Here is a 71,318-nt window from a genome sequence, read left to right on the forward strand (position 1 = left end):
ATTGCATTAAAAATATTCGGAATACTATTACAAATTACAAAAAAATTAAAAAAAGTACATAATTAAAATCCTAAAAATTAAAAATTACATAATTAAAGTCCTAAAAATTAAAAATTACATAATTAAAATCTAAAAAATAAAAATTACATAATTAAAATCCTACAAATTAAAAATTATATAATTAAAAATACCCCCGTGGAAGACTAGTCCTCTGGCCCTATCCCCAATGTTTTTCGGAGACCCCGTATCATTGCCAAATGTGAATCAAGTTGTTCGGGAGTCATCCGAGACCTATCGTCCAAACTGAGTTGAGCCAAAAAGGTCCACAACGAGTTGGTGGGGGTAGAGGTGGCACAAAGGGAGCGGAAGCGGGGGCGGGGGCGGATGGAGTCTCGGCGCGACGGCGGTTGGCCGTCGCCTTCTTCCTTCCTTGCGGCCAGCGTTGGAAACTACTCGTGCCGGCGTCGGGGCTACCCAAGTAAGCTCTGGAAAGCTGGCTAGCCACCTCATCGGAGCCGCCGTCGGATAGGGACCGTTTGCTAGAGGAGTTGGAAGAGGATGATAAGCCTCCCCTATACTTCGGATTTCTACGCACCTGCTGCCAAGCGCCGAGGTGCTCGAATGGTTTGTAGTGCATGGAATGGTAGGTCGACATGGTGGCCGTGATAATGTCGGCCTCGCTCATGCCGCTCCCCGCCTACCGCTATTCCTAGAGGTAATACCCCTGGAACTTTTGAATTTCTTCGTTGGCTCTGAAAATGGCATTTTGCACCATACTCTCGTTGCGCTCGATGGTTCCCTCCGGCCGGTTGGCATTATACCGGCGAGAGACGCGCCACCAAAACCTCTCCCCGGTTTGGTTCGTGCTGGTTTCCGGATCTTTGGATATTTCGAAATAGGCTGTGAACATCTTTTCCATCTCCAGCGGAGTGTACGCTGTGCGGACGTTAGGGGTGGCAAATCATGCGTGTCGGGTCGTTATCGTGTCGACACGATAACGATAACAAACACGAACACGACCTGTTAAGAAAACCCCAAACACGAACACGAACAAGACCCGCTACCCTCAGACACGAACACGACACAAACCCATTAACGACACGAACCACTTCGGGTCAACACGACACGATAATAACACGTATTGGAAAGTGATTAAATATTTAAATGATTTAAATGAGATATGACCATATGAGACTATGAGAGTCAATTTAATAAATATTGAAAAATGAAAATAATAAGAATTAATAACATTAAAATATTATTTGTTAACGGATAACACGAACCCGACACGAACACGACACAAACCCGTATTGTTAACGGATAACACGAACCCGACACGAAATTTTCGTGTCCTTAACGGGTCGACCCGATAAGAACACGAACCCAATAAGCTCTGACCCAAACCCATTAATTTCGTGCCGGTTCGTGTCGTGTTATCGTGTCATGTCAAAAATTGCCAGCCCTAGCGGACGTGAACATCACCGCCACGACTATGAGTAGGAACACTACGAGGAGGGGGAGGAGCGCTGAGGTTGTCCTCCGGAGTTTAGGAGTCGCCGATCCCTCCCGATCCTTGTTCGGGTGTCCACCCGTATCGCCCATCGGTGGCATCTTGCTCGTCCACCGGATAAGGCCGATAGCCACCCGGAATTTGAGAACCTTGGGTTTGAGGAGGGGCCGAGAATTTCATATCCGGATAAGGGAATGGTGTTGGGTTGAACCATTCGTGGTTCCATCCGTGGGAGTGGGAGGAGTGATCGCCGGAGCCGGACATTTTTTTTGCAAGAGTGAAAAGATTGAGAATTGATGAGAGAATTTAGATGATAATTGTTTAATGTGGTGTGAATTTTTTTGTGTGGAAATGAGGGTATTTATAGATGAAAAATGTGATTTTTTTTTTGGGGGGGGAATGAAAAATAAAGTAAATGTGGGGAGAAAACGGATATAATTTATTGGGAAGTGAGAAAATATTTTTTATATTTAAAAACGATTTTTAAACTAATTTGAATTTAAAAAAAATAGAAAAAGCCACGGCATTGCCGTTGGCCAATAGGAGGCTGCCACGTCGACATGCTCAGCGGCACGGACGTGCTCTTATTATTGAGCAGCGCCGTGCCGTTGGTGCGAGCACAGCGGCGGACACGGGTGTGTCGCGCCGTCGGCACGGACGCTTACATCGAGCAGGGGATGCTCTAATAAATAAAAAATCAAAATCTGTCCATGTTTAATTTTATAGCGCTTACAATTCTATCGATTACTTAAATAAATGAACTCATACAGTTAATTGTTTTGGTTTAAAGTGCTGATTTGCTGAATCAACATTTGAAAATATTTGATTTGGCACTTAGTTTTCGTTTGATTTTGTGTTTTTGCGAATTTTCAAAAGTGAAAATAGTTAAATAATTTCAAAAGTGAAAATAGTAAAATACTCGTATTTAATAAGTGTGACGTGTGGGTGCAACCGTGTCTTTGATTATGTGAGTGGCGTGTGAATTAATTTGTGATTCTGATTTCTGCATGTGACATTAATCAAATTAGAGAAAGATTTGAAATTTGGAAAATATTCCTGATTTCACATCAATAGCAAATATTGACCACATTTGACCGTTGATTCTGAATCCGCTCTCCTAACAAAATCTTAAATCTTAGCATGTACAGTAATTTGGTAAGATAACACAAGATTAAGAGCAGGGACACAAAAAACATAGTAATTCAAAATAATGTAAATTATTTTAGTATTAAAGTAGAATCTAATAATTATTTTTGTTTTATTTGGGAGTGCCCATATTTTTCTATCAAATGGAAATATCACAGCTGACAGATATATTCCTTGCTTAGGTGGTTGAATTTTTAGAACTCTAAAGAATGATGTTTTTTAGGTTAGAATTTCGTTTTTCAATATTTACACTAATTGTGTGTGAATTTACAGAAAGACCCAATTACTTTGCTGGATTTCAAACTGGATGTCATAACAGATTACTGGGCCCATTCATAAAATTGAGTTTTCAGCCCAAACTAATTGATGGGCCAATTTTATTTATCAGTGTTGGGCCGATATGTTTTGAAATGTTGGAAGCCCTTTGCAAACTTTCCCTTCTCTTTTGGTGGTGTTGTTTTAAACGAGGTTTTCTCTTTTATTTGGATGTTGCGTTTACTAAATCCAAAACTATGTTGAAAGAAGATTTTGTACATACAAAAGTTGAAGTAATCCTATATTATCTTGATAGGCATCTAAATAGTTTGATCAAGAAAATATCGTTACGATTCAACCCAATCTACTAAAATCCACTTCACCCGTCCTAAAAAGTTTAGACTAGTTTTACTAATAACTAGTGTTATCACCCGTACCATGCACGGAACATAGAATTTTCAAATAATGATAATAAATTCTAAGGTAAGTAAACAAAGGTAAAAAGAATATAATGAAGTTCATACTTAAGAATATGTGTTAATTATATAAGTAGTCATAACAATATAAACACAAAGAGAAGATATGTGACTAAGGATCAAAGCTTATGGCATAGTTAGAATAATATATACAAACAAAGAAACTGTTCTACTAAGGATCATAGGGGAAAAATCATATAATTTGAATAAATAAATAGTTTAATTTTGATCAATAAAACATTAATGTTCATAAATAGGAACAAAAACTTAAAACAAAACAATACTCAAAACTGAAAATCGGCAATACAATATTTCTTAACTTCTTTTGCACCTTAAAGACTGAAAATTGGCATTGTAATATTTCGTAGTTTTTTTAGCACTTTAAGAATGAAATTATGCATGGCAAAATGCTCAAGAATTACTGATTGATTCGCGTTTGAATCTATTAACCAAATACGTAAAAAATAAATTTTATTTTTGTGAGTTGTTGTAACACTGCTTTCCAATAACCACATGCTAATATCTTGTACTCCCTCCGTCCCATGTATGACTCACTTTCCACTAACTTTTATTCACTCACATTTTATTATTAAACTAATATACACAAAAGTAGGTTTTACATTACAGTCTTTTTTCACCAAATTTCTTTTACATATTTTAAAACTTGTGCCAAACTCAAATAAGATACTAAAAAGGGACAGAGAGAGTAATATAAATCAGTCAAATTGCACACTTTTTTGAAAAAGTTTTCCGGCTAAAGGTATTCTTTGGAGAAGAGGTTTGAATTAGTCTTTTTAATCTATAGATAATTATTCAAACAAACCTCAAAAAGATTGGATTATATTATTATTAGATATATTTCAATATTCTAAAATGATATTTTGGTATTGTTCCAAATCTATAAGGGCATGTTCACTATGTAAGAATTGACCAATTCTTGATTCAGTTGGGGGAATTATGGTATTTACCTTCCACTAATTAATTGTTGGGGGCTTACAATTGAGGTGGGACCCGCACTATTCATGCCAATTGAGGAAGAATTGAAATCTTGTCTTTTAGGTAAGATTTGTTTGTACATTGAATAGTAGTAATAATTTATCAACTCTGGGAGACTGTCCAAATACAATACATAATAGTAATTTTTAATATTTTTATCAGTAATGTCACTATTGCAAAAACACAAAAAAATAAACGCTCAATTATAATGATACGCAATAAAGTGGAGTACATTTATACTGGTTTCATAAAATCCAAATATCCAAAATTGAAAATCATTCTAATTTGAAAAATATGTAATATCAAATGCCTATTATGACTACTCAATTTATTCATATAATTGAAAGTTAGAAGGGATATTAATCGGACATGTGTACAGTTTATAGAAAAAGAAAAAGAAAATAGAGGCATGCACGGGCTCCACCTTTGAGAAGGAAAATGATACACCAGTTTTATATGGTCTCAGCATATTAATCTTTTACTCTTCCAATATTTTTTTAATTTGTCACTAAATACTTATTTTTTTGAAAGATTTTACCGAATTCAAAGATACTGCAGATTTTTGTAATGCATTTTTCAAGATAAAAAACATTATTCAATTTATCAAAATTTCTATTTGGATGATTATTTAAATTTATAAATTAATGTCGTATGTTAGTGTCTTTTTCATCTTATTGTGAACCAATAGGATGCAATTTTATTAATATTTAAAATCTCATAATAATGTTTTTAAATATAAAATGTAGGAGTATAATTTAAGGTTTTAATTCGTGTAATTTATCAACAAATTAGAAGAAGGCGTAACAGGTAAAAATAAAGCTACAGAAAGCAATCAATAATGTTTTAAGTCTTTTTTTTATTTGTCTATTTAAATTACACATATCCAATCAATATAGATGGTTGATATATTACTTAAAAGCTTAAATTTAAATCTACAAAACTTAAAGTATTAAATCCCCCCAATATCCATCCTACAAACTAAACCCAATATACATACAAATACATACGCCTCTTCCCCTCCATCGGTCCTCCATAGTCCCCCAAATCAGAACATACAGATCTCTCCGCCTACGATCTATACTTGGCGGTTCAGCTCCTCCCCTGTCCGCCGATCTTCTCTTTCTTCGATATCTCTCTCCCATGCTTTCTTCTCTCCCCAAATCGAAGACCCTCTAACTCATCGCCCGTTCAGTTCGCCGACAATAAGAGCTGTCGTAACCTCCCTCTCGTCACTGATCCACCACCGCTACTGATGTCGGACCGTCGCGAGCTGTTCGCCGTGGTTGAACTCCCAATTCATCCATCTCCCCCTTTCTCTTGGCTCTGTTCTTATCCGGCCATGGCGTCGTCGTGACTCCTGCCTGGCCAGTTCCTTCCGCACAGCTTAGCCACCGTTCCTCCCGCCTGCACCCGCTCTGCTGGCTTCAGTGGTGGTGTACTCCGGCAGATTTCTTGGTTGATTCAAGTATTGATTTGGTTTCTGAGTTAATGCTCTTTTGTTGTTTTCTGTGTAATTCATGGAACTTGTAAATGTTAATTGTATATAGGTTTAAACTTTCGTGAAACACTATCATCTCATTAGATAGCCATATTAACTAATAGTTTATTTTTCTTTTTTCAATTAATTATTTATTTAATGAATACATTTCAACCAATGACTAATTTTTCCGCCAAAACTGTGCCACATGGACCCAAAAAACTCTCCCTTTATATATTGATAAATACGGACCACAATCCACTAATAATATTTCCGCTACTTTTTTCCCTTTCTCTTTCTTTCTTTTTTTCACATCTCTATTACTTTATCAATTACACATTAAAACTCATGTCATATACAAGTTTGTCTATTTTTTGGGGACGGAGGGAATAGTATTTACCTATTCTTCTAATTATAAATTTTGCCTTCACCAAAACAAGGAGTGTCGCATCACTTGTGCGATCGCGGCCTCCCTTTTCATGCCATCTCCGACGATGAATCCATCTTTTTCTTCAGTCTCTCCCAAACTAAAGTCCCTCCGGGATGAGGATTCACATGGCACCTCACAAACCTCTCCTCCGGGTATTTCAAGAAACTCCTCAAGCTCGACTCCGCCTTCACTGACCCTTCATCTTTCAACCATTTATGCATCAAAAGCCTGAGCTTCAACCTCTTAGTAGTATAAGTCAAGAGTATGGGATGAGTAAGCAAAACACTCACCGGATAGCCCAATTCTCGCACAAGAACATCGATCTTCCTCTCTATTACATCCTTCGACATGTTGAGAACTCTAGGATCTGATCTCAGCATTGCCAATGCATTTTCTTGACTCAATCCACTATCACTATACAATCAAACCTCTCTTGTAGCTCTTCTCCCTTCCCCATCAACATCCTAAGAATCCTCTCCATTTCACACGATTTCTCAACAAAGCCGAGTGTTTCAAGAAACCTAGCCTTCACCCTTCTCCCTCTGGCAGCCTGGCTTGGCTGCTGCAGCCGTTCAACTCTCACTCCACATATCAATTTCCTTAATACATAAGGGTCCTCCTCCACCATCTTGCAAATCCGGCTTACTCTAGAGTTCAATAGATGGACTAAGCTACCGACCTTTTTGAGCTGGCACGTTCCTAGAAGTAGCGGATACAGACTAAACATCCTAACTATATCACGAAAAGGCATGTTTATCCCAGCTAGAAACTGATAGCTCCGAAGCAAGTTTCTGGTGAAGCCCGCGACCGATACTCTCGGGAAGTGATGGAAAACTGCTTGCGCACCACTCGGTGTCGTTCCAAACTTCAACAAGAGACCAAATAAGCACAAGGTGCAACGGCCAGAGCACTCGAGCAGAAGACCAGGATGGCTCTTGATCACTTGCCCTATTTGCTCATCTCTCAACCCCAACTCACCTAATAAACACATCACCTCAAGCATACATTTCCAATCAAAATAATCACACCCCCTTACATGCTTCTCAAGCCTGCCCAAATCAAGCCCTAATTTCTCAATTTCTTCCAAGAAATCATGAAATTCTTGATTATCACCACCAATCAAGAGATGGGGGCTGCAAGAAATAATCTCAACAACAAGAGACTGTCTCAACCCCCAATTCTCAAAAGATTTGATTTTTAACTGCAAAACCCCATCATCATAACTGAAAACTTCCTTGGCCTCCATGTAAATCTTCCCAATCCTACTCTTCTCAATTCCATAGTTACACAACACATAATAATTATGCAACAGCAATTCATCATCACTCAGAGAAACTGACACACGAGGAAGAAACGATACATAATCACTAGGGCCAAGTCAATGCTTTCAAAGAAGGCCTCAAATTCATTAACGGGATGATACCTGACATATCGTGTGACCAAACGGCGAAAATCGCAGTCGTTTTCACCGCCGCCATCGATGAGCGCCGCTTTCAATAACCTATCGAGGAAATTGGGGGAATTTCTGCTCAAATTCTCGGCGTCCAAAAAGGGGAGATTCCTAGTTTCGTAGAAGTAGTCTAGAAAAGCAGCCTGAGCTTCTTCTCTCCTCGCTCGGAGATGTCTCTTTTCGTGAGAATCGACTTGGAATGTGGAAAACCGAGGAAATTGGGAAATGGGGCGCTGTCCATTTGCGTAAAAACAGGATTTTGATGATGTGGGGCTGCTTCTGCTTCCGATGCACAGACGAGAAACGAGGGTGAAGATATGAAGCTTTTCGAGCCTCTGCAGACTGATCATTGAGGAGTGAGAGAAGAGAGAGACGAGAGCATGATAGCTTTGGAGAGATTTCAGGATAAAAGGCATGCACAAACCGAACCGGCGGTCGAACCGGCTGGCGGTTCAAGCGGGTCGGTTCAGGTTCGGAGAAATGATGAACCGTAACCGCCGGCGATTCAACCGAATTAAAAAAAAGTATTTATAAAAATTGATTTTTATATTTAAAAATAATTTTTACAAATAAATGAATAGAAGAAATTCATAATAGTCCATATATATTTGATGGGCTTGCGAATTTATGAAACCATTCTTGGTTGTTTCTCTTTTATAGAGACATCCTTGAATGTTTTATGTTTCACTTTCAATGTGGGACAAAATCATTCTTGATTGTTTCTCTTTTATAGAGACATCCTTGAATGCTTTATGTTTCACTTTCGATGTGGGACAAAATATGTTGAAGTATTTTCTTTTATAACTACATGTTTAGAGCATTCATTCATCTTTTTCCAATGTGGGATACAAAACTTTATTTTATCTTCTACTTTTCTTCATGTTTTGTATAATATATATAAACAAAATTATTATTCAAATATATTCTTGATTGATAAAAATAAAGAATTATTGAGCAATATGATTTATATATAGAAAATATTTATTTGTATAATAATTATTGTTAGGTTTATACCATTTGTATAAGAATTATTCTTTTAATGTGTATAATATTATTTATCAGTTAACATATACATAAATTTATAAACATAAACAAATCATTAATGATAAATAACTAATGAATAATAGTTTATGTAATAATATTTGTTATTAATTTATAATAATAGAAGATAGAGTGTTAATATAGAGGAAGAATGATGTACGATCTATCATATACTTATAAATAATGACTTTTATCCCATGTTGAAAGAAAGAGTAACACTAAGAAAAAATCAAAAGGTTTAACTTTAAGTAGTGTTTATTAATTTTTATAAATAAAATGTATTCATTATAAGTTGTAATTTTTAGTCTTATTGAAATTTATTATCAATAAAATTGTAACTTTCACCTTATTGTTTGAAATTTGTTTAAGCACATTTTATACATAATAAAGACTAAAAAGACAAAAAAAATACTCCGTACTTAAAGTTGGATTTGATTTTTAAAATGCCAATACTTGGATGAGAGTATATTGGGTTTGATTTAATTTGGAAGAGAGTATATTGAATTATTCTCTTTTATAGTTACACATTCTTGGATGTGTTACTCTTTATTTCAATGTGAGATAAAAGTAATTATTTGTAAGTTTATAATAGATCGTCCATCATTCTTCGTCTATATTAATATTCTATCTTCTATTATTATAATTTAACAACAAATATTATTACATAAACTATTATTCATTAGTTCTTTATCATTAATGATTTGTTTATGTTTATAAATTTATGTATATGTTAACTAATAAATAATATTATACACATTGAAAGAATAATTCTTATACAAATTGTATTAACCTAACAATAATTATTATACAAATAAATATTTTCTATATACAAATCATATTTCTCAATAATTCTTTATTTTTATCAATCAAGAATATATTTAAATAATAATTTTATTTATATATATCATACAAAACATGAAGAAAAGTAGAAGACAAAAGAAAGTTTTGTATCCAACATTGGAAAAAGATGAATGAATGCTCTAAACACGTAGTTATAAAAGAATATACTTCAACATATTTTGTCCCACATCGAAAGTGAAACATAAAACATTCAAGGATGTCTCTATAAAAGAGAAACAACCAAGAATGATTTTGTCTCACATTGAAAGTGAAACATAAAACATTCAAGGATGTCTCTATAAAAGAGAATCAACCAAGAATGATTTTGTCTCACATCGAAAGTGAAACATAAAACATTCAAGGATGTCTCTATAAAAGAGAAACAACCAAGAATGATTTTGTCCCACATCGAAAGTGAAACATAAAACATTCAAGGATGTCTCTATAAAAGAGAAACAACCAAGAATGGTTTCATAAATTCGCAAGCCCATCAAATATATATGGGCTATTATGAATTTCTTGTATTCATTTATTTGTAAAAATTGTTTTTAAATATAAAAATCAATTTTTATAAATATATATTTTTTTAAATTTTGGTTGAATTTCCGGTTCTAGGTTGAACCGGCGGTTCTGGCCAAAAACGGCAGTTTTGAACCATCTCGTGAACCGGCGGTTTTTTGAACCGGAACCGTAACCGCCGGGACCATTGGCGGACCGGTTCCGGTTTATGCATATGATGAACCGTGAACCGCCGGTTCATGAACCGGAACCGGCGGTTCGGAACCGTTGTGCATGCCTAAAGGTAAGAAGGGGTAAGCACATTGCAAGAAACCAAGAAGAAGTTAGATTTTTTTTTCACAAAACTTATTTGATAAATAATATTACGAACCTTATCTAAGTTGGTTATTTTCCACCAACGAAAAAATTCTTGTTATATTAATGAATTGTAGAATAATTTTGGAGGGTGTGCTTCAAGAAAAACTAACGTCAAAGATTGAAGAACTTGAAGCTCTCGAAGTTATTGTCGAGAAATTACAAAAAAATCTATATCATGTTACTATTTGCGGATTTTTGTTGTTGATGGAAAATAACAAACTCAGGTAAAATTCTTAATATTATTTGCCAAGTTGAAAGTTCATAGTAAAAATACCACATTTTAAAAGTTTCATGATATTATTAGGGGCTAATATCACTTTAAAATATTGTGCGACACAAAAATAATGTATACTCAAGTCCACAATTTAATTTATTATAAGCACCAAACTAGAATTAGCCTAATACAAAATGCGAATTATTTTTAGACTACTTTATACTGAGAGAGATTTTGTTAAAGAGTAAATAAATAAAGGCTCAGTCATTGACCAAATTTATGGAAGAGCACAACTTATACAAATGGTATCTTTACTTGACCATAACAAGCCTCCATAATCAAGACTTTTTCTAGTAAATCATCTCAAGTCGATCATCTCCTCAAAAGATCAATTCACTACTCAAACTTGTTATTTGCAATGGATTTAACACCGGTAATTTCTTGAAGCTTTCAACTTAATGAAAGTTTCTTGAAAAGAGATTTATTCAACTATGTAACAAGTGAACTAATAAAACTAAGTCAAAAACAAAACAATTGATGTCATACCAATAAAATGCAAATGTTGTTAAGGCTAGTTTAATTTATCTCGATTGGGAAACCATTATCAATTTCAGACCCTTCTGAAACCTCTGGATCTTCTTCTACTAGTGTTGTAGATTTTCCGTTGGATTTTTCGATGAGGCTTTGCGCCTGTTGATCGAGCATCATCTTCAGCTTCTTGCCTTGCTCCTCTATGCTATGCTGCAAGTTTCTTTGAATCTGCATTTGCAACAAAATCACATCATATCGATCATTAACTCAATGCATCATGTGTGTGCTGAGAGAGAGACAGCGAGCGACCTCTAGCTGCTCGTGTAGGCGCATCTGGACGTCTAGTTGCAGCTGCAGCGCCTCTTTGATTTGCATCCCACTGTGAGCAAAGTTTTTAGAATATAATGCAGAGGCGGCCGTAGAAAAAAAATTGATTAAATGATAATTTTTTGAATTGTGAATTTGAGATTCTAACTAATCGTACGTCTCAATGTCGATCTGAGCTAAGTTGTTTGCGATGGTAGTCCTTCTGTCTGGTCTTCCTGTACCATCCGATGATTCTGGCACGTACTTCACATTCCGATATTTCTATAATTAGAAACAAAAATAAGAGAAAAGGAAAAGCTTATAATGTTAGGAAAAAGGAGAATATATAAGTGCACCTGCAGATGGCTTTTGACATGAAATATGGTGAGCCCCTCTGTATCCATCAGCTGCAGTATAGCCTTCGGCCTCGCCTCTACAGAGACGTCGTAAAATCAGCATGTGTTGCGGTTCTTGTCTTAATCAAAATCCACAATCGAGTTAAGAGTAGGTAATGATCTCGGATCAAAATGACTTACTGTCAGCACCACCAAGTCGATTCACACAATCAACGAATCGATCATGTAGATCTTGGCTCCACCTAATCCTCATCTTGCTCGATGCGACAGGGTTAGGAGTTGCAGGTTGCTGTCCGAACGGACTCATGTTGGCAAAGTGAGACGCGGCAACATTAAACTGTGAGGCCTAGAGAGGCCGGGGGCGAATAAATGGTCATCATCAAGTGGGAAAAAAATGATGTTGAATCTTGAAAAACTTACATGAACACCATGAATTGGATTGAAAGGGGGAGACTGCCTTATCGCGTTCGTGTCATTAACTCCACCTTGTAGCTTCTCTTCAATGAACAAGAGGTGTTCATTTTGGGAAGGGTCATTAGCCCTTAAAACTGTTGGCATTTGAGTTTGTGGAATGAAGCTCCTCCCAAATTGATCGTAGTTGGTTTCTTGAAGATCGTACCGTGATAAGCCCATGTGGGCCTCGGTTGCATAGAAAGCAGCAGCAGTTGAACCTATCCTGCTGATCATGGCATCAACAGGCCAAATATTGGCCTGCTGATGCTGAGTACCCAAGTTCTGAGAGAACTCAGGCACCTCAGAAGCAAAAGTAGTGGCGAATCCAGAACTTTGATTCAATCTTTCCATCTGAGCATGAAAACTGTTTGATCTTTTCAGACAAGACTGGAGAAGAGAATCTTGCAGCCCTAAACTTGGCTCGTTTTTCGTCGATTCCCTCGAAGCTACACTGCCCAGCCGATCAAGAAGAAGCAATGCTTATGTTCTTCACCAGATAGTATCTCTCAATATATATGCATGTATTTCTTTCCTATTGTGTTTTGGAATCTTTTGTTGTTTCCTCTTTTTCTTGTTTGAAATGTAGTGTTTGTTAGTTGATGTGAATGTTTCAACAGCTGAATTTTGAGGGTTTTAAAATTCATAACAATCGGATAGGATTGGAACAATAAGTTTTTGACAATAACTAAGACAAGGAAAAATGTAAAACAAACAGATATCATCTAGTTCACAAATAAATTAATACCAAAATTGTCCCTTTCTATCAAGACATGTTTGCATTCCTCATCCACACCCCACAAACAAAAATTACACCTAGATTCTGAAAATTTAATAAATGGAGATAGTTGAATCAGTTTAAGAATCTGCAACAAATATTGCTAATTATATATCACTCTATTTGTTTCTATGGAAAATGAATCATTGATATGCTAATTATGTACTTATGTGAGCATTATTATGACAAATATTTAATATTTTTTTATTTGTTTTATATGAAGTTTGTGTATATTATATTAAAAAATGTTATTGAAAATTTTCATTTTACAAAATTTATAAAAATAAAAGTTTAATTTGCCATTTATTTATTTGAAGTTATAGCGAAAACAAGTAAATTGATATTTATCTTTTTAATTTCTAGCTTAATATTGTGTCAATGTCTGCATAAATAACGCGTCGCAGATATATAGCCAGACGGTGTCAATATTGTATGTGGAGATTCGAGCAACAAAATTTAATTAGCTGTCCTAATCAAAGATTAGGATAATTACAAAATGTAAGAACAATTAAAATGTCCACAAATAAACCGTGTACACGATAGCACATGACGTTTATTTCAATGTGTTGATCGACTGTTAACAGCCTATATAATTATGACAATTACGTTTTATTTGATTTTGATGATAGTTAAAAAATTGCCATAAAATACATATAGTTATAGTTTAGGTGGGGTGCGGCGAATGGACTTTTGTGAAAGTAACAATTAATAAAATATAAAACAATATTGTGGTATTTCAGTATAAATCAACCACTTGATCTCAACTATAAATACTTAAAAATATGAAAATCTGGATCTGATATTTATTGTCAACCAAAGTTCATAACGTGCTAGATGAAACATGTTGCCAAAAAAATATAAAATTATTGTTGGAATTAAATAAATGTCTTTTAGGCTTTCCCAAAGGACATTATAGTAGTATACACAATGGACATGAAAAATAAAGTTGATATTGGCAATGAGATTTTTTTTTCTTTTTTCTTCTTTCTTCTTGAGATCATTTGGATTTTGGCATTGAGAAAGAAATACAAGATTTAAAAAAATACAACTGTTTTTCACCGATTATGACTTCAAGGAATTAATGGATAATAATTAATATTATCACCGAGTCTGCATCGTATATTGTTCTTATTACTACTCATGAATACACATCTATCTATCTATATAAATATATAAAAATAAAATAAGTTTATAGCTAGATTGTCCCTAAACTATTAGGAAATGATTATTTGATCACTGATTTCCAATGAATATGTGTAGATATATAGTACTTGATTACAAACTTAGTTGTGAATATGATTTACATTTTGATACAATAATTATATAATAGCTGTTGGAAAAGGATATTGGAATAAAGTGCAAAAACATTCTTACTTTCCATTTATTATTTCTAATAAATCAAAATTGAACCAAATCGTATGGCCGAATTAGATACTCTTATTCTAATTATAGAAGTTAATATTACTTTTATTCTACTAATTGGGCTTCTTATTTGTTGATTCAATGAGAATGATTCAATGCAACAGTTATGAGTAGTATTATCGACCCACTTGGAAAAAGAACTTATAAAATAAGGCAACTTGCTCATCTTTAATTTTTATCCAAGATATATGTTGACATGTGATGCGAAATTAGTTACTCCACAAATTAAAATAAAAAATATTTCCTTAGATTTAACGTGTAAATCCTAATAATTGGAATGACAACAATTAAAGATTTTATGTGTACTACAATGTGGTTTTTCTCTACGTTCGATTTGTATATTCCTATTTGTCATGTTATATTTAATATTGGTGGATATAAAATTTGTGAGAAAAATGGTATAAAAATTAATTTAATAGTAGTATATTTTGGTTCATATTAATGAAAGTGAAAAAATAAAAATACAACAAATTGGTTTTGTCAAAGCCCAATAAGCCTATCTGCCTATGTATAGCAAACTTATATTATTTGTAGTTTTCTCTTATCATGGTAGCAACTAAGCCTCAGGTGGTGGAACTTTGATACACGCCAAATTTTGAACGATTTACTCAAAATACCACCATACAGAAGTCAAAGGACTCCAAATTCGACTAATTGAAATGGGTAAATGAACACCAAAAATTATAAACATATTTGTTTCTCAAAATAACCAAAGATTGCAAAGTAAATTCTAATTGGATTCGGCTATTCCATTGAATATTTACTAATTAAATCAATTAATTCATGGCTTAATATATATTTAATGGAATATTATTTTGTACCACTATAGAAAATAATGTTGATCTCTCATCCAATTTCCGAATTACGAAGACTTGATTCTTTTTTGATTTATAATATATTTTGCGTTTGAGATTTTTGTTATCCATTAAATTAATTGTTTTGTCTGCTATGGGGCTTTGAATGAAATTAATATATATATTTTCCAAAGAGTTTTATAGTTTAGAACTTTATTTATTATTCACGGAATAAATTTATTATTCATGGAAAAAATTCCAACTGACTAGTTTTATTGAATAATAAAATCATTTTCCAAACATTTCTTGGGGATATAATCATACTACCCTTGGCACGCGGATTCAGTGTAATAATATTCTTGATATATTCAAGTCATTTAATTACTACCACCCAAGATATCATGTTTTGGATTACGAAAAATCTTTCTATATTGATAAGTCAAAGCAGTGTATGATCAAATGAACATACTCCCTCCGTCCCTAATAACGGTAAGGATTACCTAATCCACTAATCATACTCCACTCCTACTCCACTACTCACAATAAAATAAAATAATATTATAACCATGAGCAATTTTAATAAGTGATGGTGGATTATTTTATTTTGTTGCGAGTGTGGAGTAGGATTGTAGAGTAGGTGATTCTCTCTGCCTTAATAATTTGACACCATTTGACCCAGCACGTGTTTTAAGAAATGTAATAGAAAATGAGTTAAAAAAGTTAGTGGCATGTGAGTCCTACCTTTATATATTAATTTTATAATGAAATGTGAGTGAGAATGAGTTAGTGGAATGTGGGGCCCACTACTGAAAATGATAAAAGTGAAGGTGACAATATTTTAGGGATAAACGAAAAAGGAAATAACTGACAAATTTTCTGGGATGGAGAGAGTATATAATAATATGTACAAAGACTAAGAAATACCGAGATAGTATCTTTGAGTAGATATTAATAAATAATACTCTCTCTTAGTTGGATCCGTTCCGTGCTATACCATACCAATGTTGTTAGCCTTTCCTAGGGAGGAAAGAACTATCGGACAAACACTGCAACCTTTCCCAATAAGTAGCCAAAGTCTATCTGGATTGTGAAATATTTTTCTTCATGCAAGGTCAAGTCCCCTAGTATGAACCCATCAGATTCACTACTTGACTTTCAATGCAGTAGTCGTAGATTCATTTATTTAATACATTAATGTCATTGAATAAACTATTACATTAATGTATTTATTCTCAAAATAAGGATTCGAAGTGAATACAAAGTTTCTCATATATGTGCATGAATAACTATACAAGTACATGTACGCTCAAAACAACTTTTAGCATATATATAAACCTCTAACTCTGATCGCCACTATGCGCACCTAGCGGCTCGGCCTCCCTCCCGTCCCCTACGGTGGCTCTTAGATGAGCTTGCTCTAGTGATAAAAATAGAAAACAAAAATTTTTTAGGTGGAACTATATGTTTTTTGATAATTAACTTCCAATATTATTTGTTAGATTTGAAAAGGACACAAGAAATAAGGGATAGAAAGTATAGTTAACCCAAAAATGAATTACCAAAACCAAAAGGCATAAACTCCCTTTTCGTACTCATCTATCAAAAATACAACTCGAATGTGGTAACAACAATGAAACCAAGCACGTGGTCTCAAATTAAGAAGATGTAATCCATGTGAATCGTTCTTCACAAAATCTTTCTAACACGAACACGAAAATTACAGCTTTTAATTAGTGTCAAAATACCTAATACATCGACGCCATATCTTCATCGAATTACTCCTCACAATCAATGATTGATCATACTATGAGTAATTTAGGGTTTCCTAAATTCCCATGATTGCCTCACTTCCGCCAAATGTAGTAACACTAAACCCTAGGCCAACAAAAGAGTTGGCAGCTCATTCCATAACAAATTTGAATATTTTGTTTTTTCAATTTTCGATTTGCGTAAATTATTTGAAATCATTAACTTGTTCTAATTTAGCTGCATGATCATGCATGTGGGTGATTTATTAAATGAAATTGTTTAGGCATACCGGATCATTGTACATCTGGATAATTAATTGTTAGTAGATATATATTTCAAATGCGAAATCTCAAGAAGGGATATAAATTTTCCAATTGAGAAAAGTATATATGTAAATATACACTGTTCTATTTTGTGTAAATTTGAAACTACCAAAGCAGATTAAAGGAAATTTGATCCAAATGAATTTTGTTCCAAGTACTCAGAGCCCGAAATCTTTCATTTATTTCCAAAATTTGAAGCTTGATTATATTAATATACCTTACCACTCATTCGTCTCATAAAATTAAGTCATTTGAAAATGTCACGAGTTGTATGCGTAATTAGTAAAGAAAAAGAGAATGAGAAAAAATAGTTAAAATATTTTAGTGGATGGTGGGACACATAAATGATAAAAATAAAAGAAAAGTTGAGAAAAGTGTCCATAAATGGACATAGATTATTTTGATGAGACTTACGAAAAAAAGGAAATTGAGCTTATTTCTATGGGATGAAATGAATATTAATTTACGGAATAATCAAACTCAATATATAATCATTAGTTTTAAATTGCAAATTAAATGTTGATATAAATTATCTCAAACCATATTTGAATCTAGTGAAACATGACTAGTATTTCTAAAATCACACTGAAAAAAAGAAAAATCAATAATGGAACACCAAAAAGTGAGATAGAATATCAATATGTCAGTATATATTATAGGCCATTTTTTTCTTGACAAGCATCACTAATCTTTTGACAGCTGTTTAGATGAAATTCACAATCGAGATTTGGGTACATGCATAAGTAATTCATAGAACCATCACATTAAAACTCAAGAGCTAGAGCCACATGGACCTAGCTAGTAGAACTATATATATAAGACTTGCCATATAATTGGGTCGAATTTTAATTCCTATATCGAAAATTTTAAACATTTCTTTAGTTATCTCTTTTATATGGCATGAATGAATATTAGTTTGGTGGAGTAGTTTTTTATATGTATATACAATAATATTTTCTCCACGAAATATTCATGTTGTTGTATTCCTGCATATAATTGCACAAAATAAAGACATGATGCATTCAAATCTTCTGCCCCTCACCTACTGTTTACCACTTTTTTCATTTCTTTTAAAAACTCAAAATTGTAAACAATTTATTTTCACCTAGTGAGGGTTTCGGTTCCTTGTTTTGAAATCTAGCTAAAAATGTGATAAAACTACAAGAAACTTATTTTATAAGAACACAAAATTAAAAATAAGGATCCAAACTTTCATTAGGTAGACAAAAAACTATGAGATTAGAGACGATTTTTAAAACATAGATTATATATTTAGAAACACAACGAACCGCTCCAACAATCATTAAATCAAGAAGCAATACACAAAGAATAAGTCACACTTCACAATGTGCAAAAATTGTTGCAAACTTTATTCAAATGACCTACTAACTAGTAACAATTGGGACCAAGACTCCCTTTATAAACTCCACCACATCAAAACACAAGAGAAACAAAAACACTAACAAAATGGCTGCCTTCTCCACCTTAAAAAATTCAAGCTCCCTTCATATTTTCTCCATGAAACCATCATCACTACCACCAATATCAAAACTCAAAACCCTAATCCAAACCTTCACTTCTCCCACATGCACCGCGCCGCATGTGCCCTTTCAAAGGCAAAATCGCTTCTCCTCGAGCACGTGCGGGACATGCACCTAGCGGAGTTCAGGAGGAGTAGGAACTGCAAGAAAAAGCTATTTTTCAGCTCGTTTAGGCTCCATTATAATTGGTGCGCGTCACATGTGATGCCACTAGTTCAAGAAAGCTACCAAAACTCCCGCTGATGAATCCGCGAATTTTTGATGATGATAAATGCTCGTAAAAATAAATTACGACACAGAGATTTACGTGGTTCGATTTACTGAGGTAAATCTACGTCCACGGGAAGAAAAGAGGGCAGAGTTGTATTGCTTGATCTGTTTTCTACAGCTTACAAATACAAGCTTGCTATATGATATTCTCTCTCTTAGAGTTGGTGTCTCCTCTATCGGATCTAAGTTCCGTTTATATATAGAACTGAGATCGTGGCTTGCATCACCACCCTAAGTCGTGGAGGTCACGGAGGTCATGAGATCCTGCATGGCCACTAATTAGGCGGTGGCTTACATCATCAGTAATTATGTCGTGGATGTCGTGGAGGTCATGAGAGCCTGCATGGGTCCACCACTAGATAGATCGTGTCTCCCAGTCCGGTATTGCCGAGCAGCTTTTGCCGATGCTGAGACCGAACTGCTGAACTATTGCCGAGCAGCTTTTGCCGATCTGAGAGTAGAGCTTGATGCCGACCTGAGGGCAGAGCTTGATTGGTTGGTTTTTACTGAGCTGTAGGCTGAGGCCGAACTCTTTGGTCATGCCGAACTGATACTCTTTCTTGGGCTTTGTGCTGGCTTGTTTAGTACGTACTCCATCACTACCCCCCCCCCGAAAAGCGAAGTGAATCACTTCGGCATCCTGGATAATGGTACGGGGTAAGTTGATGTTTGTCCTCGGTCTTATGAAGTGAACTCTTCTTTGACCAGACTTGGTCCTTGGTCTTGATGAAATAAACATCTTTGACCGGACTCGTCTTTGGCCTGATGAAATAAACATCTTTGACCGGACTAAGCTTGTGTCCTAATTTGGCGAGTTTTATCGCTCGGATCGGACTTTCCGTTGTCCTAATTTGGGGATCGGACTTTCCCTTGTCCTAATTCGGCGAGTTTTATCGCGTGGATCGGACTTTCCCTTGTCCTAATTCAGGCAAGTTTTATCGCGAGAATCGGACTTTCGTTGCAGTTCGTTTCAGACGAAGTGCTTGATTTTTAAGCCGAATTGTGGTCTTGTATCCTCTTTAGAAGCTTGGACTTCACAATCGTTGGCTTATTGCAGCTCGTTTCAGACGAACTGCTTGTTTAAGCTGAATTGTGGTCTTGTATCCTCTTTAGAAGCTTTGACTCACAATCGTTGGCTTGTACACGTTCTAAGAAGGGGATCAGCCTTCGAAGAACAAGATACCTCAGTTACATTTGTAAGAGACGACACTCACATAGACAGACACAACGCACGTAAGACAAACAAAAACGCACATAGGCAAAGAGAGCAAAATAAAAAACAAGGGAATGCACGGGAGTTGTGCGGTCGGGCATGCATTTTTTTTTTTTGTTTTTGTAGTGGAAAAAGGGTCAAAAATTCGCTTTATCACAGATTTGGTTCTCTGTTTCCCACAGACGGCGCCAGTGATGAATCCGCGAATTTTTGATGATGATAAATGCTCGTAAAAATAAATTACGACACAGAGATTTACGTGGTTCGATTTACTGAGGTAAATCTACGTCCACGGGAAGAAAAGAGGGCAGAGTTGTATTGCTTGATCTGTTTTCTACAGCTTACAAATACAAGCTTGCTATATGATATTCTCTCTCTTAGAGTTGGTGTCTCCTCTATCGGATCTAAGTTCCGTTTATATATAGAACTGAGATCGTGGCTTGCATCACCACCCTAAGTCGTGGAGGTCACGGAGGTCATGAGATCCTGCATGGCCACTAATTAGGCGGTGGCTTACATCATCAGTAATTATGTCGTGGATGTCGTGGAGGTCATGAGAGCCTGCATGGGTCCACCACTAGATAGATCGTGTCTCCCAGTCCGGTATTGCCGAGCAGCTTTTGCCGATGCTGAGACCGAACTGCTGAACTATTGCCGAGCAGCTTTTGCCGATCTGAGAGTAGAGCTTGATGCCGACCTGAGGGCAGAGCTTGATTGGTTGGTTTTTACTGAGCTGTAGGCTGAGGCCGAACTCTTTGGTCATGCCGAACTGATACTCTTTCTTGGGCTTTGTGCTGGCTTGTTTAGTACGTACTCCATCACCCGCGTCTACTATGATGCTAGTTGTAACGTTGTAGTGCCAACTAGCATCAACATGACCCAGACGACGTTGGCCATCCCTGATGGGACGACATCGTCTCTGTACTATCGAGAGCCAAAAGGGCTCTCGAGGTACTTGGAGTGGCTTGAGGGGGAGAAGGGGAATATTCAAGAAATTCAGGCTGGAAAAACAGGAATCTTATAGGATATTTCAAGAGATGATGGCTAGAAGTGTATGAAAATAATTATGTTTATTTAAATTTTAATTGATGTCCCATAAAATTTAAATTTTATTTGTTTTCTCTACTCCTTTCTCTTTCGATTCTTTTTTTTATTGTAGGGCTTAGTTGGCCTTTTTATTCTTTTCTTCTCGTAGGTTTCTGCAAATTCAGGGAAGAACCTTGAATTAATTATAAAGTTTGCGTATTAAGAAATTCAAAATTATGAATAATAAGATGAAATATATTGAAAGAATACAGTGTAGTGCTAGAATAAATGATGAAAATACATAATTGTATCAACGTTTTTAACTTAAAAGGTAAACATTTAATTTTTTTCTCATCATTTTATCGTTTTTTTGTCAAAATATTTAACCCAAGGGGGATTGAAAAAAATACCAAATGTTTCAATTTTGCTACTGTTCAGTCTTTTATTAAGACTAAAGTCCAATTTTGATCCCTTACATTTGCCTTAAAATTCTATTTGGTCTCATACATTAAGTTTGTGACCTTTTGGTCCCTAACATATTGTTTTGATATATTTTGGTCCCAAACAAGGCACAAACTTAATGTATGGGACCCGAAAAGAATTTTATGGAAAATGTACGGGATCAAAATTGGACTTTAGTCATAGATTATAATTAAGTTATTGAATTGATCAAACATTTTGACTGTTAAATTTAACAGAAAATTGTTATTTTGGACAAAAACAATATGTTTGAGACTAAAAGGTACCAAAACAATAGGTTATGGACCAAAATTGGACTTTAGTCTTTTATTAAAGCATTTCACTTTATCTAAAAACATATATTTATGTATGAAAATGAAAAAAAAAAGTTAGTATAGATTTTTCAATGTTTGAAAATCCACACTAATTCCATAGTATAATTGTGCACTGATAAATCACATACAATAATTGAGTTGGACTTCGAGCATATAATATTGAGATTATAAATTATGAATTGAACATCCCATGATTGACCATGCTACAATGTTTGGTAGCAAACAAACAAAAATGAAGACGAGGTTATGATAGTGAAGTCATGCGTGCAAAACTTTCTCAATTCATCCTTTCCAATTATTGTTTATTTCAAATCTATTCAGGGAGATATTCTAGCAGTACTTGAAATCCATATATACAGTATGTGTTAGGATGAGATTCATGTCTCAACTAAAAAATACTCACTCTGTCCCACAAGAATATACACTCTTTACTTTTTAGTCCGTCCCACAAGAATATGCACTTTCTAATTTTGAAAAGTTTTTTCTCTCTAATGAGGTGGGACCCATTCCCCACTAACAATACTTTAATTACTTTTTCTCTCTATCTCTCTCTTACTTTACCAATTTTCCATTAAAATGCGTGCCGATCCCAAAGTGCAAATTCTTTGGGGACGGAGGGAGTAATAATATTTCACCGATACAGATGGATCGACATGTAATCTTAGGAATTTATGTGGTTTTAATTTGTTTGTTTTCTCTTTATCATTTTATAATATGACCTTATTTCGATCAATATCCATTTATAGATTATTTAATACTCTAGAAAAAGAATTTATAGGGCTGAACACAATGAAGATGCATGTTAATAATCAAATTGCCAATATAATGTTGTATGTCGTCGTCGGTTGAAGAAGTTTTTTTCCTTTCAATTGCGTCAGGCCATATCCGAAGTTTCTTTTAGTGAGGCCGAGGCCGAAGATCACGCTGAGGGACCTATGGTAAATAGAGGGGATGATGTCAAAGATGGCGCCGATAATCATGGACATACTAAAATGAAAATCTTCCCACTTAATATGCCAACAGACACACTCGTACATAAAACACACCACATGATAACATCAAAGATTATGTATTTAAGCATTTAAGAGATCATAACTGGAGAAACTATTGTAGGTTTGGAGGCCAAGGTGGGGGCCGAATGTAATAGAGTTTTCTCGCCCAATTCTACATATTAACGGTGGGTCGGTCTACCCTGCCCGACCCCCTACATTCGTTTCTTAGAATAGTACCACGTAACAGTCTTATCAATGTTCATGTGTGAACATATATAGTGTATCACACAGACTAAGTTCAATGGTTTTTTTATCAAATAATGCTTGCCCTTTCCCCTCAAATCACATGGAGTAGTTAGCCATGATCTAAACAAAGAAATACTCTATAAATATAGCCATACACTAAAAACAAATTCAAACAAGATCACATTAGTAAACAAGTAGTATTCATTATTATTAAAGAACAAGAGAAGTAAATCACATGTGGAGTAAAATAAACAAGTTTAGGTAAATACATGACTTTGTTCCAATTGTATACTATTTGTATGCATCATGGCTTCATATGATAACAAAATATGAGATGTGAAGATTTATTAATTCTGAGTGGGATTGGGAAGGCTCGGCGGCTTGGCCTTCAAGCTTTGCTCCATAGCTTGATTGGACTTGTGTTTTGGAGAAAGTGATGAAGACATTGCTTTTCTTGCCTTTGAATTTTTCACTACAAATGTAGTGGGAGATGTAATCATATCTTCATCTCTAGGTTGATGAAATATAAGGCAGAAAACTAACCAAAATAGGAGCAAAGCCACAAGCAGAAAGAGGGATGATGATTTCAGTTTCATCTTCGTATGTAATATATGGACTCTACAAACAGATGTATATATAGAGGCAGATTTTGTAATAATGGAAATGGTTAGTTTTGCCACCTATATATGTCCAACGTAAAATTAATACACTGAATAACATCTTGTATACTCATGCCTCAACAAGTGTGACATTTGTTATAGAAAAAGAGTTTTCAAATTTCAATCTAAATTGACTAATTCGGACCCATATGAAAACATGAATTCGAAAGAACTTAAATCCAAAAATCCAAAATTTTACGACCAAATCTACATGGAATTGTAAATTTCAGAGAAAAAAAAACACAAAAAAATCTAAAATAATTTATTATTATTATTATTATTATTAAATTTATAAATGAACTAGTGTTATAATGGGGCTAAATATTGGGCATCAACTCAAAATTATTATATTGGACCACTAGATACAAACAAGAGGATAGTGGCCCAAATATTTAATAGAGTGGGCATGAATTAGGCCCAATGCCCAAATATTTAATAGTGGGCATGAATTAGGCCCAATTCCCAAATATTTAATAGAGTGGGCATGAATTAGGCCCAATTGTTTGTTCTTAAATCCTAACTCATCAACAATGGCAATGAACAGTTCCACCCATTCTTCCACCAATTCAACATTCAATTTCCGATTGCATTCCCTCTCGTGAGAGAGGTTTACGTTCGGCAAAATCTGTCGCATTTTCTCTCTCTTCGTAGAATCTCTCTGTGGAGACGTTCATCAATCTCCTAAGGCAATCTCTCGCCCCAATTCGGGCAATCGTTCCAGTTTGATTGACTTGGATTTTCTATGGAATATGGACTCATAGACAGCAGCGGTGACTCTAATTCTTCCCTCTTCCCTTTTCAATTACTTCCTGCGTCGTCCCTCACATCAAATTTTCTGTTATGTTGGTCGAATTGCGTTTCTTCGAGGATTGGACGTAGTGTTTTTTTTATTTGTATATTAGGTGCTTTTTTTTTTGGAACTTGTAGGGTTTGCAAAGGAATTTATTCAAATAATTTAGGGATTTTGTGGTTTTAGAGGTGGGCTCGTGAAATTGGGGTTGGAAATTTTAGGTTAGGTCTTTTTTAATGTTGCTAAATTTTGTTTTTTCTTAACCTCGATATGAAGTTAAGTTATGCGGATTGTGATTCTTTTCTGTATTTCAGTTTCCATGAATTGAGATTTCTCCATTTTAATTTGTTTCAAAAGTCGACCTTTCCTCCGCTTTTCTTTTGCCCCTTCATGGTGTGGAGGTCGAGGTTGTGACTAGAGCAAAGATCATAATGAATAGTTCTACCATTGGTTTCTTAACGAGTGGAAAATTATTTGACTGGTTTGTTTCGTTGAGTGTAGATTGAGCTAGGTAGGATTATAATATAAGTATCAATTTAACTGCTTGAATAGCCTGTCAATATAATTATTTCATACTTGAGACTGTTGCATACTATTTGTTTGCTAGAACATTGTCTAAGTACTTTCAAGATCATGAGTTTGGGTTGATTATTTGCACGATTCCTAGATTACTTATAATTAAATAAAGTTAGTTAAAACTGATGATGATAATCCTGAAATAGGGTATAACAGAGGCACAGTAGGAGGTCGTGTGGCAGGGAACGAAAGACATTTCTACCATCAGCCCCATTTCAAATGAGTCAAATGGATATGGAATACGAAATACATAATCTGGAACAGATTGCATACGATGCTGTTTTACGAGCTTTCAAAGCACAATCTGATGCACTCACATGGGTATATTCTGCTACATGTTTATCCATTATAAGTTATGTCTTTGCTATGTTTGGGAAGACTGTCTCATCTGATTGGATTTGGCTGTTTCTTGATATGTTTGTTTCTCAGGAGAAAGAGGGTCTTATAACAGAATTGAGGAAGGAACTCAGGGTGTCAGATGATGAGCATCGAGAACTACTTAGTCAGGTCAATGGTGATGACCTCATTCGCAGGATCAGAGAGTGGAGGGAGGCAGGTGGTAACCGAAATATAGCCCCCAGTGTCGCCCAGCATATAAACAACCAGTTACCAAGTCCTACAATTTCAGCTTCTCGTAAAAGGCAAAAAACTTCCAATCCATTTCATGCACATTCTCAGTCTTTACTTTCTCAGCCAGTGGCTGGTAGCACCTTGCCTTTAAATTCAGTTGTGAAACGGGGCCCTTCTTCAGGGATTGGTGGGAGAAGGACGAATGCTGTATGTTAGCCTTTAAAATAAGGATTAGTTTGGTTACATTTGATTAAAACTCTCAATTAATTTACATACATGTTTTTGTTGTTCCATAGGGTCAGCAAGCTTTCACTTCAAGAAAACCCATGCAATATCAGTATGGTGATCATGTTGCTTCTGGGGCTCCTATCGATGATCCTTCTGAAAGCATCAACGAGTCCTTAATCGGTAGGCGGGTGATGATAAGATGGCCTGCAGACAGTAACTTTTATGAGGCTGTCATATCTGAATACAATCCTGTAGATGTATGTTCAGTTCCTCTTTGTATCTCTTCTTGGCCTAATGGAGTGGAGAATCTTTTTTGTCTCTTTTGGTGTACATAGGGATTTTCTATAGCTGGAAACACACCAGAGCAAATTTCAAGTGTATCCTCCATGTCACGCATGTGAAGTACAAAAGTGAGGATGGGGAGTTTGGCCAAATACTTAAAACAAAAGAGGGTTGAGAATCGATAAGGAAACAACATAGAACATCTAGTCTCAAAACTTTCTGATGTCAATGGTGTAAATTGATTTTTATACCCCCTCCTTTTCATCTCCTTAATTTTTGGAATTTTCTACCTCTTAAATGCAGTAACCTACATTTGTTGGAATAAAGTATGCTATATAATGAATTTCGTGTGAAAGGAAAACCAATTTCGATATTTGAGAGGCTTTATTGACAGTGCTTGCTTTCGTTTATTGGCAATGAATATGAATCACCATAGAAACTGCTGGATTGAAAATAGTGTCAAGATTAGTCTTATCTTGTGGGCTTATATGTAATTTTCCCCTCCAAACATTTTGATGCCTTCCTGTAATATGCTATATTGTGCATTTATGTCATATGTCCGTGTTGTTGGTATTTAAGGAAACACGGTGCTTCACATTTTATGATATTGGACCATTCCTTTAACCTCCAAAGAAACCATAAATCTTATGATAAGATGCACATCAACTATCCTGACAAAGTAATTCTAACTTCTGTTGGTCATCCTGATGTTTTCAGGGCCGTCATTCTCTGGTGTATGATAGCAATCTGCCCAGTGAGACTGTGGAATGGGTTAACATAAAAGAGGTAGCTCTCTCTTGCTTCTGTAGCCCAAATATGATGATAGTTATGTCGAGACATAATTTTGATACTTCGTCCACCAAAATTAGTCCCATGGGTGGACAACATAGGTTTTAATGAGAAATTTGGTAAAGTAAGAGAGAAAGAGAACAGGTGGGTAAAGTTGAAGTGAGAATGTGAAAAAATGAGTGTAGTAAGTAGAGAGAAGGAGAAAAAATGAACAAATTAGGGGAGAGAAAAAAGAAAAGGTGGATAAATGGTAGGTATAAGTTGTAAATAAGTAGGAATATAATGGTAATAATTTGAGAGAAACTTTCCATTTTCGGATGGGACTATTTTTTGTAGACGGACCGAAATGGAAAGATGGAACTATTTGTCTTGGACGTAGGGAGTATCTTTTATTTGCTTCTACTTCTGAAATCTTTCCAAGTGTGCCTAACAGCTTGTTATATGGATCAGAGAGTGGGAAAATAAAAGATTCTCATGTTGCTTGTGATATGTTTTTGTTATATTTATAAATGCTGCCTGATATTCAACCCAGCTGGAATCCGTGTCTTTGTTCCTGGATTCCTGGAAACTCTTAACTTTAGACCAGATAAGATTAGATGGTTGAGGGCCTAACTTAGCACGTAAGAGCACCTTTAGTTCTTGTTTCCTGCCTGATTGTTTGTGGCTAATTGTGCTTGATTTTTACTGATTTGGACCTACCTGAACCTGACTAAATTAGCATTAATGCAGGTTCCCCCTGAGGATATTTGGTGGGTGGGCGAGGATCCTGTAGTATCTCGACTAGGCGAGGCAGGTGGACCTATCTCTGGAAGAGGGAGAACATCCTCAATGAACCCCCATGCCAGTGAAATGCAGCCTTCACGAAATGGGGTTTTGAAAGATGAGTCTGACGAAATCAAGATATTGCATACTGATACATTAATTAAGAAGGTATTCCATATAATGACCCTTCGGTAATCATGTCGGCCTTTGCAAGTTTACAGAACTGTTAGCTGTTGTTATGGCAGGTGGAGATGGTGCTTGAAGCAAGTCATCCAGATGCATTAGAGATTGACAAGGCTAAGAAAATGCTCAAGGTTTACATTGATTTGATTAAAGAATATCAAGTTACCGTGTCAATTCCTTTGCAGTAACACTCCAGTTATAAAATTGGTGATGCAGGAGCATGAACAAACGTTGGTTCAAGTAATTCAAAAACTTGTCGATGCCTGTGATAGTGGTAAGAAGATCATTTTTAAGCATAGTTTTTTAGTGTTTTGTTTAGTATGCGTTTCTGCTTTTGGCCGACTACAATTTAGCCTCTGAGGGGGAAATGAAAATAACATCCATGTTTACATTCTTACTAGCTTGCCCATCTAAATTCTCCATTGCGTTTCAATTTTGATCAGATGACGAGCAACAACAGACTAACAATTACCGTGACCCTGGCAATGATCTCGAAATTGAAGGAAGGGCTGGAAGTTAGGAATTGGCTAGAGGTTCGAAGTGGTGCAGAATTCCTACAAAAGATGCTAATGGCTGTCCATAGTTTAACCCTAAACTGCCTTGTGTTTTGTAGCCTTTTTAGATACATGTGATTAATTTAACTTGGTGCTGGGATTAGTTTGTCTGATGGGGAAATAAATTTTAGGGTATATTAGCAATTGTTTGAGTGTTCATGTGAACAATCCATTTCTGTATTTTTCATTGATTTGGATGTTGTAAGTTAGATTCTTTATATTCATGTAGTACATCAAGAAATTGTGATTGACAAATATGTCTGATGCAATTTATGATTAGTTCATCTACGTTTTACTACAGGTTCATTTTATATATATATATATATATATATATAGGGAGATGATCAAAATAAGTATGTGTTTAAATCCAGAAATGCAGACCAAATCTCAGCCCTAGGATTAGATGATCTAATGGTCAATAATTAACCAAAAACACGGAAGGTCATAATTAAGCAATTTTAGGTCATATTATAATATTTGGATTTAATGTCATACTAAGATCGTTTTAGGTCATGCTTTGTTAGCATGACCTACAAATTACCTAATTATGACCTAAAAGTGCCCTAATTATGATATTGTTCTGCGTTTCTGTATTTAAATCCAGTTTTGCATAGATCAAAACCCTATATATATATATATATATATATATATAGGGATGTATTCATTTCCTTTTCCTATATTTCCTCATTTTTCCTTCTTAATATCAACAATTAGATTAGAGAAATGGACGGTCAAGATCAACATTGGGTAATTAATCCCGTGTTGCATTATTTGTCCTATTTTGTGCATTATGAGGGTACAATAGTAATCTAATAATGGCTGGAAACTGCTACGCATAATGCACCACTTGGTCACGAGTAATGCATATAATTGACTATATAATGCACAATATGTTAACTGCAATGCATACGAATAAGATGTACCATGTTATGATTTTTGGACACACGTTTCTTGTTTCCCCTAAGGGTTTAATAAGCTTAGGGGCTAGGGTATAGTACATAGACACGTATGTAATCTTCACATGGTAACGAGTAATGGATATAATTGACTATATAATGCACAATTTGTGAACTGCAATGCATACGAACAAGATGTGTTGTGTTATGATGTTTGACACACGTTTCTTGTTTCCCCTAAGGGTTTAATAAGCTTAGGGGCTAGGGTATAGTACGTACGCATTAATAACAAATTATAAAACGATACGAATAATTCACAAAATTGTCACGAGTAATGGATGTTATTAACTATATAATGCACAATATGTGAACTGCAATGCATACGAATAAGATGTACCATGTTATGATGTTTGACACACGTTTCTTGTTTCCCCTAAGGGTTTAATAAGCTTAGGGGCTAGGGTATAGTACGTAGACATTACTAAATGCACGTATGTAATCTTCAATCCGTTGATTAACCCATATACACAATACCTCTAATAGTGCATAATATACTGAGATAATGACAATTAACAGCTACATAATGCACTACCTAAACCAAATAATGCACATACGTATATTCCAATAACAATAATTTGTTAGTAATGTCTACGTACTATACCCTAGCCCCTAAGCTTATTAAACCCTTAGGGGAAACAAGAAACGTGTGTCAAACATCATAACATGGTACATCTTATTCGTATGCATTGCAGTTCACATATTGTGCATTATATAGTTAATAACATCCATTACTCGTGACAATTTGGTGAATTATTCGTATCGTTTTATAATTTGTTATTAATGCGTACGTACTATACCCTAGCCCCTAAGCTTATTAAACCCTTAGGGGAAACAAGAAACGTGTGTCAAACATCATAACACATCACATCTTGTTCGTATGCATTGCAGTTCACAAATTGTGCATTATATAGTCAATTATATCCATTACTCGTTACCATGTGAAGATTACATACGTGTCTACGTACTATACCCTAGCCCCTAAGCTTATTAAACCCTTAGGGGAAACAAGAAACGTGTGTCCAAACATCATAACATGGTACATCTTATTCGTATGCATTGCAGTTCACATATTGTGCATTATATAGTCAATTATATGCATTACTCGTGACCATGTGGTGCATTATTCACAGATACCAAAATGTGGCAGTTACTTTTCCGTCAAATGTCAATAATAACCCTGTAATGCATACAACCACCTTCTATAATGCAACACGGAACAGTTTTATAGAATCAATCTGATCCGTTGATGCCTTAGATCTAACGCGTAATATTAAGAAGGAAAAAGGATCTAAAATGTGAAAAGGTGAATAACGCTCCCCTATATATATATATATATATATATATATATATATATATATATATATATGTTAAACTCCTTTGCTCCCCTTAGATTTAAGTTCCTTCTTAACCTGGACCGTTAGATCCCATTCATCAACGGTCCAGATGATCTGCATTATTACACTATAATGGTGCATTATTAGTCGGTGAGCATTATTCAACTGAAAATCTACATTATTACACTATAACGGTGCATTATTAGTCGGTGTGCATTATTTAACTGAAAATCTGCATTATTAAATGACACGTGGCATCAATCTAACCGTCGGATGACAAAATCGTGGGGCTGAGATCAAGAAGGAAATAGGAGAAAATATGGAAAAAGGATTTGAATACAATCCTATATATATATATATATAGAGGGATGTATTCATTTCCTTTTATCATATTTCCTTCTTTTTCCTTCTTAATCTCAACCCTTAATTACATCAATCGGATGGTTCAAAATATTCGTTGATGCCATTTAATTATAATCAATTAAAAATCGATTAAGGGCAGATTTGGTAGATAATTATTTGTTAGTTATGGAAATTCCATGATTCTCTCATTGGCAGATACTGCGGTTTTTTTACTTCTCTCACGTCGTAGAAGGAAAGGAAGGCTCAGGCGTATATGATTTTGCATCGCTAGTTTTTTGCAAGGTTTCAATTATCACAATTCTCAATTTTCTCGTTAATCAATCCTCGGCAGTTCAAGCTTATCTACTTGGCGTTGTAGTTACCGTTTTTGTTCTTAATCAATGGAAGAAGGTAAATCACGAATCAGCCTGATTTTGTTTATGTTGCGTATGTTTCAGTACAAGTTGTAGCAGTTTGATTATTTGATTTTTAATCAGCAATTAAATCGTGTATTGTGTTGTCATGGTATAACATTAGCGCTTGCTGTGAAACCTTCCTCCATGGATTCGCTCTCGGGATTTCTAGGGTATTCGGTTGAAACGAAGCATGTAATGCACATATTGACGAAGCATAATGAACTTAGGTGTCTATATAATGCATAATTCGTGAGCGGCAATGTTTCGGGTAAAAAGATTTCGTCTGGTTTGCGATGTGTGGCGCACGTTGCTTGTTTCCCCTAAGGGTTTGATAAGACTAGGGGCTAGGGTGTAGTATGTAAACATTAATAACAACGTTTAACAAATCTTTGTGTTTGACCTATAACTGTATTACGTAAGTCTTCAACGTACATAGTATACTGAATAAAGTTCTTAGAAATAATGCATAAAGTGAATATGTGTAATGCTCTATATTGTATGTATAATGCATAAAATCTTATTTGCAATGTGTATGTTGTACGAATTAAGATAGGTATGATTTTAGATCGTTTATTGTATTGAAACTAACTAATGTGTTGTTTACGTTATATTGTATTAATCTACTGTATATTGTGTTCATTATTGCTGGATGTCACTGCATTACACACTACCGTAAGTTGCATTATGATATGTTTACGCTTCTGACGACAGGTTATTGTCATGTACGCAGGTACTGTATGTTCTTCACTCCTTTCACTGGAAAGGATAATCATGGTTGTCCTGTGACATTTGCGGTCGGGTTAGTGTGCAGCGAGAAAACAGGGGCATTTGCTTGGTTGTTCAGACATTTTGTAGATTGTATGGGTGTAGCACCCAGGATGATTGTGACCGATCAAGATTTGGGTATGCGATCAGCGATTGAAGAGGTCCTAGTCGGCACACGTCACCGTTGGTGTATGTGGCATATAATGCATAAATTGGCAGTCAAAGTACCAAACAGATTATTGCGGGACGACGATTTCAAAAAGGAGTTTAACGCTTGTGTTTGGTCGGACCTATTAGAGCCGGACGAATTCGAGGAGGAGTGGAATAGATTGGTCGAACATCATCAGCTAGAGGACATCGACTGGTTCAACACATTGTATGCATATAGGAAGTACTGGATACCGGCGTACTTCAGGGATTTTCCTATGGGATCGATGATTAGGACTACGTCCATATCTGAATCAGAGAACAGTTTCTACAAAAATTTTCTGAAGCCCCGAGCTAACATAGCCGAATTCTACCTGAATTTCAACCACGTCATAGAATTCTAGCGGAAAAGTAGAACAGCTTTGGACTACCATGATGCCACTTCCATACCCATACTCGCAACTACTCTGCCGTTCGAGAAACATGCTTCCACGTTGTTTACCGACAGTATGTTCAGGAAAATACAAGAAGAAATTGTGGAGGGTAATGACAGATGTCGTGTGCTGAGTTTTATGTCAGGAGAAACGGTTGACACATACAAGCTTGGCGATAGCAAGCGCAATGCATATTTTGTTCGTCATGACAAGATTGATGATACTTACTCGTGCGAATGCAAACTTTTTGGTCGGCATGGTTATTTGTGCAGTCATATATTTTTCTTGTTTCGGAACAATGAGGTGAAAAAAATCCCGGATAAATACAGTGAAAGTCGATGGATGAAGACTCCCTTAGCCAAGGCTGTACACAGGGAGTTTCAGGATCCCTTGCTTACCCACTCATCCGCTGACGATAGGCAAACTGTGTCAAAGCAGGCGATTTCGATGTTTTATGGTTTTCTTAGACAGTTTGAGACCGACATCGATGCTTTACGTTCATTTGTAGCTGGCGTCGAAGAACTTGGCAACTCTCTTCAAACTGGTACTCCGGCAACTTCAGTCGCTGAGAAGAGGCGTATGGTTGAAGAGTTTTATAGAATGGTAAGGCCTAAATCTGTTGCGGTGCATCCTCCCGATGTCGTGAAGACGAAGGGTCACGCCAGCAGCTCGGCGAGCCGTCTGATTTCAAAGAGAGAGAATGCTATAAAGGATGCGACTAGGCCTCCTAGACGGTGTAAGGCTTGCGATGAGTTGGGTCATCACGACTCCAGGAACTGTCCTGTACTTAAAGAGATGACGATGGAGAAAGATGCGCGGAAGGGGAAAAATCCAGCTTGAATCATGTCGTATAAAAAAACAACATTGGTCGTTCTTTGGTCAATTTTTTATTTTTAGTAGAATGGTTGTAATAGAATTCCATGGTTTACTTGGTTTGTGGGAATAATTTTTGGGTTTATTAGAGCCTTATACATCGGTCCCTAACTCTATTAATAAGCATTATTTGAACTCAATGTACAACGCTTCGTACATTATGCGGTTTGCATTAAGCATTACAAAAGTTTACTGAACCTATATATAGAATTATCGTAATGCACATTGATTTCAATTTGGTACGTGTTGACATTTTGTTGTGGTCGAATTTAACATACCAAACACAATTAACGACAGAAAGTATAGATTTACATCCATTTGACTTTCCACAAAACCAATTCACCCAAATACACACACCAAGTTTACTAATGCATAATCTAATACGTATACTGACATTATATGCAGATATGATGCACATAAAATTGAGGCGTACTATATATATGCCTTAATATTTTAGGTGTACAATATACAAATGCATTATTTGGTTTTGCCATTGCATTACGCCCAAGGATTGGTGCATTATTTGGTTAAATTACACAAACAACGTTTAGTAATGCATAATCTAAAACGAATACTTACATTATATGCAGATATGATGCTCATAAAATTGAGGCGTACTACATATATGGTTTACTATATTAGGTGTACAATATACAAATGCATTATTTAGTGTTGTCGTTGCATTATGCACAACGGTTGGTGCATTATTTGGGTAAAATACACAAACAACGTTTTGTAATGCATAATCTAATACGAATACTTACATTATATGCAGATATAATGCACATAAAATAGAGGCGTACAACATACATGGCTTAATATATTAGGTGTATAATATACAAATGCATTATTTGGTGTTGCCATTGCATTGCGCACAAAGATTGGTGCATTATTTGGTACATGTTAAGCATTACGAGAGTTAATCGACCACCTATACAGACAAAAACCATAATACAAACAAGACAAATAACATAATACACCAATTAAACACGAAGTATTTTAAGCCGTCTGAATAAACAGGATGCACATATGGTTCGGCTGAGTGTTCACAAGATCAAAATCAGAAAGGCTATTCTCAAAAACATTATTCAGTGTATTCAAGGTTGTAAAAAGATCTAGAGTGCTAAGTCTTCCAACAAATACCTGAAACCATCACGCACTACAACCCATAATTCTCGACCCACTGTTCGAAATTGAACTTTGCAGGTTTATCTCTCCAGTACTTGGTTGCCTTAGATTGGTTTGCGGCACCGCGGACATTGTGAGTACAAGTCAGTAGCGTCATTGCGAACTTGATTCGAAACATTTCTAGACTTTTGCTTCCCTTCGCGATCATCCCGCATTCCCAATCTTTCTCCTTCTCTCCAAAGTATGTTTCCAAGTGTCGCATGATGTACACACCATTATCCGTTATGGACAGGTTGTTCCGCCACGGCATTGCAACTACATGTATAGTGCACTTTCGTATCACATCAGCCAGTCTAGAGTCTTTGCACTTATCCATTGCGTCAGCCATGAATTTCCGCTAAAACAAAAAGACATAATTGTACCGCATCAACAAAATATGTTTTTATGCATTAAAGGGGAAAAATCAGAGTGGTCTCATTACATACCAGCATAGATGGTGTGTCCACATATTTGTCGCCGAACGAAGCGTGCGGCTCTGCCAGGGTGTGGTCAATAATGTTCATCTTGCCAGCCGGCACATCAAAGCAGACCAAATATTGATGTCTCTTCCCCCAAATTGGGAAGAAGAACTACACGATGAAGATAACATTAAATGGTCTTGTATGCTGTCATAAACAATTGATTCACATACAAATAAGTTTATATTCAGACTAACCAGATCGTGTTTCTCCCATTTGCTGTATCCGGCTGCAAGTGCTTCCTCAAAAAGAATGGTCCAAAAAGACGCAAATCGCCTTTCTTCACCCCACTCTTCAGGGCTGTCTATCAATGATTGTGCCTACAATCGTTGCCGGTACTTCAGGTACTTATGTTGCAGATAAAGATTCATTTGGTAATTAGATAACACAAAAGATTCACTCACGCATGGCCTTGTGGAAAAGAAGTGTCTGGATGCTGTGTCTGGTGCCTTTAGCTTCTCCATATTATTTAAGTATGAGCACCAAGTGTCCACAACGACCGGGCTGACAGGTTTAAATGGTGCCAACGAAAGGAACTCGAACTGCACAGTTCGTTTGTAGGTGTCTACATAAACAATTGCATCCCTGCATATCAATATCAAACGTAATGTTAACAATTGGCTACATAATGCACTATCAAATCCAAAAAATGAATCTATGTACTACCCAGTAGGTTTATTATGGTTTACACAGAATACCAAACTGAATGGATAATTGATAAGTCGTATTCTAGGCCTTGGTTACTGGTCAGTATAATGTGCATAATTGGTATATATTCTGCAAAACAGTTGCTAACGTGTGCAGGGAAGTGTTCTAGCCAGTAAGTGTTCTAGCCAGTAGGCAAAGCTTCGGATACTTCAGGCGAAAAGGGCGTCAGGATGTTGTTATCCTGACCAGTATGCATGCCAAAAAGGCTCGAGATGGAGAAGAAGGATAGCTGGGAAGATCAGCCACAAGCAAGGGGACAAAAGAGTCATTTCATGTTCGAAGTCTACCCTAAAAATCAAGGGAGGCCTCCCTATAAAAGGAAGCCACTTGGAGATAAAATCATGAATTAGTTAGTTAACTCTTACGCTTAGTTAGCAATTTCTCTTCTGTAGATCCCTCCTTCAGCATTATCCTTCGTAATTCTCGTTCCTCGCCATATCCATGGTCACTTGAAGATCATCAGTTCGCCGGAGTTCCATTTTCTCGTTCCAGTCAACACGATCGTAGTTAGCAGTTCCATCGCCCGGAGTGGCAAAAATAATCTTTATTTGCTTTCTAGTTAATCTTGTTTGTTTTCTCTACGTTGGATCTTTCGCATTTCCAGTATTTTGCTTATTTTGAAGTCTTGGTTGTGATCCAAACGTTTTCAAAATGCTATGAAGTTGTTTTCCAGCATCGGTTCATGTTTGTTTTCGCTTCTTTCTGCCTAGATAGCTTAGATCTAGCTGTTACGGTAATTTCCTGTGTGGAATCGCATGTTTTAACTTCTGTAGTTAATCTCTCTGAGTTTGCAAGTCTAGATAGCTGTTAGATTTTAGATCTGAATTAGTTAAGTGTGAAAACCCAGTTTACGTGATTTCTGTCACCCTGCATGTTGACCAGTAAACATAATTGCAGTTTCAGTGTTCGATCTTTTGATTCGAAGTTTTAATTGTAGATCTGAGCTGTGGAGTTTGTTAATTTGTGTTTCTCGTTCATGAAATCTGAGATTGTTGATCTGAGTTTATTCATGTTGAAGAAGATAACATCCGCATCCAAGTTTGAGACCACTTTTACTTTTTAGTTACTTTTGCTTTTGTCCTTTATTTTTTCTACCTTTTCAGCTGGCCCCCTACAGATCTGTCAGTCTAGTCACCTAACTACCTCTTGTCCTCTGATATTCTGTTTAACCTTTTATAGTAAACTAGTACTTTCCATATACTTCCTGAAAACCATGTCCCCCACTTTCCACGTACACAGCCGCCTGTCCAACTCCTTTCCCACCTCCTAGTCAGTAGAGTACCACCTTAAATTCCAGTCTAGATAAGTCTCAACCCAAAGCGTGGTAGCTAACCAAACCTTTGCAGAATATCACCACAATTCCCAAAAAGCATTCATCTCTGTGGGATTCGACCCCTACCTTCACTATACTACCCAGTAGAAGAGGGTTGAGGAATTATTGATACCAGGTTCAGGTTTAGCAGGGACTTCCATACTGATCAGTAGGATACACCCTTTGCTTGAAACGACACCTGCACAAACCTGCTCTTTCAATAATAAACTTCTAATACTGTATGATTACAAAATGCACACTGAGAATTTCATAATGCAGTAACTACTTACAACAATGCACATATGGAGTGTTTGTAGACTTTACAAATTAATACTTACAATACAGAAAACAATCAGTAAAGATAATCACCCTCTTCACAAAGAAAAGCAAAACAAATAATACAGACCAGATAGATTCATGCGTCTCCGCTGTGCTAAGGACCCAGAAATATAGCTCCTTGTCGTTGCCGTTAGCCTTGGCTGTAAGCCTTACAGCCCGCTCATTGAAAGGTGACCGCATAGCCGGACTAGCTTTCCTTACACGTGTCGTTTCAACGTTTGAAGCCTCCTGCAAATATAAAATATTCATACCATAAATAGGCAAAATCCTTACACGATGGTATCTATTATTTTGTTACCGATCGGATAGCCTCCTTAGCCTTGTTCACCTTCTCCTTTCCTTTTACAAGAACAGCCGCAGTTTTCAATGGCAAGTCGTCACTAATACCACCCGTCCCAGCCTCAGCAATCACTATCCCCTTCTCCTTAGACAAGGGAGGTCTCTGTGAACGCAAGGTTAAAATACAATTCATTATAATACATAAACTACAGCAATTAGTTAATATGTCCAAACAAATTATCCAGTAGTCATAACATATTTGCTAAAAACACTACAAATAATGCAAATGGCACAATAAATAATGCTGCATGCCTTCATATTAATGCAGGGGATACACCAAATATTGCACATATAAGAAATTGCTAAAACTGTAGTCAGTTTAACATTCCATCAAACATGTAATGCATGCATACCAAATACTGCATACCTGAAACAGTGCGTAACTAAAAATTAATTAACTAACATAACCAACACAATCAATAGATAATTTCACATAATGCATCAGATACTCAATATAATGCATCAAACATAATAAATAATGCACATACGACACTGGAGAATGCACATTACAACTGACATACCAACTTTAGATTAGTACCAACCTTTGTCACGGCAGGCTGTTTTGCCTTTCCACGCTTAATAGCCATTTCCTTTGTCAGGCCTGCTTTGTTCTCTGCCTTTCCCTATGTTTTCAAGTCAGTCAGATATGTGCCTTTACAAGTTAACATAAACATGTTATAATGCACATGATTTTAAATTAATTCAAACCTTGACTCTCCCATCTGAACATGGCATATCTTTGATTACCTTAACACTCTTTGGTTTTGTTGTTGTCACCACCTCATTACCACATTCTCTAACTCCTCTAGTGTCCTCAACCGATGAACATACCTGCATAATAATACCATTGATTTAATCAAAGCCAAAAAGTAAAAAATTGTCCCTTGATAAGTCTAGTTATTGATACCGTAGCCTTGCCACGTAAGTCAACAGCCACCACCACGCCAGATGCTAGAACCGAAGTATGCGCTTCAGTTGGGACAACAGGTACGGCAACATCGGCGACTGGATCAGGCATTGCCGAGCCTGCATGATGATCTGCTAGTTCTGGCAGACCCAAAACCGGGGCACAATCTACTCTGGCATCAGTGTGGAGGGGTTCAGCAGCTCCGACGCTCTGGCCTGCTTCTTGGGAAGGCTGTGTGGCGAACGGGTCAGGGCAATCAAAACCGTCTAACACAAATGATGGTCTGGTGAATCCAGTTGTGATTGTCTTTTTCTTGTCATAAGCTGCCATCATCTTTTCCATTTCATCTATCCACTCCTGACTATACTCCTCCTCATCCAGCCTAGCCTGGGTCAGTCTTGTTGTGATCTCGTCATCCCCTTCAAGCTCCTGTTCTGTAATTCCCAAAAGCTTACGTCCAATTTAGCTCCCCACACGGAAGCAGTCGTCGTCCAGTAGCTCCTCAGGTATGCTTTTGAAATCTTCAACCCAAATTGAGACTGCATGGGCCAACATAGAGCTAGAAGCAACAAATTTGTCTCGTAGCCTCTTCGCTCTGTGGATGCTTGTAGTGGAGGAATCACCCCCAGCCACTCCTGTTCGCCTTTTAAACTCCTGCTCGGCCAGCCATCTCTCTTTGTCTAGTCTCGACTCTAAGCGCCCAGTCCCAAATTGGTTCTTTTCCAAATCCTCGCGCTGTTTAAGAGACTCCAGGGTCCAACCCTTCATCGTTGGCCACGCGCGGATGACCCGCCTCCGGATATGTACAACGCAGTCGACGTAGGCGCACTGTTAATATTGACCAAACAAGGTTAGGGGTTAATAATGCAAAATTATGTGTTCATAATGCAACATGTGAATACTTATAATGCAGCTGAATAAATTTTGAACCAATGATAGTGAAAAAAAGTAGTGGCAGTATTAGAATAATATTTTGGATGCAATAACCCAGTGAAGATATTGCTTATGTATTGGAGATACAAATTCACATACCACCAAGAAATGTATTGGTCCATTGAACAAGGCACTTTGTCCGTTTGCGTAGCTTGGAAAAGTTGCCTCTAGGACGGAAAGCACATACCCACACCAATTCAAATTTTTAATATCTTCGACATCCTCGATGAAGTGTAGAATTTTGGGCTTGCAATGCCCATCACTAGGTGTCTCTATTAAAGCATTCTCTAGGAGGAACATGAAGAGTTTCTTGAAATCTTCACCCCCCTCAGTGTCAGCCATCATTAACTCCGAGATGTCCTTCGGGCTCATCTTAACCGTCCCTTTTGACACCTTTCTGCTACCAAGTCGTTGTAAACAAAGTTTGTCTGTTTGTCAACCGGTCTCGATATCTGTGTAGGGCCCCTTGGAAATCCCAATGTCAAGTGGACGTCCTCCTCTTCCAAAGTCAGTGCTTCGCCACCAGGAAGCTGTATTTGGCAGCGGGCGAGGTTTAGGGCGTTCAACACCCAAAACGCAAGAAAGCTAGGGATTTATTTAATGTCGAAAGAGAGTACTACACCAAAACCAATTTCCGTTACAGCCCTTTCTGCCTTGGATTTAACTGCTTCAAGCAGTTCAGAAATTCCGACGGTGTTCGTCTGCAGTAAAGACGATCAGTCTTTCTTCCCTTAACTTGTGTCTGTTGAACATCACCTGCTGAGGTACTAGGGGCAGCCGCTGCCAACCGATCCCTTAACTTCTGTGCCAACGCTACCGGAATTAAATCATCAACTGCATCGTCGAGTTCAGAACTTACTCGCTTCTCTGAAATTGCACAAACAAAGTAACAAATCACAACCTTTTCAATAAAGTAGACTACGTTCTGTGTAAAGATGTGTACATATTAATGTTTACATATTAATGCAAACAACGTAATTAATCAGATCACATGAATGATTGCGTAACACATTCGCATAATGCATTAAACATCACTGATAATGCACTAAATATTACTGATAATGCATTACATAATACTGATAATGCATTATTACATCATTGAAATGCACATTTTTTCAAAAAACCTGGCTAATGCATATTTTATTAAACATAATGCATACATTACGTTCCGAAATGCAATGACCTGATAATGTATTTTCTCAAAATGCAATTGTACATGTGTTACACAAAAATTGTATAAAAAACGCACAATTTCAGTTCGACAATTCATTTCCCACAGAAAATAATAAAAACAAACGATCCTGCCTAGAATATTTAACAACACTCCCAAGTAGCCTCTGTAATGCAAATTTTGGTAACCATAATGCATAAAATATGTTACATAATGCTTAGTTTATATAAATTATGCTCCTTATAAACAAAATATATTACACTTTATAACTAATATACCCCATATAATGCAGACAGTAACACCAAAAAAATGCATGCTTATAGTTCCACAATTCATTGAATACATCTGAAATTATGAACTCTGTCATTTATTTATTCACCACACCACACACCATGGATAATGCGGATTCAACAGATTTGCTAATACCCTTACTCACAATCTGAAAAAAAGAAAATTGTATTGAAACAGGCGGATGTAAATTTTACCTGCAGCCTCTGTTACTTGAGATAGCGGACGACCCCTCTTAGGCATTTTCGATCTGGCAAAAACATATCATGATACCGGAATTCATCATTATTTAACCGAACCCAAAATGGGTCTGCAAAATCACGAAACCGCAAAAAACATATTCCCGCCACATTAAGAGAAAACCATAAACAAAGAACAACTAATTTCATAGATTTCTGCGCCTCGGCGTATTTAAAGATTCAATTTTAACAATATGGATCTGCAAAATCACGAAAAAAAGACGCCTAAATCACTATTGAAACATACCTAGTTGTAAGGAGTCGGTGTTTCTGAGTAGATGTTAACGTTGATAGCTAATTTCCTCCGAAATTTTGGTCGAATAATGCTCAATCTTCAGACGCGGCACTGGGGAGGGAGAGTTCGAGGGTTTCGGTTGTGGAGAGAGTGGAAGGAGTGGTATGGGTTGTGGGCATAATGAATGAAGAAAGAAGAAGAATATGATCGTTTCAAATCCCGTGAAAGTCGCAGATTCCAAAATATGGCGGTTCATCTTCAGTCAAATGTCTGTATTACCCCTGTAATGCTTTTAGCCACCTTCTATAATGCAACACGGAAGTAGATTTATTGAAACAATATGCTCCGTCGATTCCCTAGATCTAACGGGTATTATTAAGAAGGAAAAAGGATGTAAGAGGTGAAAAAGAGAATAAAGCTCCCCTATATATATATTTTTTATACTATAATAGAAGTCTGTATTCTCACAAAATTTGTTAATCCCTTTTCATGTCTTTTTTGTTTTATTTAGGAGAGTAGGACGATATTATAAAGGTGTGTGGCTTATATATTACATGCCGTGATGCCAAAAAAATTATCACTGGCCAAGTCCAATGGGATAGCTTAAAAAAGAAATGCTTTGAGCATCCACAATATGACTGGAATAGCAATAGTCTAGCAAATAGCATAGCCTAAAACTCATCTTGCCACATCATTATACCCTTTTGATAGCCTAGTCAACGTAATAGGCCAGCAATAGCCCAGCCAATGTCTTAGCCCGACAAATATAAATGAAAAATACAAAATTAAATTGGATCAAAAAATGGAGAAAGTTCAAGCATAATTTAATAAAATAAAACATACTACAATTCAAAAAAAAATAAGCGCTCACCACGCAATAGGCGGCGAGTGATCGGCTAGTGCCGCTCGTCCACGCCCGTGAGCTGGGACATTTTTTTTCGTCCTCTCGGCTAGCCTATCGCAATAGCAAGCTAACCGAGCGCCTAGCCGCACACCGGTGGCTAAGGCACGGCTAGTCATAGCTCTAAAGTCTAGCATATTGGGGAATAGTACTTTTTTTTTCTTAGTACTACTTTTTAGAGATAACTTTAGTTGGGAATGCATTTTCTAATTAGTGTATTCAATTTAAATTTTATGCCAAAAGAAATACCTCAATTGGGATGGAGGGATTACATACTAGGACCCGTTAACATTTAAATTAGTCGTCACGTTGGTGTTGGAAAGAAGTCACTTAAACCATATCACTAACTTTACCCTACTTCTCCATTTCACTAAATACGCTTCAATATCTATGAAAACAAACAACCAAGAATCCATACGCTACGTACAAATATTGTGCATATCCCTTCCTTTCCTTCCAAACCACTATAACTTCCTCGACCTTTTCTTGGGCTGTTTCGAAGCCGCCGCTGGCTCAGTGTCCCGACTGCGTTTCCCGCCAGCCAAAGGTGGTGGCACAGCCCCTCTCTTCGGTGGCCGTCCGACATTCCTCTTTCCTGGGCTGCCCTTCTCCGTAACTCTCCTATTGGCCGCCGGTTCCTTCTTTTCACCTCTCTTTGCACTCTCATTTTTCTTCCCAGTCGCACTCTCGCCTGTCAACGGCGTGTTCTTCAATGCATCAACCAACACGCCTTTGTTTGGCGACGAGCCATGCTTCATCCTACTCAAGAAATTGGCTGCACTGCGTTTCTTCGAGTCCGACGTCGAGTGGCTCTTCTTGCCGTCGCCCTTTACCTCCACTTGCGAGGACGACGAACCACCTCCTTTCCCCTGCTGCTGCTTCACTGACTCGGCCGGGGAGGTTTTGCTGACATTGTTGCTGGCTTGATTCTTGCCGTTCTTCTTAGAGTTGGCTGACGACGCTGCAGGAAACCGATCCCTTGTTCGTTTCTTGGTGATTTTAGGCTCCTCGGCATCACCAGACCATTGCTGATCGGTGTCCTCCTCAGCCGGCTGTTTCTTCTTGTCCGTCCCTGAAGACGACGCGGTTGCCTTGGTAATCAAGCTGCGTTTCCGGCAGACGATCAAGGAGCCGGATATTCTTGGCTTCAACGTCAATGAGGGAGGAGGCGAGGCCTTGGCATCTTCTTTCTTGGGCATTGAGAGAGACTGCAAAGAAACCTGCTTCACAGATGAAGAATCGGACTTGGCGTGTTTGTGAGAGATCTCATTGGAGATGAGACGTCGGATCTCTAAGGCCGCGCTCGACTCCGATGAGTTCTTGCTGAAGAACACGAGGGCGTTGTTAACGAGCAGCAAGAGATCGCGATAGAACTTGGGGCTGGAAGCAGTGTACCGGCCTTCCATCAATCTGGTTTCAATTTGTTCAAGATCCATGTGCTGGAGAATCAGCTTCTCATATTTTGATGTTTCCTGCCACAATGGGAAGAAACAAGTCAGTTTCATGTTTGTCTCCTAAATATATAAACTCAATCCTTTTTGGTCTAGTCCCCTAAAAATAGAATTTCCGATTTTAGGAAATTTCTAATAAGGTGTAACTTATTTTCTACCAACACATTTTTCTTTCTATTTCTCTTACTTTATCAAATTCGCATTAAAACTCAAATTATTTCAAAGGACGGTTAGAGTATTATTTATCCATAAAAATACTAAAACAGTGATTTTTTTTTGTTTGCAATTCACTAAAATTAGTCTCTTTATATACTTTTTATAAATTTCTCAGAATAATATTACATTTACTTTTTTCCTCTAAAAGAGAAAATTTTTAAAAATGAGTCATAATATAAAAATAAAATTACTCATTTTTATAAATAAAATGAAGTTGGCAATAATTTGACGGACTTGAAAATTGACTGGTCAACCAGAAAGCATATTTAGATTTATGTATTCACATTTGAATAAAAAGAATAAAAATCAAATGCATGAGATTGAACAATAGCATATAGCTCTCTTCAAGAAAAAAGAGAACCAATATTTAAGAAAAACGAATCCTTAAATTACGTAAAGAATGAAGCGACCAATAAATCCAATGAGGATAATTAAAATTGAATAAATTAAAATAAATAATGACCTGGCTCCGGAGGCGGCGTTCGAAGATGGAGCCGATCTTAGGCGCGCGAATCGCTTGTAGAAAGTCAAGCAACGGCTGCGATTCGGCGGACAATTCTTTGACGCCACGAGATTGATCCTCGTGTTCACGCTCATCGCCACTGGTGCTCCCGCGCCGCACCTTATCTCTCCCCTCCTCCTCCTTCCTCGATCTACTTGCTGAGCTCTGCACATCCGAGTTCTCCTTCATCGCCTCCGAGTCATTCGATCTAGCCACCGCTTCGGTCTTCACCTCCCGGTCTGGCCCCTCTATACTGTTCGAGCTCCCGTTGCACGAATCCTCCCTCACAGATTTGTGATCCACTTCCGGTTTCATCCCCGCCGGTTCGCCGCTCGTCTCTCCGGTTCGATCGTTCCTCGCCTTCTCTCCGGCTCCAGCCGGTTCCGAAGCCGAATCGCCGGCAATTAATTTCTCCGCTCCCGGATCTGTCGAGTTCGATTCATTAACTGACAACTGATCCTTCTCCAATTCTCCGCCGGCCGCCTCCGGTTCACGATCTCTCTTCTCCTCGACATTATTTTCTAGATCAGCCTCGCTCTTCTCACTCCTGACGCGTTTTCCCCTCTCCTCCTCCATCCTCTTCATCTTTAACTCGAGTGACCTGCATAAATCTGAGCGGATCAGGAAACACGAAAATCGCCTCGCCTCGATGAAACAAAAAAATCGCCGCGACGTTCAGATCTCTCAACAATTGATTCAATCGTGTATGCGGAAATCGTAAAGGAGTACTTGATGTTGAGATCGTAACGTTGCACTTCTCGCCGGAGCTCGGCGACGCGCAATTTCCTGAGCTCGTCCAGCAACGGCGCGGATTCGTCAACGTTGGATTTGTCAGCCGCGAAATCGCTATTTGTGACGACGAACCGCCGCTTTAGGTCGAGATATTTTGACCTGCAGCCATGCGCGGAGAGGCGGAGGTTAGGGTCCGATGTCCTCTTCTGAAGTTCGGAAGATATGGAATCCCAGGAGGCGGTGCCGTGGCGGTTGACAGCGAAGGCGAGGAGGAGCTCCTCCCAAGTTCCCCAGGCGGCGGGGGAAACGTCGTCGTTTATGTCAGGCGCGAGGCCGTCCCGTTTGGTCATGAGAGATTGTGAGATTGGTTGGTTGGGTGGGTGGGTGGGTGGGTGTGCTATGCAACAGAGCGGTGCGTACAGTGTGTTTCAATTTCGTGTTTCTCGTAAATTTATAAATTTATTTCATATTTTTCGATAAACTTTCTTCAATAAAATTATTATATAAAACATTTCTAGCTTGAATTTTGAAAAATACAAAAAAATAATACAGTAGATAGTAAAAAATTACTGAATATAGATTTCATATTAATTTTATGGAGTGGTATATTTTAAATGAATTGAGGTAATAAAATACGAGATTCATTACTAAAGCAGTAGTATGAAAATTGAAAAGTATGGATAAACTGATAAAAAAACTAGTGACAATTATACGGACAGATGGAATATGCGCCGAATATATAGTGTTTCTCGTTCTGGGCTTATTTCTTGGGTTTAAAAGCATCCATGATAGTAAGTGGACAAACAATAATTCAGCTATAGTCCAGCCACAAACTCCAGCTGCCACATTATCAGCACTAAAATTTCTCCTGCCACATCATCCGAATAAGCAACTGACAAGCAATAGCCAGCCATAATAAACAAAATTATAAAAATAACAATCACACAAAATACAGAATTCAACTTACGACACAGATACGGAAAAATGCAATAATTTCATTTAAATTAAAAAAAGGTCCATTAAAAAAATTACAAAATTACAAAAAAAAAAAAACTAACGTCGTGCAGTCCGCGCCCACAACTCTTCAATTAAATCCTTTTGGAGTCGAATATGAGCTTCCACTTGGCGCATGTCGGCATGTGCTTGGAGGCGGCCGGCTTCATCGTGAGGTACCCCACTTCGTATGCTGGGGGTGGCCACGCCGTGGCTTGGACCGGCTTCATTATCGTCGTTGGCCCAACTAGTCAGTTGTACACCTTCATTTTCGACAATCATGTTGTGCATGATAATACAGGCGTACATTATATCAGCAATGCAGTCGACATGCCACAAACGCGACTGGAGCACACCTAATGCACGATCCTCGTCCTTGCGCGCCGACTCCTGCCGTTCCGCAAAGTAGGTCTTCCTCTCATCTGATGCGCATCTGATCGTCTTCACAAAGACGGGCCACCTAGGGTATATCTCATCCGCCAAGTAGTAGCTCATATCATGCTGGTTCCCGTTGGCGATAAAACTGATTGCCGGACCGACACCCTGGCACTGCTCGTTGAAAAGGGGCAACGAGTTGAGGACGTTGAGGTCGTTGTTCGACCCGGCTACCCCAAAATATGTATGCCAAATCCACAGCCGGTAATCAGCTACGGCCTCGAGGATCATCGTAGGATTCTTTCCCTTGTAGCCGGTCGTGTAAAACCCTTTCCAGACAGCGGGGCAGTTCTTCCACTCCCAATGCATACAATCTATGCTGCCTAACATACCCGGGAACACATGCTTCGCCCCGTGCATCTGCATCAACTCCTGGCAGTCTTCGGGTGTAGGGCTTTGAAGGTACTGATCACCGAATATTTCAACCACGCCCTGACAGAAATACTTCATACATTCAAGGGCAGTCGTCTCGCCGATGTGGAGGTACTCGTCCCACATGTCTGCCGCGCCTCCGTAGGCCAGCTGCCTGATTGCCGCAGTGCACTTTTGAATAGGTGTGTGGCCGGGTCTACCAGACGCATCGTGCCTGAAGCGGAAACACTTATATCGACGCTCCAAAGCGTCAACAATACGCATAAACAGGGTCATGCTCATCCTAAAACTAGGGATGTCAATGTAACCCGAACCCGCGGGCCGGCCCGAATAACCCGATAAAAATACAGGGTTAGGGTTATAATTTCGCAGCCCGAATTTAAAATCGGGCCATTCGGGCTGACCCGTTCGGGTTGTCGGGTTAGGCGGGCTGACCCGTTCGGGTTACGGGTTGGCCCATCGGGTTGAAGGCTTCTGCACAGCGAGTAGTTTTTGTAACGGTCATAACTTTCTCTACAAAGCTCCGATTGAGGCGTGCAATATATCCACGCGAAGCTCTTTCGAAGACGAAGAGAATGATATGTATTAGAGGTTTATCAGACTTCAAAATCGCGAGAAACATTGACTCAAACAAGGCTGTTGCACATCCACATATTTTGTGTACATTTTCTAATCAATTTTCTATCATTTCTCAACAAACATGTAAACATACCAAAATATAGAAATATAATCAAAATCATCCAAGACAACCCTCTAAAACCATGCAAAATCCAAATACGCCAACCGACTATATAAGATCACGAAAAAAATCACCATGTGGTTCATGGATTCATAAATACTCGTATATAAAAGCTTTCTTTTAGTATATTTCCAATATAATAGTGCAAAGTGTTTTGACGCCGCTTCGTCATTGAATTATGCGTACTTTGATGATTCTTAAAACAAAGATAAATTATTATTTGACTTATTTACACCTGGAATAAATTAAATTTGACCAATCATAATTCAAGAAAACTTAGAGTTACTCCAATTAGCTAGCATCTTGATAATTCACTCTTTAACAATTCAAAATATTTTTGTTACATCTACGAAGCACCTCTCACGTTATGAAAAATTTATTTAATTTTCTACGAATTGATTTATGTTTGAATTTTGAAACAAAGTGTTGATTTATGTTTTAAATACATAAACATAAACATACTATTGATAGATATTTTGTAAATAATTATGTAATGAATAAGTTATTTAAATTTAAATAACTTAATCTTTTTTAAAAATATTAAAGAAAATTAAAAATATGTATTTCATTGTTGAATGATTAATTAAAAATATGTATATAAATAAAGAAAAATTAAAATACGTATTATTTTTTGAAAATATTAAAAGAATTAAAAATACGCATTGGCCCGAATAACCTGGTGGGTTAGCCCGAAACCCGAAGGGTTAGGGTTAGGGTCGAACTTTTATAACCCGAAAAAATCATAACCCGAATAGCCCGTACCCGAATGACCCGACAACCCGAACGGGTTGGCCCGAACCCGAACGGGTTGGCCCGATTGACATGCCTACCTAAAACGCCGCCTGAAAAGGTTGGTGTTAAACCGCGGCTCCGGTGCGAAGTAGTCGTCATATAGCCGCTGATGTGCAGCTACATGATCCCGGTCAATCACTGCTCGACGGTGGACAACGGGTCGAGGTACCACCGGCTGCAAGGCCCGTTGTAACAGCCAATCTATCTCTCGGGACGTATAGGCATCCAAATGTTCGTTCAAACGTAGTTCGTACTCCTCAGCATCCCCACCACTACCATTACTACTACCACACGCGTTACTCATTTCGCGTTGTTGATCTTGTACAGAAATTAAGATAGAGAGAGTACTCGTTAAAACAAGTGGTGCGAATGAAAATGACGTGCAAATCGCGTATATATAGTGTTTCGAAAATTAAAAAAATAATCCGCTCGTCGATCGCTCGCCAATCGGGAGCCTGCAATAGCGGCCAGCGCACCGGCGAGCGCATCTGCGTGCGCTCGCCGTTTTTCTCGCCGATTTGGCGCTCGCCGGCTGTAATAGTTCGGCGAGCGGACCGACGAGCGCCATAAATCGGCGAGCCGGTGCGCTCGCCTCTATTGGAGATGCTCTTACACTGTCAGCCTCTTTCCGCTCAATGGATTTTAATTTTCAATTTTTTGTTTTGGATTTTATTCTTGTTAATACAGTAGTAGCTATGTTTAGGGGTTTTCAATTGGGCTTATAATGTTTGGGTTGTTATTAAATACTCCAATGTTTTACTAATTGTTTTTTAATACTCGAATTGATTGTGGTATGGAGTACTAAAGATAAGATAAGATAAGGGAAGATAAAACAGAAAAATACTAAGAAAGGCTTTTTATATTTAGTGTTTGATAAGTAAAGTTAAAAATAGGATATAAATAAGTAAGGTGTGATTGAATTACTTTTGTCATTTTAGTTTGTCCTATAAAATTAAAAATCTTTTCACCAAAAATAAAAGTCACAAATTGAATCAATCAAATTAAAATTGTAAAAAAAAAAGCACCAAAAAAATTGTCAAATTTTTCGAATGTAAATTGCTCAGCCTCATAAATCATGACTGGTATGACCTCGATTCACAAAGACGTCACACACACAAATACAGTGCAAACCCACAAAAACTGCAAATTTAGGGCACCCGCAACGCATCTCGCGGGTGTCCCTTATCTCGTCCCTCCGAGACGTGGCGCGCTCCGGCGCCATGCGTGACGCCCACTCGCCAACCCGCGAGTGGACTTCGTCACGCTGACGCAATAAATCATTTTTTTAAAAAATTCAAATTTAATAAAAAAAATTTAAAAATTAAAAACGGTCATATGACTGTTCAACGGTCATTTTCCTTTTTTTAATTTATTTTTATTTTTTTTACTCTATAAATACTCCTATTTCATCCTCATTACACAAAAACACACATCTATTATTTTCAAATTACATCCATTTCCTCTCCAATTTTCATCTCAAATCATCTCTTTTATTCTTCTACCAAAGTTAATACATTCATGGATCCATTTGAGCAAATGCGTCGAATAATGGAATAATCACTTGAAGAAGATCGACGTAGAGAGGCGGAGGAAGCCGCGCCGCCCCAAAGACGATCTCAAACTTACATCCATCGTAACCGGGAGGAAGCCGCCGCAAGGTTAGTACGCGACTACTTCTGTGATAACCTGGTATGGGGAGATACCAACTTCCGTCGTCGTTTCCGCATGCGACGACCTCTATTTCTCCACATCGCAAATACATTGGCAGCCCGGGAAGAGTTCTTCCAAGAAGGGTTCGACGCCGTTGGCCGTCCCAGCCACACGACGCTGCAGAAATGTACTGCAGCAATCCGTCAGCTTGCGACTGGACAAACGGCGGATTTGTTCGACGAATACCTCCACATTGGAGAAAGCACTGGGAGAATGTGCTTGATGCAATTCTGCAAAGGCGTCCGTGCAGCCTTCACCGATGAATTTCTCTGGAAGCCAAGTACGGTAGATTGTCAGTTTCTGCTCCACCTTCACGAAGAAGTGCACGGATTCCCCGGGATGCTTGGCAGCGTCGATTGCATGCATTGGCAATGGAAGAATTGCCCTGTGGCGTGGAGGGGGTCATACACAAGCGGCCACAAAGGCACCCACCCCACCGTTATACTCGAGGCAGTTGCCGGCTACCGGCTATGGATTTGGCATGCGTACTTCGGGGTCCCCGAATCGAACAAAGACGTCAACGTGCTCAACTAATCCGATCTCTTCGCCGAAGTTTTGGATGGTAAAGCGCAGGCCATCAACTTCATCGCTAACTACCGGCGGTATAAAATGGGGTACTATCTTGCCGACGGCATCTACCTGAAGTGGCCAACCTTCGTGAAGATGTTCAACAGGCCGGTAAATGAAAAACAAGCTCTTTTTGCGCATAAGCAGGAGGCTGCTCGCAAGGATGTGGAGAGGGCGTTTGGGATTTTTAATTATTATTTTTTTATTTTTTAAGAATTTTAAGTTGTAATTTTATTTTATTTAATGAAATGTGTTTTTATTAATTGAATTTGTTGGAAATAAAAATAAAAAATGAAATTGAATGAATAGTAAGTTAAGAGATGGATAAGAGATGGAGGGTTGCATGTTCTGTCTCTTAGTTAAGAGATGGAGTGAAAAGTATAGTAGGGCCCATGAATAATTAAGGGATGAGACGGATAAGAGACAGCGGAGAAACAAATGAAATGATTACACAGATGGAACAAATGATGTGAAGTGTTTAGTTTAGCAGGCTGATTGCAACCTAACTGGATAAAGACAATGATATAAACATCTGAGCAATAAACATTGAATCCACAACAAAGTGGTACAGGTACAAGAGTACAACTAACCACATTCCTGAGCAACTGATAAAAAAAATGGAGAAGATTAAACCATCTAAAGCTTGGAGCATAAATGACAAAAAAAAAAAACAATTTCCGTAGCTCCAATCAACCATCAATCTTCACTACCAGAGCTGGCGTCATCACTGCTAAAATCTTCACCACTGTCATCTTCAATATCAAGCTGCACGTGTCGTACCTGAATAGGCTCTGGAGCTTTCACCAGACCAGGAGGAGGGCCAGGCCTCGGCTGTTCCTCAACTCTTGGTGGAAGAGGGAGAGCATCCAGTGGGGGCAACGGGACACCAGGCTTCCACCCGGGAGGCGGAGGAGGTAGCGCTGATAGATCGATAGGCAATTCCACAGGCATACCAGGTTTCCATCCCGGTGGCGCAACTAGAGTAGAAGGGTTCAAGCCTTGGATTGCTGATAAGCTTGCCAGTGGGTTGCTTTCTGCAGGTGGTGCAGCAGAGGTTTCAATGAGTGCTTCGATGATTTTCTCTTTACCTTCTGTTTTGGGCAACCCTATGTCCAGATCAGCGAAGTTATATAGCTGTGATGCGCGCATCTGCTCATCTTGTGGCGCGGGAGGGAGGGCTCCACGGAGAGGACCTTGCCCAGCACCGAATTCTGGAGGTGCAAAGGTAGTGTAGCTAATCTTATGTGCATAGGAGAGTATATCTGATAGTTTGAGCTGAGTCTCAACTGTAGTTTTGGAGGAATCGTCTGCATCATCCACTGACTTGGTTCTTTTAGGGCGACGGTAATCAGAATAATCATCAACAAGCATGTCAAGAACATGTTCGGTTTCCTCAAGCTTGTTGGCAAATGCAAGAAGAGAAGCATCTTTGGACCTGATGTCACGGGCGAGCTTCTGTTTAGCATCTTGAAGATCAAGTATCTCCTGGAGTTCAGCAACGGCTTCAAAGAGCTGAGTCTGAAGGGTAGTGAATTGGGCGATGATTTCTTTGGCAGAAGAGAGAACAGAGTCTGCCTGGGCAGATGTTGAGGACTGTGCTTGTGGAGACAGGAAAGAAGGCAGAGAACCTCGAAATGCACTGATCCAATGTGGGCGATTGGGTGAGACTTCAAACAGTTTAGAGGCAAGAGATGCCATTTGAAGGAGAAGAGATTGAGCTCTGGGGAGAGGTGGTAAGAGAGGGAGCAGAGTTGATGATACGCCAGGAGTCGTTAACTGATTCGGTGGCTGGTGGGACTGTTGAGTTTGCGAGTTTTGAGACGAGAATTTAGGTGGGTTAGGGTTCTGAAGAGACGGAGAGTTGGGGTTTGGCAGGCCTAACCTGGCTGGGGACTGCACAATCTGGTGGGGAATACTTTGTAGCATTTTCGAATGTTTTCCCGTTACAAGAACTCCTACAAACAAGACAACAGTAAGTGCATGTTTCTAATATGGCCAAAAGGAAGAAGATACATAAAATCAATATTACACAAATTAATGTTCTCTTGAACTCCATCGCAAATATCCACTCCATCATGTTATCAAACATTACCTACCAAGGAATTAAATAAAAAGGATATCCAAATTCAGCGTATATCAATCCCCTTCATATTCAGCACATATTAAAATAAGATGACAATTCATATTTGGCAAATAATAAGTACTTAATAATGAAATTCTGACAGTTGTAGTTCTAAATGCAATCATGTAATCTTAATTTAAGAAATCGATTTCTAAGGTAGAAAATATACTACCTCGTGCGTCAAAAAGGTCTCGATCAGGAATATATCCTACTCCTGCACCTTAGGGTTTAGTGTATATTAATCATCTTCCTTGGACAAGCCCCTTTAAATATCTCCCATTAGTATAAATCTTATGTCACATTCCAAACAGAAGTATTTACTCATTTCAATTCTTTCATAACACGTTAAGTTCAAACTACATAAAAGCTTAGGACCAAAAACACTCAGATATTTAAACTACATATGTTGTAGCAAAATTTAATTAACTTTATGTATGGTGTATCATTGTAACACATGTAAAAGAAATTGAAGACCATGAAAAACTATGTAGCTTTCCACATCGCAGAATTGCTCCTCGATGTACTAAATATGTAACACATACAAGAAGATAGAAATAATATACATATGCCATCAACCACATAGACATGTACAGTGCATAAGAAACTTTAACATACTTTAATGAGCTTTTTTCTAAGAACAATTAGCATGGGTATTCAGTCAGGTCGGTTCCTAATCAAAACGACGTGTCAGTTAACCAACCAGGGGAAGTCGCCGAAACACTAACCAGAACCGAGAGGGTTTCGGTTAGTCCACTAACCGGTTCTCGGTTCCTCTTCCCTGCAAAAAGAAAGTTGGATCGCTTGCTGGAATATACAATCCGATTTTACTTCTCTATAGCTCGGAATGCTACTATACAGTCTATAGAGAGGAATAGATATAATTGATTCATTGCAATGTGCATCAAATAGCAATTTATGGACATAACATAATCGTTATATCTTTATGGTGTGAAAAAATGGGTTAAATTTCTATGTTATGAAACCAAATGGTAGTTAATAATGTACATCATTGCAATTTGCATCAACATTCAACAGATTCAACACTCAACAGATTGCATCGTCTCACATCTGAGTCTCTCTGTGTTGTTCAAATTAAAGATGCGAGATAGAGAAATCTGGAAAAGAGAAAAGGGGAGAGACTGTACCGTGGAGGACTAGTCCGACAAGACGACGCAGGCGAGGCGGTGGCGACGTAGACGAGAGAAAGAGAAGAGAAGAGAAGAGAAGAGAATCAATGTAGGATTTGATCAGATTCAGAAGAGGTGAATTTAGGGATTTAGTGCGGTTTAGGGTTCTTCATACAGTAGCATTTGATTTGGGGATCAATACAGGAATAGAGTTTATTAAACTAAAATGGAGAATAAATAGTAAATTAAAAATCAATTGATTTTCTAAGTTAATCGATTACACCAATTGTTATTGGTTATAATAACATTGCACATCGCTAAATGTGATTATCGATTATCCATTAACTATTTACCATTAATCGACCTTAATTGATTCAATTACGATTAATGAATACATATAATCAATTAGGCTATGCATATTAAAAAAATTTACAACACTACAAAAAAAATCTTACTACATTCAGCGTTTACAAATCAATATTTATGAAATAAGTCTCACATCATTAGAGAGAAGTTTTTTAATATAAAAGGATAGACTACCAAAATAATAATATTTTGTATTTTTAAAAGATGGAGGTAGTACATCGTAGGGGTGCATCGATATGGTATACTATAACAAAATTGTCATATCATATTTTGTACTACAAATTCAGTATTGATAAAAAATCATACTTTTATCTTAACGTAATTTTCTGTGTGACCAATTTCAAAAATAATATTGTAGCGCATTTTTGATATATCGTACAAAAATTTGGTATATTGAAAATTTATGACATACCGGACTTATTTACAATATACTCACGATGCTATTAGTATTATTTTTTAACTATATTAAATATGTATAAATATATTTGGTATTTATGATATAGTCCATTTTTTTAGGTATACCCTAATGTCAGTATAGACATTGTATATACAGTAGTAAATCCCGGTATATTCTAGTAACGGTACTGAAATTCATACCGCTATCATACCGAAATTTTTTGGTAAGATATCATACTGCACTTTATAACAAATCAGGATACTTTACTGAAAATTACGGTATACAAAAAATTGATATCTTTATTCTTTAGTATTTGTTCGTTATGATAATTCCGATATATTTTTATTTCAATATTTTTTCGACTAAAAGCTCATTTTGGTCCTTAACATGTTGCGATTTTACGATTTTGGTCCAAAACATTATCTTTTGAATTATTCCGTCCCTCACAAATAAAAACGGGTCACATTTGGTCCGAATTTGACGGAACTGTTAAAATTTAACGGTGAAAAAATTTTAACTACATTTTGACCAGATTAAGTTAATAAATATGTTTTATTAATGTCTAATATCTAATTAATCCAAACCTAAAACTATATCAAATGAACCGACGCCTCACAATTCCTCCACTCAATCGCGTCCATCGGAGGAGGTGCCGAATCGCTTCTAAAGCTCGAATCCCTCCGCATCAGCGAGTGGTAAAACTCAACAACCTTCGGAACTCTCCTGACCTTCGCCAACGCCGCCTTCGATTTACCCCCCTTCGGAGGTGGTGGTGGAGGAGGAGGAGGAGGACGCGCCGGAGGCGGAATGTTGGAAATCTCCTCCAATGCCGGTCAGCTGAATCAGAAAGAGAGGCGGATGAAGACTGAGACGACGACGGCAGCGGCGGTGGCTTCGGAACCCGCGGTGCCCGGGATCGAATCGCGATCAACGCTTCGGAAGTTCCAGGAATCTCCTCGGAATCGAAGCGGGAACTCCGAGGCGGCTCGGCATTCTCCGCCGCGCCTCCAAGGCCGTCCTTCTTCACGCTCGCGACGGAAATTCGAGGCAATGTTACTCTGCTCGACGCATTTTCGCAAAACCTTGGCTGTGAAATTGGATTTGTGGTAGTTATTGGTGACATCGGCGAGCTTCGCGGAGAAGGAGAAGAAGAAGAAGAAGAAGAAGAAGAAGAAGAAGAAGAAGAAGAAGAAGAAGAAGAAGAAGAAGAAGAAGAAGAAGAAGGCGTCGTTTCCTCGTGCTCGGCGACCCCCGTTTAATATGGCACAATTCGGCCTGCATGTATTTGATCTTCTCTTCGTATTTCTGATTCTGGTTGGTCAATTCCATGAGCAGAAACTCGTTCTCGTTCCTCAGCCGCTCATTCTCCACCTCCAGGCACTCGATCTTCTTCATAAACCGCTCAATTTCACAATCCTTGGTGGAAATCTCGCTCTCCAGCATTGGCAGGATCGCGACGGGCTCCTTGAGCAGCTTGTGCTCGAGGAGTTGGACGCGATTGAGTGTAGGAATTGTGAGGCGGCGGTTCATTTGATATAATTTTGTTAAATCATTTTATGTTTAATTTATTTTTGTAATAATTATTATTTACTAAAAATTTGTAATTTTTTAGGTTTGGGTTAATTAGATATTAGACATTAATAAAACATAATTATTAACTTAATCCGGTCAAAATGTAATTAAATTCCGTTGACTGTTAAATTTTAACAGTTCCTTGAAATTCAGACCAAATGTGACCCGTTTTAATTTGTAAGGAACTAAATAATTCAAAAGATAATGTTTTGAACTAAAATTATAAAATCACAATATGTTAAGGACCAAAATAGGCTTTTAGTCTATTTTTTTCTACCCCAAATTCGAATTTCATGAAAAAGTCATAGAACTCTTTCAATAACTTTTTAGAACTAGAATTACTTCTTCATCCAATCCATACACCTCACAATCTCGGTTCTAGCGCATAAGTGAAATTGATATATTTAGGACTAAATGAACGTAATCCAGTATTTATGTGTTTAATTAGTGTTTAAATTAGTAATTAAATTAAAATCATTTGGATATTCTTACAGCCTTTAAGGTATTATCATCACTTAAAGCTATCAGTTTATAATATTAAGGCTTTTTTTAAATTACCAAGGTATCCACCAACGGATCCAGTGACTATTACACGCGCTGATTTGTAGGCACCTCAAAGGGTGGGACAGCTGGCCCAAGGATTTAAAGTAGCGCATAAGTGAAATTGATATATTTAGGACTAAATGAACTTAATCCAGTATTTATGTGTTTAATTAGTGTAAATTATTAATTGAATTAAAATCATTTGGATATTCTTACAGCCTTAAAGGTATTATCATCACTTTAAAGCTATCAATTTATAATATTACGGCTTTTTTTTTAATTACCAAGGTATCCACCGGCGGACCCGGTGACTATTACACGCGCTGATTTGTAGGCAGCTCAAAAGGTGGGACAACTGGCCCAAGAATTTAAAGTTGCTCGTGACTATTACACGCGCTGATTTGTAGGCACCTCAAAGGGTGGGACAGTTGGCCCAAGGATTTAATTGCTCGTGACTGCCCAAGGATTTAAAGTTGCTCATGACTATTACACACTCTGATTTGTAGGCACCTCAAAGGGTAGGATAGCTGACCCAAAGATTTAATTGCTCGTGACTATTACACGCGCTGATTTGTAGACACCTCAAAGGATGGGAAAGCTGGCCCAAGGATTTAAAGTTGCTCCAATACCCAATGACAGGGATCGATCCCCGATCCCCTGACCATTTGGTTAAGGCTTTTTAGTTTATATGTTTATTATGCACATGAATCATCTCAAAAGGTTTACAAGAGTTCATTTTGAGTTATTTTTAAAGAGCTTTTGGCCTGATTAGCTGTACAGGTTGGCCCAAAATCCTGAAAGTTAGGGTTGTAAAGTTTAAGCCCGAAAAATGTACAACCCGAATAACCCAGCAACCTGAGTGGATTGTGCCGATTGACATCTCTACATGACACGTTGAAGAAACCTTAAGAAAAACACACCAAAAATTGTACATCCTGATGAACAAAACACAAGCATCTCTCTCTCTCTCTGCCTCTCTCAACACAAGCGTGCAAGATAATGCAAGCCTCTATCGGTTATTTGAAGATCAAAACTAAAAATCAAGTCTTTTTAATGTCGCCCTGCTAAATAATGCTCTCTCCTCAATTCTTTGGGGCTCTTGGAATATCAAGATCCCGGAAGACAGGGCTGTCGACTCCAACTCCCATCGCGTTAAGTCCATTGTCGACATAGACAACAGCTCCAGTGATGGCCGATGCCAGAGGAGAAGACAGAAAAGCAGCAGTGTTTCCAACCTCATCTGTTCAATTCAAACGTCAAGCATAGCATTAGATACAAAAATTAGACACCATCTCACAAGTCCTATCGTTCGCCTCCCGTTTCTGGGGACAATGAGGATTTCAAACACGTGTATTTCTAAAACAAAATGAGTTGCAGAAAAATACTCACCAGCAGTAAGCTCCTTCTGCAAGGGCGCGTTCTCTAATGAGTAGTTGATCATCATGTCAATAAAGCCGATGGCTTTTGCAGCCCGGCTTCCTAACGGGCCTGAAACATGTCAACGTGTAACTATTGATTGTACGAACAGACTGAGAGAGTCCCAACAATGTTACAAAAAAAATTTTAAAAAAAAGTTGCTTCAATACCTGCGGATATGGTGTTGACTCTCACGCCGTGTTTTCGCCCAGCTTCAAAAGCAAGTACCTAAATCGAAGTGTATAGTTGTCACAACTTCACGGTGGTGTAAGAAGAGATGAAAAAGAAAAGACTAAGAAGTCAGAGAACTAACTTGTGTGTCACTCTCGAGAGCAGCCTTTGCAGAGCTCATGCCACCACCGTATCTGTAAGAAAGGAACGATGTTATACAATGAAAGGAAGTAGTTTAGACTATATCACACTTGAGAAATCAAGGGCATCCATACCCTGGTATTATCCTCTCGGATGCAATGTAAGTCAAAGAAATCGTAGCACCACCTGCCAACAGGTTATAAATCAGTAACAGTAATGAAATGAGTCAAATCAATCTGCAAAAATGATGCACATACCTGGATTCATGATGGGTAGAAAATGTTTGAGAAGGGAAACAAAGGAATAACTCGATGCAGATATGGCTGCAAGATAACCGTTTCTTGATGTTTCAAGAAGAGGCTTAGTAACCTACACATTTTAGGATAAACAGTATTTTCAAGCAACTAAAAAATAAGTAAAAGACAAAAAATCGAGGGCAAATGTGATAATTACCTCCGGGCCATTGGCAAGTGAATGCACAAGAATATCAATGCACCCGAAATCCTGTTTCACTGATTCAGCAACTTCCTGCAAGACAATACCGATCAAGTGGACTAATTATTTAACAAGACAATTATTAATCCTACTCATATACTAATAGGACAAAAAAGTTCAGGTTCAGATTCTAATGCCATTAGTTGTTTGAGGCAAGAAAGCATATAGCATGTAGCGTGCTATACTATGGTGAATCCTCCTCTAGTAAGGAATAATAATTACGCCCTTCGTCCCGCTTTAGGAGTCCCGGTTGAATCGGGCACATGTTTTAAGAAAGTGTTTGAGTGGGTAATAAATAAATGTTGTAGTAGATGTTGGGACCCATTTTTAATTAAGTGTGTAATAAATAAATGTTGTAGTGGATGTTGAGACTCACTTTTAATACTTTTTTACTTACATTGTAGGCACTTTTTATTAGTTTATCCCAACTGGGACTCCTAAAGCGGGACGCCCGAAATTGATCAACCGAGACTCCTAAAGCGGGACAAAGGGAGTACATAAATAAGAAGGAAATTCTTTATGGAGAAAATGAAGATGAAGAAAGTGCAACGAGGCTAAGACCTTCACAGTCCAATTAGAAGAGCCAGCGTAGCGCTTATTTGTTTTTATCTGCACCGTGGTAAAAATAAATTAGTAGATGTCAGAAACTCAACATGTTTAACTCAAAAGTATCATGGATAAAATTCTTCTCACGTCTTCTGGAACTTCCTCAGGAGAGTCAAAAACTGCATCCAATGGGTAGACTTTAGTAATTTCCATCAAAGAACCATCCGGCAGCCTAAAATAAAAGTGTCCCAAGACTGTCAATAGACAACCTTAAGGAATATAAGTATTTCTCAACAGACACAAGAGGTGATTTCTTACACGCGTGACTCGTCAAACTTTCCACGTCGTAGACTGGTCTCAAAGATATTTAGTGCCTTAAATTGTTGGTGTTCATTAGTAATAAACAATAATTTCACAAGTAAAGACGAAGCTGAAACACTAAGTTCGTGTACTTACTGGAACCCATGTCCCAACAAGAATTTCAGCACCTGCAGCAGCAAGAGATTTTGCAATCGCCCATCCATACCCATTATCATCAGCTATACCGGCAATAAATGCCCTCTTACCTGCATATGATACAATGTTTGTTAGTAACTAACCTAATTCACTAGCCTGAATAATTTGTATTCGCATTGTAAACGAAGAGAATCCATCAATATGAGACCCCAACATATGAAAAGAAAACATTCGATGGAAAACAAAGATAAGGCCCAACCTCTCAGATCAATGGGCAATCCCGGCAAAGTTTGTTTATCACCTCCAGCAGCCATTGCCTTTACAGCATGCCTTTCAGACTTCGAAGCATTGCTGTGGCAGTTCTTATAGAAGTTCTGTGTGGCAGATAAAAACGATGAACTCCTAAGCTTTGTCCAAGACGCTCCTTTAGTTTCATTGCCAAAGCATGCTATGCTCGACCTAGAACTTTGGTGGGAAGCAGAAATGCAGGGTTTTGCAACCATAAGTTGCGTGATGCGAGTTGCTGCCGCAGCCATTCCCTTCTACGTTAGAGGATGCTGAAATGGTTTTCACAGATTCAGCTTCACTTTACATGACATTTTCACAAAGAAGTTACATCAACATGAAATAGAATAAACATCTTGTAGCATTTTTTTAATTTAGAGAAATACACAATTATTTAGTCTATCAATTTCCTTACTTTCCACAAACAATATCAACATCAAAACCTAACTGAAAGTAGCCTTTTAATGTTATCAAATTGGAAATTTGATGCCATAGCTAATTTTGGGATAGGAAAAACAACAACTCGAAGCATTTTATACCCTTGAAAAAATCCCAAATCAAATTAGTCTAATGTCTTCACTTTCGACAAAATGAAACGAAACCTAACCCTTCAATTGCAGCTTCTTAAAACAAATTAAATCCTAGATTCATGCATCGATCAATCAGTAAAACAAAAATTCACAGATTTAACAACCAAATCACAACATACATTTGTACTAAAATCAACAAAAAACTTGTGTTCCTCAGTCAACATCCAACACTAGGCAGAAACAAAAACCCAGCGCTCACAAGCAATGGAAGAAACGAGAGATTATAGAGAAAAAGACAGAAAACAAACAAACTCCGAGAAATGCAGATTACACAGTGTGAAAAGGCAGATCAAGTTTACACAGTCGAACCTACATTCTACCAGCCCAGTTTTCTTAATTACCTCAGTTGAAATGCTCTGGGAGAGAAAAAAAATCCTTTGTTGCGCTGCGCAATGTGTGAAATGTGTTGTGCAGAGAAGGTGTATGTAAATATTCCTGAGGGTTCGATGAAAACTATGTAGTGTAGTTGAGGCTGTTGAGAAGCTTTGATAGTGCCGTTGAGTGAGGCAGTGAGCTGTTTCATTTCGGCATAAGCAGACCGAGTGAATTTACCATTTTGCTCTTGCTACAGAGAATAATAATTGATCGAATTAATGTAAATCATTCTTGCGGCTAAATATAGTAGTACTACTACTACTTATATTATTACGAGAGAGAAATTTTAATAAAAAATAAAATTGTGGCATCTTCAGTGGAATTAGGCATGCACAAACCGACCCGGCCCCGCGGTTAACCGCCGGTTCGGGCCCGCCGGTTCATGAACCGGAACCGGGCCCGGAACCAGCGGGTTGAACCGGCAGAAGGGTTGAAGGGTCGGAAGGGCCGGTTCAGGTTCGGCAATATATTGAACCTGAACCGGCGGTTCAAAACCGGCGGTTCGGCGGTTCGAACCGCCGGTTCAAAGGGTTAAATAGTGTTTCGTAGGTTAGGGGTTCGTAGGGTTCGCGTAGGGGTTTAGTATAGCCGTTGGAACCGGCGGTTCGCGGGGTAAACCGCCGGTTTGAGGGGTAAACCGCGGGTTCGGGAGCCGGTTTCTGACGGTTCCGGCAACTTTTCAGAGGCTAGTCCGTAGGGTCAGTGTGTAGGCCTGCAAAACCGGTCAGAAACCGCCGGTTTTCGGTCAGAAACCGGCGGTTTTCTGACGGAAACCGTGGACAACCCGCCGGTTTAGGGTTGAATCGCCATATGTTTTGTATATGCAAAAACAATTACATAATTGTATTTGTATATACTCTAGTCGATGAAGTATATTTCTCTATAAGGCTATATGAGGGAAACTTTTGACAATTCTACTATATTTGTTGATTGTTAGACGAAACTCAACATTTAAAGTTGAATTGCTAAAGGTGTCCTTAATTTAGTTATGTAGAAAGATCTTCTTCGCCGGTTAAGAGTATATATATAATACACTTATACGTTTAAGAACTTCAACATCGTTTCTTGTCATTTGTAATTAGTTCTTCACTAGTAGTCTCATTTGTATTTAAATTTTGTTTAAGACTTCAAGACCGCCATATGTTTTCAATTTGTAATTGTTGTAACTTGTAACGTGTAATTTGTAAACATGCAATTTCAATAAAATTGCAACTTTATCCGTATTTTTTCAATTTTATTTACTCACATTCCATAAAAAAACAAACTTGAAAAGTGTAATGTAAGTTGATTAAAATTGAAAAGTTGAAAAATGCAAAAAAAAAAAAAAATCGTCGAACCGTCGAACCGGCCCGGAACCGGCGGTTTTGAACCGCCCCGTAACCCGCCGGTTTTTTGAACCGGAACCGGAACCGCCGGGAGCTAGGCGGGCCGGTTCAGGTTCATACATTCCCCGACCCTTGAACCGCCGGTTCATGACCCTGAACCGGTGGTTTTCGACCCTTGTGCATGTCTAAGTGGAATATACTGAAAAGAAAAAATGAGAGAATAATATTACTGTACTCCTACTATATTTATATGATGGTTTTTAAAATCAGTAAATTTATATGACCAAATTTTGTACAACTAAAAATGGTTTAATAAAATAAAACCGGTTTATTTATAAATTGTGAGATACTAACAAACATAGGAGTGCCCATCATTATCAATGGATTGAACGAATAGCTACATAAATTTGTTTGATTTAATCATTTTCTTTTCCCGCGGCATTAATCAATTATTATTCGAAGTATTTCGAACAATATTTGACTTCTTACTTGCCCGTGTGTAAAATGTATGAAAACGTGTGAAATTGACACTGTTCCGAGGTCTATGAAATCGGCGGCATCCAACAGTGTTGCGGATGTCCCAACGGACATCCCAAAAACACATCATGGCACGTCATAAGAACTTCTCATTGCACTGCCACGTCATAAGAACATCTCACTGCACAGTGGCAGACATCCCGACGGACTTCCCACAATAATAAAAATTCACAAATTCACCAAATTAAACAATTTACGGAATTAAACAATTTACGGAATTAAAATTTCGACACAAATACAGAGAAATTACAACCACTTTATTTTAAAAAAACATACATAGTACAAAAAAACATACATAATTATTAAAAAAATTACATAGTTAAAAAAAACAAGCCGTCTCACTCGTCGAATTCTCCGCCGCCAGTACCCTCGTCGTCCCCGCCGGTAGTCCCCTCTTCGCCACTCTCCGCCATGTCTCCCAACCCCAAATCGCGCCGCATACTGTTGATGATATCCTTCAGCGACGACCTATAATGGCGATCGGTCGATGTCCGCCATTCAACCATTGCACGTAACAGGGTTTCATGTTGCGCGACACGGGCGAGTGAGGGGAGCTCGGGATCATTTTGGGTAGGAGCTGCCGATTGGGCCTCGGCGGACCCGCTGGCGCTTCCACTCGCCATCCGCGCCGCAGACTTTTGCCCCACCGGGCGACGGCGGCGGGCCGACGATGAAGGTGTCGGGAACTCTGCCTCGGTGGGGGGGGGGGAGTTCGTGGGAACCAGCACTGCTACTGTAATCCCCGGAGGCACTGATCTTCGTCTGCTTCGGCAAGCCAGATTCAACACCGGCAGTAAACTTGGCCGAAGTTTGCACCACAAGATACACATCTCAATATTTGAATTCCCCGAAGCCCGCCGCAGCGTCTTTGAACTGATGGTGAGACAGAAGCTTCACATCCTCGGCAGACATGCCGCTGGTTGCCGAGTGGAGGTTGTTTGTGTAAATGCAAGCGAATCGGCTGAGCTATCTCTTCAGCCGCTCCCACTGTTTTCGGCATTGCTCTCCGTTGTGAGGCTTCCCCCTTGAGGTTTGAATTGGAGGTAGATTTGGCTAATGCGCCACCACATCCTGTCGATATGCTGGTTAGCCCCGATATATGGATCATCCACTATAGTGATCCACGCCTTCGCAAGCGCGATGCACTCCTCTGTGCTCCAGATGGTCCTCTTTTTCCCGCTGGATCCCTCCCCCCACCTCAGCGGCCCCCGCCTCACCATTGTACCCCGCCGCAGGCAAGGTAGTGCCTCGTCCCATGCCCCTCCCTCTCCCTGTCCCTCCCCCTCCCTGTTGCCGTTGGTGCGTCTGTGGAAGAATCCCGGATCGGAGATAGCCCCAACTCCTCCATCGAGAAAGTCTCGATGCCAGTGAACTGAGTCTCGAGAAGAGTACTCGGGGGGTTGCCGTCGACAGTAAATCCATATAGGGGCGATAGACATTGTCCACTGGTGATTGGGGAAACCCCTGCATACTCCCCCGCAGCGACAGGCGAGCCCTGCATCATCCCCGGCATCATCATCCCGGGCATCTGGGGCGGCATCATCCCCGGTATTCCGTGCATCATCCCCGACATTGGGGTCATTCCGGCACTCGCCCCGGGCATTTGGGGCATCATCCCATACTAAGGCGGGTACATGTTGTAGTATCCGGGCATCATCCCCGCCGTCATTTGGGGTTGGGGCATCATCCCCGCCATTCCGGACATCGCGGCGGACATTGAGGTACTTCCGCCAACGGGAAAGATCGGTCCCTGTGGCTCGCTCGTGGCGGGGGAATCACTATCGTGGTGCTCCATTTATCTTCGAAAGAAAAGTATTTAGAGAGAGAAAGATACTTGTTAATACAAGTGAGGAGAAAGAAATGAAATTCAACGAGCCGTATTTATAGAATTTTTGAAAAAAATAATAAAAAAATAATCGGGACGTCCGTGGGGTCAACGCAATGGCGGACGTCTGCAAGGACGTCGCCAAGGACGTCCCGGGAACGCCGCGGACGTCCGTATCAGCGTCACCTTTGCACAATGGCGGACGTCCGCCGGAACGGGTGCCATTGTGGATGCTCTTAGCCATCCCATTCTCTTGTTAGCTAAGTAGCTAACAGTACATTCTTGAATACACTTTTCCACATCACTGTGGTATAGCTTCCGCCTTCCTACTACTTTCCTACTATATCATCGTACTACACTCACAAACATGACGAGTGATGGTCGCAGGATTTATCACTCATGTTTGTGTGTACATAATAGAAAAATGAGGCAGTGATTGTAGAATTCTTCATCTAAAACATCATCAGTGTTTTTGGTTTGGATTGCGCTGGTGGACTATGAGATGTAATCAAATGCAAACTCTAAATACTGTACAAACTTCAAACAATGATTTTGACTGTTAGAAAATGTCAATAGATGGCAAAATAATAACAATACAAAATGTCAACACAGAGTCAACTGTTGATATTGTGTTAGACATTAAAATCTTAAAAGTTTACACTTTATTTTGAAGTTTAGAGTTTATACCATATATAAAATTTACATTTAGTAGCAAAACCAAATTGAAGTCACGGGTATAAATACAATCTTCTGCAAACTAACACACGAACCCTGTAATGGACAAATCACCACATAGCCCACTTTTGTTGGGCTTAAAATTCCAACCAAACATGGAAATAATGACTGGACCCTAAACAATGACTAAATTTCAATCCCAATTTGCGTGAAAAATGATCTTTACACGAATGTATGTTAAAATCTTTCAAAACAATCAAATGAGGCCTTAGTGCAGCTAGGTCCAGTTCAACGAGGGAGTGGAGCAAAGCAATCACATTGTTCATACAAGATATTTTACCATTTTTTTAATATTGATATATTTCACCATTTTTTAATATTGATACAAAAAATTCATTCGCATTCCAGTTTAATGAAGTATGCCCTCCTCTATCTTTAAACATTGTCAACTCTTTACATGTATAGTTAACAAAAAGTATTAATTATCATTATATTATGTTAGTATAAAAAGTTCCAAATTGCTTCGTATTATATATTTTCTCATTTTTCAATTCAAAAGTAAAATTATGAATGGTGTAAATTAAAGAGTAAAGTACACTATTTTGGTTCTAAAACATATGGTCGAAATACGATTTTGGTCCAAAACATTGACTTTTTGAAAATCAAGTCCTAAATAAATGAAAAATGTCGCCGAATCGGTCCTTTTTTAACGGTTCCGTCAAAAACTGACGGTCAACCGTAAATTAGTAAATTTTGACCGTATTAGATGATTTTGATTACTGTAGCTAATACTTAAAAATAAAGTAAAAATTTATCTTAATTTCTCAATCTTTTTTCTCTTCTTCCCCTTCCATCTCTCCCCTCTCCTTCCTTCTTCCCCAAATCGATCTCTCTCTCTCTCCCTCTCCCTCTCCCTCTTTCTCTCTTCCCCTCATCTGCAACCTCCTCTCCCTCGACCCGAGCTCCACACCTACTTCGCCGGCCTCGCCCATTCGCACGGCCCCATCTACTCCCTCAAGCTCGGAAACGCCCAATCGCATGGGCCCATCTACTCCCTCAAGCTCGGCAACAAGTTCAGCGTCGTCATCACCTCGCCGGAGCTCGCGAAGGAGGGTCCTCAAGGCTGGGAATAGTAAATAAAATAGTCACTAATAAGTCTTGAATCGATTTAAAAAATTGATCCGTATAAAAAATGGGATAATAAAATTGACTACTGCAACTACAGAAAGAGAAGTAAGAGTGATACTCTTGAAAAACGGAGCAGATATGTGTCAAGTTTTTTCAAACCGATCATGGTGAAAATCAGAGGTCAAATGTGCAGAGATGGATGAAGAAATGATAGAACTCCATGGAAGGAGATGAAGAATATATTTACAATATTTACAGAGGAAAACTGCCGGTTTCTGTTGCATGGGAAGAAGAAGAAGAGATGGAGAGAATCGAAAATCTTTATTGACTACATTGTGAATTGTTGTTTTCATACTACACCAAGCTATGCCTTATATAGGCTTACATCTAACTAACTAACTAACTAACTAACTAACTAACTCTAATAGCTCCCCTCAAGATGGAAGCAAGACAATTGCTACCATCTTGACAACAAACAACAAAAGAAGAAGAACTACAACCATCTCAATCTTATTCTAACTAAATCCTAATTACATTCCATCTTGAGCATATTATTGATATCGAGCATTGCTTCCTAGAACAACATCCATAGCATAAAGATTCACAATAAGATTGGCAACAACTTGAGCTTATCAACTTTCCATCCCCTGATCAAGCCATCATCGACCTGCTTGATCAAGCCCTTGATCAAGCCATCATCGGCCGGCTTGATCAAGCCATGTTCAACATCTCAACCACACGCAATAGTGCTGCCCTTTCCAACACAGGAGGCTCACACCACCAATTTTCACTCTACAACATTAGCAACTTCTCTCTACTGCATTGGCAACTTCACTCTATTGCAACTTCACTTTACTGGACGTGAACTTCACTCTACTTGACTTGAACAACACCACATCCTAATCTCCACAGAACCGAATCAAACCTTGGAAATATCCGATACAATCGAAGAAGAAAAAAAATAGATCGGCTGAAATCAAACGCCAAAGAGAGAAAGATCGAACCGATTCAAAATGAGAAGAAATATATCGTGAACACGGAGATTCACTTGAGAAGAGAAAAAAAAATGAAACTGACCGTGAACACGGAGATTCACTTGAGAAGAGAAAAAAAATGAAACAGATCGTGAACACGGAGATTCACTTCCGAAACAAATCGTGAACACAGAGATTCACTTGAGAAAAACTGAAATAGATCGTGAATACAGAGATTCACTTGAGAAAAACTATGAGAAAGCCGAATTCAATCGGCGATAGAGAAAAAACAACTGAATTCAATCGGTGATTTGAGAAGATAAGAACCGAATTCAATCGGTGAGAAGAAATTGCGGATCCAAATTTTTTTTTTGAAGAACTCAGTCGAAGTCGGATGCGGCGGAGATGAAGCACGCAGCGGAAGATGTTTACTCTGATACCATGTCAAGTTTTATCAAACCGATCATGGTGAAAATCAGAGGTGAAATGTGAAGAGATGGATGAAGAATGATAGAACTCCATGGAAGGAGATGAAGAACATATTTATATATTTACAGAGGAAAACTACCCGGTTTTTGTTGCATGGGAAGAAGAAGAAGAGATGGAGAGAATAAAAAATCTTTATTGACTACATTGTGAATTGTTGTTTTCATACTACACCAAGCTATGCCTTATATAGGCTTACATCTAACTAACTAACTAACTAGCTCTAATAATATGTGAGAATTGAGAAACAAAAAAAGGGTGAAGTATATGGAAAGAGCTTCATACCGGAAAACGCAGGTTTACAAGACTTCAATTGATGCTGCTTCTAATTTGTCTTGGCCTGCTGATAGGCTTCGTCATTCAATAGTCATAATAAATTGAAGCCACAGGACTCCGGCTGCCGGTGAGATGCCGGCGACAGAGAGTACGATTTGGGGAAGAAGGAAGGACATGAGAGAGATGGATGAGAAGAAGAGAGGGTGGAAGTCGTATGTTTTAATTTTTTTAAATTTTATTTAATTAATTATATTTTAGTATGTTAATTAAGTCAAAATTTCACTAATATACGGTTGACCGTAAGTTTTTTACGGAACCGTTAAAAAAGGACCGATTCGGCGACGTTTTCATTTGTTAGGACTCGATTTTTAAAAGTGGATATTTTGGACCAAAATCGTATTTCGGCTATATGTTTAGGATCAAAATAGTACTTTACTCTAAATTAAATGTGACGTGGCGATGGTCCTGTCTAAGAGAGGCCTCACTTGTAACTTACTAAAAAAAAGGGTTCGACAACATAAAATTTCCAAATTATCAAAATTTGAAGCCTTACCTTATTGAGGATCTGGGCCGGGCAATCTGTGACAACAATGAGCCCATTCCGAAAAAAGCCCATTAAAAACTTCCGTATGCACGCACGCAACTTCTAAGGTGAATCGGAGAGCACGTGACATCGCAACAGTCATCGATTTTTGCTCATCACATAAAATGAAGTGACGCTCTGTGATTCCCTCCATCCCTCTCTCTAGCTTCAATAAAAAAAACCCTAGCTTCACTGTTTCAGTGGAGCTCGACAAATCAATTATTGTGTTCTTTTCTTCTCTTTATCTACTCTATATCGCAATTCACCTCTCAGAACTTCACATTTTCGCGAATTAACTGGATTATTGGTTTCTGGAGCATCTTGTTTCAGTTGTTTTTGTGGTTCATTCGGTGTGATTTTGATCTCTGAGCTATGGATAATCGCAAAAGAGGCAGAGCTGAATTTGCTAACGGCGGTTTTAAGAAATCTAAGCCAGGTATTAGCGCTTGAATCTCGAATAAATGTCTATTCTCTTTTCCTACCTGGATTTTTAAGATTTGTAGTATGTTAATTGCTCAGAAGATCTGGAAATTCGTGATTTCCCGCGTGGTTGTGGAGGAAATATGTGAAGAAAGAATTTCTCGATCTGTTTAATGTGAATGATTATTCAGTTGAGAAATCAATGAGATCTACCGGTTAAATTATTTAAAATTTGTACACATTTAATGTGGAAGATTTTAAGTAAATTGATATTATGGATTGTATTTATTATCTCATGTAGTATGCAGTTTTAGATACTGCTCAAGTGACATACCAAAACATCAAATGAATAATGTTAGGAAACTGAGAAAAAGTAATTAATGTCTTGCAACAGAAATGGACTCCTTATCAAGTGGATAGGAAGCAAATTGAAGCCATGCACGAAATTTTTCAGGTTCAAATCTCAACTCACTAAATGAATATCTGAAATTCTAATATCCAACAGCAGGCTGTAATGCTGTGAAAAATGGTTGTAGTTGATGACGAGGGCATTTCATGTTATACTGGAAAATCTCGTAGTAATGAAGATGTTGAATAATCAATTTCTTTCTTGATACAGATTTTACCATTTCATAGTAATGATATCATTATCCAGATTTGATGTGGATGGACGCTTGAGATAACTACTCCTTAACAGCGTTTTTGCATCCATTAACTCTTTGATGGAATGTTGCTTTTTCTCATATTTTGTTGCTAGTTTATGCATCACTCAATTTGATTTCTGCATATCTAAATTCG

The 71,318-nt window shown here is 38.1% G+C and overlaps 6 protein-coding genes across 10 annotated transcripts; 1 reads left to right on the plus strand and 5 right to left on the minus strand.

The window, feature by feature from the left end:
- Positions 1-6,690: 6,690 nt before the first annotated feature.
- On the minus strand, positions 6,691-7,768 carry LOC121770292. The gene is made up of 2 exons (XM_042167045.1): positions 7,714-7,768; positions 6,691-7,625 (listed from the first exon to the last, which is right to left on the minus strand). Exons 1-2 carry the CDS (start codon positions 7,766-7,768, stop codon positions 6,691-6,693), a joined length of 990 nt encoding a protein of 329 aa, XP_042022979.1.
- A 3,389-nt stretch (positions 7,769-11,157) lies between these two features.
- Positions 11,158-12,920, minus strand: LOC121771318 (myb family transcription factor PHL5-like). The gene is made up of 6 exons (XM_042168100.1): positions 12,325-12,920; positions 12,085-12,250; positions 11,905-11,981; positions 11,727-11,830; positions 11,552-11,621; positions 11,158-11,470 (listed from the first exon to the last, which is right to left on the minus strand). Exons 1-6 carry the CDS (start codon positions 12,706-12,708, stop codon positions 11,288-11,290), a joined length of 984 nt encoding a protein of 327 aa, XP_042024034.1. The 5' UTR covers positions 12,709-12,920; the 3' UTR covers positions 11,158-11,287.
- An 11,767-nt stretch (positions 12,921-24,687) lies between these two features.
- Positions 24,688-29,193, plus strand: LOC121770695 (protein EMSY-LIKE 3-like). The gene is made up of 9 exons (XM_042167462.1): positions 24,688-24,931; positions 25,674-25,848; positions 25,957-26,304; positions 26,394-26,582; positions 27,325-27,393; positions 28,126-28,326; positions 28,404-28,472; positions 28,558-28,615; positions 28,785-29,193. Exons 2-9 carry the CDS (start codon positions 25,747-25,749, stop codon positions 28,859-28,861), a joined length of 1,113 nt encoding a protein of 370 aa, XP_042023396.1. The 5' UTR covers positions 24,688-24,931; positions 25,674-25,746; the 3' UTR covers positions 28,862-29,193.
- Positions 29,194-43,409: 14,216 nt separating this feature from the next.
- LOC121769803 lies at positions 43,410-46,464 on the minus strand. The gene is made up of 3 exons (XM_042166561.1): positions 46,079-46,464; positions 45,311-45,950; positions 43,410-44,652 (listed from the first exon to the last, which is right to left on the minus strand). Exons 1-3 carry the CDS (start codon positions 46,429-46,431, stop codon positions 43,645-43,647), a joined length of 2,001 nt encoding a protein of 666 aa, XP_042022495.1. The 5' UTR covers positions 46,432-46,464; the 3' UTR covers positions 43,410-43,644.
- Positions 46,465-52,120: 5,656 nt separating this feature from the next.
- Positions 52,121-55,126, minus strand: LOC121772369 (mediator of RNA polymerase II transcription subunit 4-like). Of its 5 annotated transcripts, XM_042169443.1 has the most exons (4): positions 54,957-55,126; positions 53,984-54,074; positions 53,721-53,781; positions 52,121-53,644 (listed from the first exon to the last, which is right to left on the minus strand). In XM_042169443.1, the coding sequence occupies exon 4, from the start codon at positions 53,613-53,615 to the stop codon at positions 52,386-52,388; it is 1,230 nt and encodes a 409-aa protein (XP_042025377.1). In that variant the 5' UTR covers positions 53,616-53,644; positions 53,721-53,781; positions 53,984-54,074; positions 54,957-55,126; the 3' UTR covers positions 52,121-52,385. The 5 variants fall into 5 exon arrangements, with proteins under 5 accessions (XP_042025377.1, XP_042025374.1, XP_042025378.1 ...); XM_042169440.1 differs by lacking the exons at positions 53,721-53,781; positions 53,984-54,074 and having other exon boundaries at positions 52,121-53,486; positions 53,572-53,644; XM_042169444.1 differs by lacking the exon at positions 53,984-54,074.
- Positions 55,127-58,646: 3,520 nt separating this feature from the next.
- On the minus strand, positions 58,647-62,461 carry LOC121772129 (enoyl-[acyl-carrier-protein] reductase [NADH] 1, chloroplastic-like). Its single transcript, XM_042169120.1, has 13 exons — positions 62,258-62,461; positions 61,301-61,598; positions 61,042-61,151; positions 60,904-60,959; positions 60,733-60,817; positions 60,601-60,648; positions 59,998-60,072; positions 59,802-59,913; positions 59,679-59,730; positions 59,546-59,597; positions 59,403-59,460; positions 59,206-59,304; positions 58,647-59,056 (listed from the first exon to the last, which is right to left on the minus strand). Exons 2-13 carry the CDS (start codon positions 61,575-61,577, stop codon positions 58,899-58,901), a joined length of 1,182 nt encoding a protein of 393 aa, XP_042025054.1. The 5' UTR covers positions 61,578-61,598; positions 62,258-62,461; the 3' UTR covers positions 58,647-58,898.
- Between the last annotated feature and the right edge of the window lie 8,857 nt (positions 62,462-71,318).

The sequence above is a fragment of the Salvia splendens genome, chromosome 16 (assembly GCF_004379255.2).
Source record: "Salvia splendens isolate huo1 chromosome 16, SspV2, whole genome shotgun sequence".
Lineage (NCBI taxonomy): Eukaryota > Viridiplantae > Streptophyta > Magnoliopsida > Lamiales > Lamiaceae > Salvia > Salvia splendens.

What these genes read in the sequence shown, in the direction of transcription:
- LOC121770292 (XM_042167045.1), bottom strand. Translation starts at nt 7,768, where the DNA reads ATGGCGGCGGTGAAAACGACTGCGATTTTCGCCGTTTGGTCACACGAT. An exon ending in TTGGTCACACGATATGTCAG is followed by an intron (nt 7,626 to 7,713) that starts GTATCATCCCGT and finishes CTCGTGTGTCAG; the next exon opens with TTTCTCTGAGTGATGATGAA.
- LOC121770695 (XM_042167462.1), top strand. Translation starts at nt 25,747, where the DNA reads ATGAGTCAAATGGATATGGAATACGAAATACATAATCTGGAACAGATT. An exon ending in AATCTGATGCACTCACATGG is followed by an intron (nt 25,849 to 25,956) that starts GTATATTCTGCT and finishes TTTGTTTCTCAG; the next exon opens with GAGAAAGAGGGTCTTATAAC. An exon ending in GTGGGAGAAGGACGAATGCT is followed by an intron (nt 26,305 to 26,393) that starts GTATGTTAGCCT and finishes GTTGTTCCATAG; the next exon opens with GGTCAGCAAGCTTTCACTTC.
- LOC121772369 (XM_042169441.1), bottom strand. Translation starts at nt 53,615, where the DNA reads ATGCTACAAAGTATTCCCCACCAGATTGTGCAGTCCCCAGCCAGGTTA.
- LOC121771318 (XM_042168100.1), bottom strand. Translation starts at nt 12,708, where the DNA reads ATGGAAAGATTGAATCAAAGTTCTGGATTCGCCACTACTTTTGCTTCT. An exon ending in ATCCAATTCATGGTGTTCAT is followed by an intron (nt 12,251 to 12,324) that starts GTAAGTTTTTCA and finishes CGGCCTCTCTAG; the next exon opens with GCCTCACAGTTTAATGTTGC. An exon ending in GCCTACACGAGCAGCTAGAG is followed by an intron (nt 11,471 to 11,551) that starts GTCGCTCGCTGT and finishes TTGCAAATGCAG; the next exon opens with ATTCAAAGAAACTTGCAGCA.
- LOC121769803 (XM_042166561.1), bottom strand. Translation starts at nt 46,431, where the DNA reads ATGACCAAACGGGACGGCCTCGCGCCTGACATAAACGACGACGTTTCC. An exon ending in CGTTACGATCTCAACATCAA is followed by an intron (nt 45,951 to 46,078) that starts GTACTCCTTTAC and finishes AGATTTATGCAG; the next exon opens with GTCACTCGAGTTAAAGATGA. An exon ending in AACGCCGCCTCCGGAGCCAG is followed by an intron (nt 44,653 to 45,310) that starts GTCATTATTTAT and finishes CCATTGTGGCAG; the next exon opens with GAAACATCAAAATATGAGAA.
- LOC121772129 (XM_042169120.1), bottom strand. Translation starts at nt 61,577, where the DNA reads ATGGCTGCGGCAGCAACTCGCATCACGCAACTTATGGTTGCAAAACCC. An exon ending in ATTGCCCATTGATCTGAGAG is followed by an intron (nt 61,152 to 61,300) that starts GTTGGGCCTTAT and finishes TATCATATGCAG; the next exon opens with GTAAGAGGGCATTTATTGCC. An exon ending in CACTTGCCAATGGCCCGGAG is followed by an intron (nt 59,914 to 59,997) that starts GTAATTATCACA and finishes TAAAATGTGTAG; the next exon opens with GTTACTAAGCCTCTTCTTGA.